Source organism: Crassostrea angulata, chromosome 8 (assembly GCF_025612915.1).
Source record: "Crassostrea angulata isolate pt1a10 chromosome 8, ASM2561291v2, whole genome shotgun sequence".
Classification (NCBI taxonomy): domain Eukaryota; kingdom Metazoa; phylum Mollusca; class Bivalvia; order Ostreida; family Ostreidae; genus Magallana; species Magallana angulata.
This window is the reverse complement of record NC_069118.1, coordinates 49,149,147-49,221,235: the sequence shown is the minus strand read 5'-3', so window position 1 is coordinate 49,221,235 and position 72,089 is coordinate 49,149,147. Positions and strand designations below refer to the sequence as shown.

The 72,089-nt window shown below is 32.1% G+C and overlaps 2 protein-coding genes across 2 annotated transcripts; both read right to left on the bottom strand.

Annotated features, from left to right (window-relative positions):
• Positions 1-7,801: 7,801 nt before the first annotated feature.
• LOC128161458 (ATP synthase subunit gamma, mitochondrial-like) lies at positions 7,802-15,035 on the bottom strand. Its single transcript, XM_052824737.1, has 7 exons — positions 14,946-15,035; positions 13,127-13,161; positions 11,843-11,974; positions 11,210-11,396; positions 9,598-9,744; positions 8,588-8,808; positions 7,802-7,933 (listed from the first exon to the last, which is right to left on the bottom strand). The coding sequence occupies exons 1-7, from the start codon at positions 14,981-14,983 to the stop codon at positions 7,833-7,835; spliced, it is 861 nt and encodes a 286-aa protein (XP_052680697.1). The 5' UTR covers positions 14,984-15,035; the 3' UTR covers positions 7,802-7,832.
• A 27,464-nt stretch (positions 15,036-42,499) lies between these two features.
• On the bottom strand, positions 42,500-52,595 carry LOC128160039 (uncharacterized). The gene is made up of 9 exons (XM_052823288.1): positions 52,351-52,595; positions 47,962-48,221; positions 47,745-47,792; positions 47,451-47,527; positions 46,975-47,029; positions 44,672-44,852; positions 43,811-43,920; positions 43,153-43,260; positions 42,500-42,566 (listed from the first exon to the last, which is right to left on the bottom strand). Exons 2-9 carry the CDS (start codon positions 48,136-48,138, stop codon positions 42,519-42,521), a joined length of 804 nt encoding a protein of 267 aa, XP_052679248.1. The 5' UTR covers positions 48,139-48,221; positions 52,351-52,595; the 3' UTR covers positions 42,500-42,518.
• Positions 52,596-72,089: the final 19,494 nt, after the last annotated feature.

The window sequence follows — 72,089 nt, the reverse complement described above, 5'->3', positions numbered from 1 at the left end:
TTATATAGGCCTATAATGAAATATGTATGTATTTATTATTCCAACATGGTATTTAGGAAATTTTCTTCAACTCAGAAATGAAAATTCCCCAAGGTGTTTGGGCCGTGGGACCAAGGAAGGATAACTCTTTCAGAGGAAATTTCACACCAAATAAAATTTAAAATATTTTTTATGTTTATTTGCAATTATTTTCATTCAATTTTTGTTGGGCACATTTATCAAAATACATTTTTATAACATCAAGCAGCTTTTTCAGATGATTTGTCAACAGATTAAGAAAATATGAAAAATTATGTTTTGGGGAAATATTAAAAAAAATTGCAATAACAACATTTTTGAATGTAAAGAAGTGTTATATTTTTTTAAGGTGTTCGAAGGAAATATCCATCATCCGACAAAATTTTTTTTTGAATTTGTTAATAGTTAAGTTTTTAAAAATTATTTTACAAAAACACGAAAAAACATTAAAAAACTCTTTAAAAGTACCTAAAGTATCCCTATCATCATTTTAATTTTCGATAAATATATGTTTTGTTGTCTTCTATTGAAAATTGGAATAAACTGTGGGTGTATAGAGCCACCTTAAGAAGTGTTATATTTTTTAAGGTGTCCGAAGGAAATATCCATCATCTGACAAAAAAATTCTTTGAATTTGTTAATAGTTAAGTTTTTAAAAATTATTTTACAAAAACACGAAAAAACATTAAAAAATTCATTAAAAGTACCTAAAGTATCCCTATCATCATTTTAATTTTCGATAAGTATATGTTTTGTTGTCTTCTATTGAAAATTGGAATAAACTGTGGGTGTATAGAGATACCTTAAGAAGTGTTATATTTTTTAAGGTGTCCGAAGGAAATATCCATTATCTGACAAAAAAAATTCTTTGAATTTGTTAATAGTTAAGTTTTTAAAAATTATTTTACAAAAACACGAAAAAACATTAAAAAATTCTTTAAAAGTACCTAAAGTATCCCTATCATCATTTTAATTTTCTATAAGTATATGTTTTGTTGTCTTCTATTGAAAATTGGAATAAACTGTGGGTGTATAGAGCCACCTTAAGAAGTGTTATATTTTTTAAGGTGTCCGAAGGAAATATCCATCATCTGACGAAAAAATTCTTTGATTTGTTAATAGTTAAGTTTTTAAAAATTATTTTACAAAAACACGAAAAAACACTAAAAAATTCTTTAAAAATACCTATAGTATCCCTATCATGATTTTATTTGATAAGTATATGTTTTGTTGTCTTCTATTGAAAATTGGAATAAACTGTGGGTGTATAGAGCCACCTTTAAATATAAATTTCAGAATAATTTTGCAAAGCGAAAATTAGATAAATGTAAACATACGTTAACCTTATCAAATATGTAATAAAAAGTTAAACAAGCTTACTTGATTATTAGATAAAAAAGAAAAAAATAATAGAAATGGTTGTTTAAACAATAAAGAAAAAATGTCTTCATCTGCTTTTTATGTCTTATAATACCTCAATTTATTGAAAACAAAAATAATTCACTTACCTGTTTGTTTATGCGTTTGCATACACTCGGCGTCCGATTTAATTTTACCTCTGCACAGGTAAATAAGTTTTATTTTTTTTATGTTGATTATAAAATAAGTCAATAATTCGTTAATAAAACAATCATTACTTTTAACTTTGCTTTATCTTACTCTAACTTATTCCTTAATTTGAATGGTAAGGGAAAGGATACGATAGGATACCTCCTAATTGCAGGATAGGATGCAGGATACAGGATATAGGATACGAATAGATTGTTTTGTCAACTTTCACGATAGCAGCACTTTATGTGAATTTCAACAAAATATTTGAAAAGTATATCAATTCTTTAACTCAAAGTATATGCATATATCTTAAATAAACAATAAACCTTAATTAGTATTGATAATAACATATTTTCTTTAATTAAATGTTTTAAGTATAACGATACAATCACAAAAATCATGATCATGGTACATCATATTAAATGTAAGTTCAACAAAATTCACTAGATCTGTTGTGTGAACTTTGTGAACATGTATGCATTAATAATACAAATAAGCGTGAAACATGCATGCATATGAAACACAATTAAAAATATACGAAATAAACACGGTTTTTTTAACCCATTAATATACTCTTTTCAGGTATAGATATTTGATTAATCATTTATGTCGTATCTACTTCTTGCCATACTAGAATAAAAGTGTTTTACATGTAGCACACTTCTTTTTACTGGTAGTACGTGATTATCTTCACTTTACCTGTTATGTTTTCAGCTACACAGATATTGTCTTTAGAGTCCACACAAATACCCAACAGACTCTGTAAATGGAAATTAGTATCAATAAAACGGAGAAACTTTCCGTCCTGATCAAGTATGTGGATACGATTCGTGTCCCAGTCTGCTGCCAGGTTTTTTCTCTGGCTGTCTGTTGTGATGCCACGTGGATTAAAAGATTTCTTGGTAGTAGATGGAGGGCCTGTGTAGAAAAACCGGAGTTTCCCGGTCTGACTTACAACAACAATTGCACCGGCCCAACTGTCCGAAACACAGACATCTAGGCTTCTGTTCTCACAAATGTATTTTATGAAACGACCAGATGAAAAAAGAGGTTTTCCGTTGTCATTCAATTGAATAGATTGCTTTTCTTTGAAGCCTGAGTAGCGTACGACTTTAACTTGATTATAATCATCACTGTTCATGACAGTCAAGAGGTCACCAGAGGATGTGCTACAGACACGGTAAGGTTTCCATCCCTAAACTCTGATCACTGTCTGTATCTCTGTATTTTTCACTATGTTCACTGCTCTATCATCTCTGTCAGTATAAATTAAATCACCATTAATTGTCACTGCTATGTCCCATGGAACTTTCCTTGACTTGGTTATATTCAACTCCGCCCGGCAGTTGTAGAGTCTCATGATGTTGTCATTACCACACGTCCACATCTCGTCATCACTCAGACAGGACACTGTTTAATTATCTACATTTGGTGTTTATATCTGTGACGATCCGTGGTACATCAATGAATGGTTTGTCCAGGGAAAAAGACCCAGCACTGGGAGAATCCATTTTGTTTCCATGTTCTTCTATTTTGAAAGAAAAGTCCAACAGAGAACCAAACAGTTGATGAAGCTGTTTTTTCTTTTAATCTTAAGAGGGGTAAATCTTGGAAAGGAAATTGTGACTTTGGGGGGTAATCTTTTCAATTCAGTATTTCTTGATTTGTAGGCAGAAAACAGGATGACATCATCAGAGTTCAGTGGCTTTTTAAGACCAGCAATGCTCTCTGTGATTTCTGAAATAGTGTATTTCATTTTATTTTCCTGTTTAGATAAGACTTCCAGGTTTTTGGAGTCCATTTTATCCAGATCATCTTTAAATTTCTGTATCATGTCAATTTCTCTGTGAAAGGTTCTTCCATGTTTGTTGCTGGCGGATATTTAACTAAAGCCATATCAGGTTTATATTCACAAAAGGTCAAGACCAACAATCTACCTAATGTGCAATGAAAGATTAAAAACTTATACTTTAAAGGCAACGATTTACCCAGCTGCAACTCTATTGCTTCACATGCCTTAGAGTTCATGTGTATAGCCATAATTCCAATACCCAAGGTTCTTATAAAGCAGATACTCACAATTACCAATACGTTACGTATATGTGCTTATTTTATTGTGCCGCATACATTCTTATGAGACGATGGTTCAGTTCTCAAATTTAAACTAAATGTAACATTTCAATCATAATGTTTATGTTATAAATTAAAAACCCGATAGAACCAGGATAGAGTAATGGAGATTATTGAGTAATTCTTGGCGGCATTATCCTGTGAATATCTAGCTTTTTGATGAGAAAAAATAAAAATCCAGCACACAAAGTTTTCGTCGAAACAGTCATTAAGACAATCCAAAAAAATCTACGAAACAAGGATTTTTACAACTTACGACAGTACAAATACAACCGAGCCTTTCATACCAAACAGAAATAAAGCACACTACTTTGGCAATCCATAATCCTAAAACGGTTTTTGCAATCGCGAGTTTTCAAAAACAAAAAAATCTTTTAGGAAAATCGGGAAATATCGGATCACTGGTGGACGAGAAGACTTTTCAAACCACAGCAAAGCCTTCAACAAGCGCGTGGCAAAGGCGAGCCAACAGGGTGTTTAGAAACGCGGCTCTCGGCATTACGGTACCATCCACTTTGATGATGGGATTGCAGATTGTCCTGATGGCTCTACCTAATGGAGACACTAAATCCATAGATATTGCGGTGGTAACGCTGCTTAGCGCTTTCTCTCTCGGTCCGCCATATTGTACCCGTTTCTGTTTATTTTCAGCATAAAAGGTTGCAAGTGTTGTAAGCCGCGCAATCCTTGACGTTTTAGGAAAAAGGTTTCCCCCGATGTGTCTATCTGGGTTCAAGCTTACTAAGCTTACTGTGATTTCTTCAATTTTTGTTAAATATTAATTTTCGAAGATTTCATTGATGATTTGAATTGATTAAAGAAAATAACTGTTTATTGAAGGGCAACTAATTACATTGATTTAAAAGAATCCTTGGCTAAGAAATTGTGTTTCCATAAAACTATGAATTTTACTTGATCCGCGAGAATTAATGAAATAACGGTATAATTTTTTTCTTTTATTTAAAATAAACCTGTAAGTATATTAAATTAATATATTCATATGAAGATATTGAAACAAATACATTAATAATTTTAGTAGATTTATTAAATACACAAATGCATAAATAATTTTAGTAAATTTATGAAGTTCTATGGAGCATAAAAAATAATATAAAACACTTCTTATGAAGGGCAATACTTACTTCATAAATAGTTTATTTTCTTTATATATTAGTATGTCTTTTTATTAGGTTAAACCATCAGACCATATAATTTGGCACTCAATTTAAGAATTCTACTTTTTAAAACTATTATATTTACATCCAAGTATGATTCCCTCCATTTCTTACGGGAATTGATTGTACATTCATAGCTCTGTAGAAACTGACAGGACTGAAATCTATGGCCCCTTTTATCGATTGGTCAAAACCTTCAGTAACCTAAAAAAATCACGGACTGCACAAAATAATCATGCTGATGCCAGACTCAAATTCTTTTAGAACACGATTTGGTTCTTTCCATTATCTAATGTACTTATGTACATTAACAATAATTAAGTTAAATTTTTCTTACTTTTTACTATTAATCTATCAATTTGTTAAAAGAAAGATGTAAATATAAACAATAAATTGCTTTCTGTCATGATTCATGCAAGTTATGAAGGTAGCATCCATTGCAGAAAAAATTTTCAAAACCCGCTAACGCTAAATGCAATGTCGCCACCTTCATATCCAGCATGAATCACCAAAGAAAGTATTCATCGTATAATAATGCCGTTTCCAATTTATTGATGACACTAAATATCAGAACAATGTACAGACCAAAATCTGAACAATGGCTGTTGTACAATAGCAAGTGATATAGTTTTCTCAGAATCGGATGTGGAGAACCGTGTAAAAAGTTTCTATTGCGATTTTTTCTGGACTTATTACAGGACTTGCGGCAATCCATGACATTTTTCTGATCTTACTATGGCCCTTCTATGTTTTCTAACAACTAATAACGGTTATTTTTAGTATACCTGTCAAGTAGAATTGTCGTGTCACAAATTATATCGAATGAATTTTATATATTTCAATTACCTTTTTTCATTAAAACAAACAATTTGAAAAGCAATTTTTTTATTATTTATTTACTGGTAATAAAGAGTTAAAAATTCTGGTTGTTTTACGTACAAATAAAATTTATAAGCCCATAAGTAAAGTATGTCTAAATCTTGTGCAGGCAGTCATTGCACTGAGCACGCCTTGAACGCGAGGCAAAAACATAGGACTCATGAGAGCTTGTCAATTGCCAAGTAGAACTCTGTGGAAACGCAGTTATACGGCACGAGAACTCCGTAAAAACGCTTCAATCTCCATCAGGACGCCGTGACATCTAAACTGGTAAAAATGTTAAATAAAATTGTGTAAAAATTGTGTAAAAATTTTTCATTCGATCATACGGCGATTCCAGAATTAAATTTTACACCATTATTATTACTCAGTGGGAATGTAACTTGGTGCATGTGACAGGGCCTTTATTCATATACTACAATATCGTTTAAGTTATATGGATTTTTTGTACTAATATGCATGGATGCAGTTTAACTTTTTTAACGTTTTTCATTACCTTGGACTGACAGGCTATTAATACTTGTAAAGGTTTGTTACTGACTACGGAAATACCGGTATATCAATCTCATAGACGTCGCCTCGTGGTCTGTGAGATTGATCAAACCCATATATTTCCGAAGTCAGTCAGAAACAAACCTTTTTGTTTTCCCCGAGAACAATGAAGAAACAGATGTTCTACGTAAATTCAAGTAAAAGTGATCGTACACCTCGTCTAGTACTATACAGTCAAACTTTTCAAAGTTTTAGATCACATTCTCGTCTTTCAAATATTTGTTGTGAATAAAATTAATACGTAGTAAATGTAGCACTTTTTCCCCTTTAAATCTTTGCCACTTGCTTTTTAATAGAAGTACGAAAGATGTAGTTCAGTCTATAAATTATCATCTGACCACTTTAAAAAAAAAAGAGCAATTTTTACTCCGACATCAAAGTCGGCAGAGAAATTTATTTATAAAGAGGTATAGCGCACTTCATATACGATTTGGAGGTTAAGTTACATGTATCTATTCTTCTGGGTTTTTTTTTTAATTATGTTGTTTAATTCAGTCTTAGTATGAGCATACCCGATATAAACAGATCTCTTCATTAACACTATACATGAACTCTATTTACACTTAGATCCATTGCATTCTGCTTAATCTTATCACGATTCAGAATATCAACTACTGCTATACACAGAGTTTCCCGAATTTATGACAAATCAGTTGTTACAGACACCATTATAAAATCAGTACAGTTGTCCAGGTTTCGAAAATCATATTGCGACAGCTAGGTACCTGAAGCTATTTTAGAAACAGGTACTTTCCGTCCAAACACAGGTGTAGGCGAAATAATGGGAAAAGGCGCTATTATATAAATAGTGCCTGTTTGGGAGAGTAACAGTTGAAATTGACACCCCGAGAAAACCATTGTCAACCGATGCGAAGCGGAGGTTGACAATGGTTTTCGAGGGGTGTCAATTTCAACTGTTATCCTCCCAAACAGGCACTATTTATTTTGTTATACTGAATGTCTTAATTTTTAAGAAAATTTTACTGCTTTTATATAGGAATAACGTGAATTCTACAGCAAACCGTACGCGCATAATTTTCGCGCATGTAACAGAAATAGAAAGTATAAGTACATTTTCGCGCATGTAACATTTTTTAATGTTACCCGTTGCTAAGTGCGTTGCTAACGCTGAGGGTAATAGAAAATATTATTAACTGCGTCTTAACCAATCAGATTTCAGTATTTAACATGAAAGTATAACAAACCTCTTTGTTATCTCACATCAAAATCAATACTAAAAGGAACTAATTCCTGGACAAAACTCCGTATGTGTTTAATTATAGGAATGATTTCTTTCTGTACCAAACAACTTTCATTACAAACAAAAAACCCACTAAAACCAACCACAAATCATTTTATATCATTTTTTTTAATTCACCTGAAACAACATAAGTTTCTCAAACGGTTTCAGCACTACATTTTCACATGAAAAGATTCACCATTGTTCAATTAGAGATATATAGAAATGATGTTGCACAACTCGGTCACTAATGCAATGCCAGTGTCCTAGAGCACGTGTCCCCCCCGCTACAGGGCGGCGGCTCCAGAGATAATTTCTATCAACTCCCTGGTGATGACGGCCTGTCGGGTCCTGTTGAAGGTCAAGGTCAGTTTGTCGATCATTTCTCCTGCAAACAAAAAATTAAAGGGTTTTTAACAAATGAATTGACATTGATTCTTGGGTTTTTTACAGAAAAAAGAGAAACAACCAACAAATAAATAAACTACACATCAAAATCTGCTGAAAACCAGTTTTTGTGGATTTTGTTGTTGAACGAATCTTTATGTGAAAACATACTTTATTGACAAGACCATTGTCCATGAATAAAAGTGTCTTGGCAATTTAACTAAATTCACAAACATTGATGCCCCTGATCATTAATGAACCACTGTATTTCTCAAATTACACAAACTTATAACCAAGTGATATTTACTTAAACATGAAAGGTCACGAAAGTAAAAACATTTTTATCATCCTCTACTGAATTTCATAGAGACAAAGAAAACATGTTAGTATTCTCGTCAGAATGGAATAGAAAGTTAAACAATTAAACTGTTAAGATCTCTTCCTCTTATATTAAAAAATAAAGGCAACACATTAAAGCTGACATGAATTCATAAAAGTACTTGATCACCATATCAGTTTTTAGTTTGTAGAATTGATCTCAAGTTTCAATGCTTTTCATGTATATACATGTATCTCTCAAGTTAAAATGAGATCGAGATCAAAAGTGAACTAAACCGACTATTATGGCCTATAAGTGTTGACTGTGATCACGAACCTGCGTTTTTGCTAGCGCTGTCCATGGCCGTCATCCTAGAGCTCTGCTCGCTGCACTGGGCCTCCTTCAGTCCGTAATACACCATGGTGGCCAGGGTGAACTCGTTGTAAGCCTGCAGGACCTCGTCGTCGATGCTGTCGTACAGGTTGTAGTTCTCGGCCCCAGTCATGTTGTTTTTGGTCGGCAGTGGTACTTTCAAGGTTCTAAATGCTACTACGCTCCTGGTAAGGTAAAAGAATAACATTACACATTTTACTGAGAGGAAGCATTTTTTCACACCCTTATCAAATAAGCATTCTTAATGTTTTTATCTCTTTTTACTTTTTTTTTAGCATTTATTCTCTGTAGGGGAGTAAATAAGGTGTCTATCTATTTGCATCTTCATCAGTTAAGAATACTTAATGTTTTAACCAAGGTTTTCTATGAAATTCTATTATTCTATCTGCGGCTTTTGAGTTTGGAAATTTTTTTGGAATTTTGGTCAAAATCAATATCATTGCACACCTGAGTATATTTTAATACATACACTAGTATTTGAGAAAAAAATATCCCTTTAACAAAAGATTACTATATGACAAAAACAAGTACGGTCCGACTGATTATTGAATTATTTAAAAGGAGAAATGCATTTCAGCAGCCAGCTTATTACAAATTCTCCTGGTTATTGAGTTCTCCATGTCAGTTATTGAATAAGTACATGTACTCTTAAAGTGGATATTTACAAGTAGGAGAAATTTACACTAGTTAAACGATAAGCTTAAAAAATTAAACTTTACATTGGTAAATCACACATCCACATTATACCCATGCATATTGTTTGACTATAAAAACGCATTCTTTATATCAACAGTGTCAATAACCACTTTTACAGTATAACATATCAAATGTTTGATATGTTATCCCTTTATTACAGAATTTAACTTTGTTCCATTTGAGAATAGTTGACTTTTCACTAACATCCCTTATTCAGTGATCATTATACACGTTGACATTAGTTCTGGTGTACTTACTTAAAGGAATTGTAATACATGGTGACTTTAGTGTAATCCTGCAGTCCTAGATCTATGGCCGACAGTGCAATCTTGGAGGCATCCTGAAAGACTGGAGGGGCTTTTCCAATATCATTGAAATGTCCTAGCACTTTTTTACCATAGACTCTAAAAACAATAAAAAGAAGTTCTGTACATTACCCAACTGCATTCAACTATAAATCAATGACACCTGAACATGCTGAACAAACCTACATGTCATTTGTCAGAAAACCCTTGAGCTAAAAAAAAAACCCCCAAAATATGACCATGCTTGTATCAAAATATAATTTCTTAATTTCTTTTAGATGCAATACATGTATTTCATGAGGTTTGTTAATGTTTAGTGAATTATACTGGATATTTAAGAGTCCATTATATAAATAGTGCCTGTTTGGGAGGGTAACTGTTGAAATTGACACCCCGAGAAAGCCATTGTCAACCGACGCGAAGTGGAGGTTGACAATGGTTTTCAAGGGGTGTCAATTTCAACAGTTACCCTCCCAAACAGGCATTATTTATTTTATTATACTGAATGTCTTAATTTTAGAGAAAATTTTACTGCTTTTATATAAAAATGACATGAATTCTACAGTGAATCGTACGCGCATAATTTACGCGCATGTAACAATTCATTGTGTTACCCGTTGCCAAGTGCGTTGCTAACGCTGAGGGTGATAGAACGGATTATCAACTGCGTCTAAGCCAATCAGATTTCAGTATTTAACATGAAAGTATAATAAAACATATTGTCATTCTAGCCTGATATAAACATAGAAATTTAGCTGGTTCGCTCTTTGTTGTGTTTATCAAATGATGAAAAACTTAGACTAGAGACATTTCAGTTTGTAGGAAAACAATTCTCATTATACACAACTCCTTCCCATTTGATCAAACTTATTGAGAACAAGCATTCTGAGAGTATTGCATAAGCAATACACGTCCCCTACCGGTTTGTGGAAATTGTGAAAACAATGCACTGTTATGCAGAATATCGAACCCGAACATTAAAAAATTGGAATATAAAAAATTAATTTTCTCGAAAATATGTCAACCAGACGCTACAAAAGTGTAAACTTGATCTGTAGTTTGACATTTTGAAGCAGTTCAGCAAAATTCATATTATTCCTCACACATAAAGAAAAAAAGTGTGAAAAAGTGAAGTGGGACAGACAGACCGACTGACAGATGGACAGACAGCCCGACGGATGGACGGACAGGCGGACGGATGGACAGACAGACTGACAGACACAGAGGAAAGCTATAGTCCCCTCCGGTGAAAACCTGTAGGGGACTAATAATATAAAATCTAAATGATCTAAAATCGAATAGACAAAAAAACTATAAATAGCTTCCAAAACGGCTGCCTCATTTCAATAAACTCTACTTCCCTAAAATTACTACAGCTGTATCAAGAATATATACTCTACTAGGTATCAATGATGGACTTTGTTTGAGTACCATTCCTGCTGTTTGAGGCATAGAATTCAATGAAAACACTGCCCCCTTCTCTAACCAGATCACAAATACATAAATTCACGAAAAAGTGTACCATACAACGCTCCTCAAACCCCTTCCCTATCAATGTTCTTACTTTTGCAGCATAGCCTTGGCTTTGTCTCCGACCAGCACCAGCTTGGCGTCATCTTTCTCGGCCAAGCGGGCCTTGATGGCCTTGACCACGCTGGAGTGGATCGATCCGCAGAGACCCCTGTCAGAGGTCAATGCTATGATCATCTCTGTCTCATCATCATCTTTCATGCTCAAGTTCTTGGTCAGAGCTGCAAGAAAAACCATTTTACAATTGTAGAACTGTCATATAGTATTAAACAAGACCAGATACATGAAACAACATGTTCAACACTTCAATTACTAACCCCCCCCCCAACCTTATTTCTCCTTTTTCTATTTCATCATAACACCATATACCCCCCTACCCTAAACCAATTTTACTATTTCAACAAATAACAGAAAAAACCCTGGGAATATTAATCTATCAAAAAAATTTAAATCACTTCCTAAATACATATTTAAGAAAGTAAATGTTATGTGCAATTCTTGAAAAAAATGGCAAGGCATTTTTTTCTTGTTAATGCAAAAAAAAATCTTCATAAATTGTTAGAATTGACACAAATATTTCTACATCAATTGAAATAAATCAAAGTATTTTTGGTATTTATTGTTTAAAGACATGGTCTAAACAGCTTTCAATTAATTATTCACTAACCAGTTGCCTGTTCTCCGTATGGTTTGGCAGGCTTCAGTTCTCTCTCAGCCTTGGCATATTTGGCTGCTGACACCATCTTCATGGATTTGGTGATCTTCTGAATATTTGTGACCGACTTTAAGCGGACACGAACTGTAAGAACAAGAAATAATCATGATAATACCCTTATAATTTCCAATATTTCAAAAATTAAGTGTAAATGTTACTTCATTAGTGTTCAAATGTTTGAAGTTTATTTTGGTATTATAAATCTCTACAGAATGGTGAGGAACTAGAACTCACCAGTTCAACAAGTTTTTGATTGAGTGCAAAAAATTTACATTTATTCCAATATGTCAGGAACTGACAATAGTTCTACATTATTTTATGCCAAATTTTCCCCGTTATTAAAGCTAGGCCTATAAAAAAAAAATTGTGTGTTTAGGGTTACACTGATGAAAAAATTAGGTAGGTATGGATTCTTTTTTATTTTATCACATTTTTTTCTCCATGAATCCTAAGAATGTTTGTTTGTGTCATATTTAAAAATGGGTTTTTAATAGAAATAATATAAAAATCACAATCGGATAAAAACAGACATCTAAAAATGGTAGGATCGGGGCATGTTTGTAGATTAGGTCGGGCTACCCAAAACACACAACTTCTTTTTTTTAGGCCCTACTGATCTGCAGCTTGATGTATGTTAAGGGATAATCATTGTTCAATGTTTAAAAAGAAATTGATGCAACTCCACTCAACTATACTTTGTCTCGAGTTTTTGCTTTCACCACTTTTTGCTTGATATTTTAATAATAGCAAATACCTTTGTGCTCAAACTACGTTCATCCACTAATATGAAAAATGTCCGGATTATCTGTTTTGAAATGCCCCCTCTACCGCTTCAGATTTCAATACACATCCCATAATTGAAAGTCTACGGAGATTTTGCATTGCATCAGCCATTAATAAGCCCGGATGATAACGTTAAAAAATTGTGCGATGTATTCCGAATGGAGAAAAGATGTAAACATTTCCCATTATAAATCTCCGTAAGAAAATTGTTTTCGTTCCTGTGAAATTTGATGAGTGAAAAGGGATAATTGTTCAATGAAGATATCTTGGATATATATTACCTTTCATCGAATTCAATTGTATTTCTTTCACAGGTATGTGTATTTTTATTAAAAATCATCAAAAATTGATGGAAGCAATAACTTGGGACAGACTATAATAACTGCCCAGTTTGGGCAAGTAATTTCTGTCACCTTCACCTATCATCAAAATGAATCAAAACAAAGTACTTACTTTCTTTCAGAGTTGCCATTCCACGCACTTGCGTGCTGAAAAGGTAAGAAAGAAACAAATTTAGATAGGGTGATTTCACCATGCATCGGACACCTTTGGAATTTCCCTTTGTTCACGCATCAATTATCGTCCAAATATAAATAAAACTTGTTTTAAAAGTTACAGGTTTTCCTCCTGCTTAATTATTGGAGAAAAAATTGTGAAATTGTTAAAAATGTAGAAAATAAAGCAAATTATTGAAGTGTTGAACTATTTCACTATGGATTGGACAATATTTACCAAGCATCGGACAGCTATAGCAGTACAGTAGAGATTAAAGATAACAACATTTTCTGGTTTTAATGCAAAAATACAAAGGTTCGGAAAAATTAATTTATTGAAATGCTAATCAGATTTCTTTTAATGTAAATCCTCAAATCTACTTATAGGAATTTAGACTAGTGCTTCTGTTTAGAGGAATATTACTCATATGGTGTTCTTTATTGTGCCAGCTCCTACAGGAACTTTGGACTAAAAAGGCGGTATCCGTAAAACTCGATTTTTAAGTGGTCCGAGGAAAATGTTTGTATCAATTATTTTTAAAATCTTTATTTTACTTCACATTTAAAGTATATCACAAGGAATGGGCACATAATCTCCATATTATTAGAAGAAATCATGCAGTGAAAACTGTCCGATGCATGGTTAATTTGTGTCCGATCCATGGTGAAATGAACATATGGTGCAAAAATGACCTTGACATTAATTGTTCAAATTTCTTGGACTTATTTTAATCAAATTTTGTTTCAAAACTTACTTCTTTCTAATTATTTTAGGCAGAGAGTGCATTTTCACTAATTCACAATCAAACGCACAACATTCAAATAATGCTTTACTGTAAAACCTTCGTAACTAAATTTTCAATAATGGCGTATATGATGTCATTTTACGATGTCTATATTGCTATTTCTTTGACAATGCGACTATCCAATTCTTTATAATGATAAAGTTCATTTGTTCTAATTCAGGAATATACGAAACAACACATGAGCGCATGCACATTTATTTGTATATTTATAAACAAAGTTGTCCGATCCAGGGTATGTGTCCGATGCATGGTTAAATCACCCTACAGATTTATGAAATTAATCAATGATATATGCATGGTATTTTTTTTAAAAATATATTCACTACTCTGTAAAATGAGAATCTAATTAAAACTTAGCTGTTATATTCGCTCGCTTACTTTCTTGTAAATGAGAAAAATCTTATTATGTATTGAAATGTTATGAATATTATATATATTCTCAAAAGTAATGTTAAAACTTTACTTGTGTTCGAGAAGTGGGAAACCATTACCTGACAACAATAGACAAGGGTGTAAGAATGGTATATGTATTACAGAAATAATTTTCATGATCTAATCTAAATCAAAACTTTATTATCCTTGACCATATTATAGGTATTACTAACATAACTGGTAAAGAACTATTAACAGAATCGATTGGACATTTCGTCAACAATTTACACATGACAACTGAGGAAATTCGAGCTGGAAGTTAACTACTCAAAGTTGTTTTTAATTGCGAGCAATTCTTTAAAATGCCACCTTGTCATTTAAAGATTATGCTTCAAACGTGTGACCCTGAGTAGGAATTTGACAACCATTCTGTTTATTATAAATTTTACGAACACCGGTATAAACTTGGTTTGTTAGAGGTCACAAGTTAACAGCGAGTTTACCACTGAAGAACACTTGGAACTAAACAACAAAAATGCACAGTCGATGCATAAAGGTAATTTGTCTTTATTATTACAATGATTTGTTTTAATAACTTACCATTGTGGAACAAAAACCTGTGCCGTCCGACAGAACATGATTGTATCGACGGCAGATCTCCCAGAACGAGGCGGAAGGTGAAGGTGATTTCTAAACAAGGGAAGCAACTCCAATCTAATTATTACTACATGTAGATCCAGAAATATTAAACTATTTAATTTGAAAATAAAGCGAATCGATAATAAATCATGTAAAGGCTAGGTTTAATTTTAAAATGCTTCAGTTTTGTACAATACCACATTTACGAAAAAACGAAATGCAATACTGCATGCGTGGATGGAACATACTAAAGACCTGAAATACTAATGACCTGAAAGACCTGAAATTTTATATAAAAGATACTTTTATAAGATTTTTGTCAAATAAATTACTTTGTGGGGATTTACATTATATTTCCAGGTATACTTGTGTTGAAAAAATATCATAATGACCAGTTATTTACGCAGAAATACGAAAGACCTGAAAATTTGAATTGACCTGAAATTTTCAAATGACCTGAAATTTTATATAATTGATATATTTCTCTGTTATGTGTCAATTTTAAAGTCTATTTGTGAGTTTTTAAACATATTTCTAGGTATACGTGTTAAAATATATCATACTAATCAATTATTTACGCAGGAATACAAGAGCTGAAAAATTGAATTGACCTGAAAAATTTAGCTGACCTGAAATTATATATTATTGATACATTTCTGTGTTCTGTGTCAATTTTAATGTCTATTTGTAAGTTTTTATCATATATCTAGGTATATATGTGTTAAAATATATCATACTGATCATTTATTTACACAGGAATACGAAAGACCTGAAAATTTGAAATGACCTGAAAATGTGGGCTGACCTGAAATTATATATAATTGATACATTTCTATGTTCTGTGTCAATTTTAATGTCTATTTGTAAGTTTTATCATATATCTAGGTATATATGTGTTAAAATATATCATACTGATCATTTATTTACACAGTAATACGAAAGACCTGAAAATGTGGGCTGACCTGAAATTTTGTGTCGATGTAATTGTGTTCTTTTATTTCATCATTTTTGCAATGCTGCAATACTTGATTATGAAATTAACAACCAATAATTTGTAACTGACTTTTATTGTTATATTCTTCTTATATCAAAATACCTAATTCTGTACTTAATTTGTACCCTTTGATGAGCTGCAGACCTTTAAATAATAATTAAAGAATGAATAAATATATAATTATCTTTCTTTTAACAACTTAAAATATTCTAGAAGGAATTTCATTTATTTTCTAATTATTTGGGTAAAACAATAAACTTTAATGATTCATTACAACTTTCTTGACTCTATTTGTGATTTCAGTTTGGACATGTTTATTTAGAACACACATTGACTAGTCCCGTTAGGTGGCAAACAAAGGGGTTAATCTGTAATTGAGGGGATGGGGTATTACACCCCATTCATTTTACCTGTATAGTTTATACACAAATTTAATGAACCGAAACAGTGTACAATTACACATGACTTAATCAAAATTAAACAAGATATTCCGATATACATGTATCTTTAACTCTTTCGCTTTTGTATTTTCCCTTAGATAATTATAATGGCTTGTTAAGTAAGTGCAGTTTGAATTTAAAAGAAACTTGCAAAAATTCAAGTGACTGTACATATTGGAACATTTCAATCAAAGCATTATAATGGTGTTAGCTCCCCGGGGGCCTATCATGTTAGTCTCCTTTCTTGTGATGGATTATGATCATATCAATATGTACTTTGGTAGTAATCATTTACATGTATTTCATAACATGAAGTATACATGTATTTAAAAAAAATCATGTCAGCTCAAATCTGTTCATTTGTTTCTTATTTCTGCGTAACAATTGCTAATGGTGTTGTTTCATTTTTTTTAGCACATTTCACACTGGAGTATGATAAATGCCAGACATAGTCATCTAATTTGATCCAGAACAACGTATCTTTTTCAGGTCATCTAAAATTTTCAGGTCAATTCCAACTTTAAAAGGGGATCGCACTTCTGCGTAAATAACCGATAATGTTGCTATTTAATGATATATTTCAACACATATATACCTGGAAATATAATAAAAACTCACAAATATACATTAAAATTGACACAGAATATATAAATGTATCAATTATATAAAATTTCTGGTCAATATTAAGTTTCATGCCAATTCAAATTTTCAGGTCTTTTGTATTCCTGTGTAAATAACTGATCAGTATGATGATATGATTTCAACACATATATATTTGGAAACATGATAAAAACTAAACAATAGAGATTTAAATTGACACAGAACATAGAAATGTATCAATCATATAAAATTTCAGGTCATTTGAAAATTTCAGGTCAATTCAAATTTTCAGGTCTTTCGTACTTCTGCGTAAATAACAGCTCACCATGATATGTTTCAACACAAATATATCTGGAAATATGATGTAACCCCCCGAAAAGTAATTTTATTTGACAAAAATCTTATAAAAGTATCATCTATATCAATTATATAAAATTTCAGGTCATTTGAAAATTTCAGGTCAATTCAAATTTTCAGGTCTTTCGTATTTCTGTGTAAATAACTGGTCATTATGATATTTTTTCAACACATGTATACCTGGAAATATGATTTAAATCCCCACAAAGTAATTTTATTTGACAAAAATCTTATAAAAGTATCTTTTAAATAAAATTTCAGGTCTTTCAGGTCATTAGTATTTCAGGTCTTTAGTATGTTCCTGCGTGGATCAGAATTTTTTTTCTGAGGCATACCGGTATTGGTATTTTTGATGATTTCCATATGTACATTCTAATAAATTCTAATTTTTTAGGGGGGTGAGGCGTTCCAGTTAAGCGCCCCCCCCTCCCCCGATGCCCGCATGTCCTGTGATCATTATTAATTATTCAAAATGACATTTTTAATAATGTAGGGTCGGTTTTACATTGTATAACAGCATGGTTAATTGGAATTTCAAATCAATTTCATTATGTGTTATATTTGTAAAGTTCTGGGCTTCTCCGATACAATTTGTAAAGATTTGTAAAGAATTTAGATTTTTTACATTTCAATTAAAAATAATTATCAGACCATCGATCTGTTCTGGGGAAAAATTGAAAAAAAAAACAAATAAATATTTAAAATCTATGGTGACATATTTCTGCCCCCTACTTGCAAGATAAATTATGTCGACATGCAAGATAAAGATGTTGACATGCAAGTAGCGTAAATTACATGTTGCCGTCGATAAAATCCTTTTAATAGACGAAATGTCGTTTCGATCAGATGTCAGCCATGCATTTTGTAATGATGTCAGTGTCATCCCGCCAATGCAACTTCAAACAACGCACCATTTTGCTATGGAACGCCAAATTAACATATATTCAAATATTTGTACCTATCTTCAAATAATTGTACCTATCTTCAATTAATTGTACCTATCTTCAAATCATTTGAAGATAGGTACAATTGAATTAAAGATAGGTACAATTGAATTGAAGATAGGTGTAAATAATTATACCTATCTCTAAATAATTATACCTAGGTACAAATGAATTATACTTAGGTACAAATGAATTATACCTAGGTACAAATGAATTATACCTATCTTCAATTCAATTAAAGATAGGTTCAATTGAATTATACCTATCTCTAATTCATTTGAAGATAGGTAAAATTCATTTAAAGATAGGTACAATTGATTTGAAGATAGGTTCAATTCAGACATATCTACAAAGGATTTGAAGATAGGTACAATTCAATTATACCTAGGTTCAATTCGTTTTGTGTATTGTTGAAAATAATGAACGCTCCCTTGAAGACATTTCAACATGGAGGGAAACGAGTGTGTGTGCAATATATTTGCAAAAGGCATCATTTACTTATTAAAATATACATGTATATCAATAAGTAAGCCAAAAACATGTTTACCCGAATACCCCAAAAGTGACGGAGTTAGGGTAGTGACGTAGTTAGGGTCACTAACGTTATATACCTAAATAAAAAAACTGGCTTTATTTTTTTCCATAATTTTATCAAAGAATGTATAATTCAGTTGATAATCACTCTATTTATTAACGCAGTAACAATTATTATGAGTTTTTGTTTGTTTTTAGGCTCAATCTTTCGAAAAGTTGACAAAATCATATTGTCTATTTTATTATCCCGATCCCGATTTTATTGTGACGTAACGAAAATGACGTACTATACAGGGAGTATTCATTATTGCCAATATTTTAGTAATTGAAGATAGGTTCAATTCAATTGTACCTATCTTTAATTCAGTTGTACCTATCTTCAATTCATTGCATTTGTACCTATCTTCAAATCAATTGTACCTATCTTCAAATGAATTAAAGATAGGTATAATTGAATTGTACCTATCTCTAATTCAATTTGAAGATAGGTACAATTGAATTGAAGATAGGTACAATTGAATTGAAGATAGGTACAATTATTTGAAGATAGGTACAAATATTTGAATATATGTTAATTTGGCGTTCCATATTTTGCCGCCATAAAATACGCCGTGGTCCCAATACACCTGTATATAGTAACAAACTATCTTTGTTTGTTTTTTGGTGTGTGTGTATCTAACCTAACAGGTAAGATGTTTTCCTTTGAAAATTAAAATTCGGAAAATAACATTTCTATCTTACAGGACATTTTTTTTTTTTGCCTGTTGGAAACCAGTATTTACTAAAGTTTAATTCAGACAGAATTTTATTAGAGGAAATTTATTTTTTGACCGAATATAAAAATTCTACATGGTTTTAGTCAAGTTTTATCGAAAGTTCATTTCGAAAATTGTTTTATTCCAGTAAGATTTGTTATTAATCATTTTGTGATGATTTTAAAGGATTTGTCTATTTTTTTTTCAAGGTTACTAAAGAAAGTGTCTTAATGATTTCCAAACAGGCCTCGTATAACATACCTTTTTAATTGTCAGTCATTTACGTAAAAAGAAACATGACACGGCATCTTTAAATAAATGCATATCTCAAAATGCATGCAATGATATCAGATATTTTGTGGTACATATAATAAAAATGTACTTATCGGGAAAAAGGCAGTGTGAGAACACAATTCTTCATTGGCAGTAAAATTTAAGTTACTGTAAGATAGTTTTAAAAGAAAAGAATCAATAGTTAATAAACGAATAAGAGATTTATTTTTGGTAAAATAAATTAATAAAATTAAAATTTGCAACTGTCTAGGTCAAATAAGAAAATTTGTTTGCATATAAATTCATTTGTTTAATAAAATTATTGCTAAGAATTGGAATCAAGACACCTTACATTTGATTATTCGATTGCCTGCAGCAAATAATTAAAATTTAGTTTTTACTTGTATAACATGTTAATCATTTAGATCGCGGCAGTTGTGTACCAATATCAGTGGGCGCCGTCTTATATATAATTAACAGTGTATTGGTTAAATACAGTTCAAAATAAGGTGAATCTCAATTAAAGTTGTGTACCAATATCAGTGGGCGCCGTCTTATAATTAACAGTGTATTGGTTAAATACAGTTCAAAATAAGGTGAATCTCAATTAAAGATTTAAAACTCAAAAAAAGAAAACTGACTATAATTATTATATTATCACAATTAACACATAGTGTCACTTAATTACTAAGTTGCAAAACAAAACCACAATTCTATCAGCAATGTTGATTCATTCTAATGTCAAAATGTCTGATTTCATAAGGTCATAATATGCCAATGCAAATATGTAGCGCCAATGCAACTTCAAATAATATGCCGTCGCATTAATGCACCGGTGCAGAATATGTAACTCCATGTACATGTATACTGTTGGGATTGTTTCTGTGTATCTCACCAAACAAGTGAGATGTTTACCTTTAAAAAAAAATCTCATTGGAGAAGTAAATTTCTATCCTATAATATATATAAAAAAAATCATGTTGGATTTTCTTTTTTTAAATTCTTGCAGGAATTTTCCTGTGGGAGAACAGTACTTACTACAGAAATTTAATTCAAACAGTGCAATTTTCTAAAAGGAATATAACAATTCAGTATGGCTTTTAGTTTAATTTTATCGTAAATTGAATTCCTTTTGAAAAAAAAAAATTCCAGTAAAATTCTTTTTTATTAATAATGCAGGATTTTTCATTTTTCTAATTTATTTTAAAGGACTATGTGCGGTTTTATGCATTTGTTGCCCCCCAAATCATAGTTTTAGAAAGAGCTTTATAAATAAGGTGAAAGATAGGTAAAATCATATTGGAAATAAAGGTGTAAAAGGTTATCACACAGTGACGTCATAATGTAGAAATGACGTCATGAAGATTGCATTATTTTGATAAATTGATGTGTTGTAGCAAAATATGGTTGTTTTCCGATCGTTTTTTTGACTGGGAAATATCGAGCGCAGGCTTGCTCAAGTACCATTTTTTAGAATAATGTGTATAACTACCTGAAGAAAAACATATGTTAAAATCGCACTAGAGCAGACCTGCGCTCTACATTTCCGAATGCAAAATATAGAGCAAAAATGAGAATATTTTCATTTGTTTGCAAATTTGCAGGAAATAGGTCATTTAGATGACGTCATAGATAAACAGCGAATGGGCAATGATAACGTAAATCAAGATTAAAGTGATAGTCATTCTCTATACAATGATTTGTGAAGATTTGATTTTTATACGATACTATTTAGAAATTGGTTGAAATCGGGGGCAGATATTTGTCCATACCGAACATATAGTCCTTTGATTTAAAGGTATATATTTCACTTATTAGGTGACATACTCTAAGATCGAAAGATGTTTCATCGGCAATGGTTTATCCATCTCCGCTAGCCAAGGGTTTCCGATACTACTCATAAAGAAGCGTAGTGTCTCGGAAACCCTTGGCTAGCGAAGATGTGGTTTATCACATGATGTATAGGGTTTTTATTGAAATCTGAACGGCAGTCGTCTGCAAAAATGTCAACTTGGCACTTGCATAAAAACGATGCAGTCTCATGCAACCCGTATAAAAGTCAATTTAAAAAAATAAGAATAACAAAAATAAATCGTTTTTGTTGGAGACCTAAGGGGAATTATCAAAACCTTTGTTTTTGAGTAACTGTAGTTTCTCACCTGCCAGCGAGAGGTGAGATGTTGTCTTTAAGAGAAAAAAATATAATCTCAAAGGAAATAAGTACAGAGATAAAAAAAAAACATAAATGTCACAGCCGCTATTTGATGTTGACGCAAATGGTTGTTGTTGATAAAATGAACAACTCAACTGTTTGGCAATCTGATTAAAATCAGATCCTTTGATCCGCTCACTTAGAGCGATCTAAGTGAGCGGATCAAAGGATCTGATTTTAATCAGATTGGCTGTTTGGGTTCTTGTAATTTATATTTTTCAATATATAGAATTGATGGTGATCTGTTACAATTATTAAAGAATTGAATATAATAAAATACACACTCACACAACTAAGATTCACGCATTTAATATATTTTAAGATGTTTGAATATTATTAATTTATGTTTTAAATAATTAATTATTTCAACAGATAACTTAGGCAACTGCGATAAAAAACTTACCGAAATGACAGATATTTTTATATTACTATTATGAAATAGATAATATAATATGTAGAAAGAGATAAACTCTTCCTTTCTCTCGGCTGTCTGGGGGTGAAGTGTGTTAGATTTAGGATTTGGCGCCAAGCATGCGCTCTTAAATGTAAAGTTGTAAAACCACTCATTCACTATTTCAACCAATCATCAAATCAATTCCAGTGATCTGTAATTCACTATGTTTATAGACGATGATGAAAATAATACAGGCACCTAGCATCGTTTTTGAACGTGGGGGGGGGGGGGGCAGAATCATCCAAAAAATCTTGACAAGCAAAATAAAATAAAAAAAAAAGGGGGGGATTCAACTTTTCCAAAATCTTCAAAATCCTAATCCGGGGGGGGGGGATTCCTTATTTTCATATCAATTTTTTTAAATACCCCCAAAAAGTGGGGGGAGGGGGCAACTCCATGCATATCATAATTCAATTTTTTATATGTAAATTAAAAAAAAAATTGATGCTGTGAGAAAAAGTGGGGGGGGGGGGGGGGGTCAGGCCCCACCGCCCCCCCCCCCCCCCCCCCCCCCGATGCTACGTGCCTGTAATATATGAATATTAGTCCTTTATATATCAATTTATTATTCACCGGAGGGGACTATAGCTTTCCTCTGCGTCCGTCAGTCCGTCCGTCCGTCCGTCCGTCCGTCCGTCCGTCCGTCTGTCCGTACGTCAGTCCGTCTGTCTGTCCCACTTCAGTTTTCCACACTTTTTTTCTTTATGCATTTGAGGAATAATATGAAACTTGCTGAACAGCTTCAAAATGTCAAACTACAGATCAAGTTTACACTTTTGTAGCGTCTGATTGACATATTTTCGAGAAAAATAATTTTTTATATTCCATTTTTTTAATGTTCGGGTTCGTTATCGGGTTCGGTGTGTACCTGAATAAACGAGGTCAGTATGTAGTCAGTAATAATATCGTGCGTTACTTGTACCATTCCTTTTCCTGTACCATTCCTTTTATCATTTCTAACAAACAAATAAATTCTATAAAATAGTGTCAAGCATTGTGTTGTAAATTTAATCGGCAGGGATTTTTGTAGTATTATTACAATTGGGTTCGTTGTCGGGTTGGGCTGTTTAACTGTTTCGTTTGATTCGGGGTACAGAAGACGGTAAGAAATGATATTGTGCATAACAGTGAATTGTTTTCACAATTTTTTACCAGCGAATACAGAATAGACTTGGCGAAATTACAGGAGATGAAATAAAGAGTATTATTTTACCTATTTCCTATTTAATTTCTATATCAACTATATAGCTTTAATTTCCTCTGTTCTTTTATCTCTGATTAAAGCATGACATCTCGTTAACAATAGCTCTGAAATAGTTGTGTGCTTGGAACCTTTCATAGAATTATACAAACCGGTAGGGGACGTGTATTGCTTAATATGCAATACTCTCAGAATGCTTGTTAAAATAGATATTGAATCAATGAATACTTCACCCTGTGACGTAGATATATATTTATGCATTGCCTCACAGCACTAACAAAGATAATTTGACGAGTTTCTTTACAGTCAGTCACTTTTTCAGGACGTCCGAAAAAAATAGCAGGAAATGAAAATCCAAAGCCAAATAAACCCCAAAAACTAGGACTACAACCAAAATACAAAAATGACTTAGCTTGTAAAAAAAACACCTTGCAACTAAGTAAGGCTGGATAGTCTGCGAATTAACAATCAAATCTACCTTATAGATTCAGACATGATGTTTTTGTTATTAACCATTATTAAGTAAACAAATGTTTCTAATATTTCAGAATATTTTACTTAATTATTTATAGAGCTCTTGGTCTACCAATGGTCCCTACCATACATCTCTCTTAAGGGGTTGATTTTTACCAATATTTTGACGATAATTTGTTTATCAGTCAAACTGTTACTTTCATTCTTGGTTTGAAAGTTAATTGAATAAATACAAAATCGATATAATTCTACTTTTACCAAATAAAGTATGTTTAACCTGATATATAAAAAACAATGCTATTTACATATTACGGTTGTTACAAAATTACTATTGTTTAAAAAAAACAGAATGCAAGACTAAAAACTCTAATTACTGCAAATTTATGTGCCTTAGACCTCTGTAAAGCAAAACTCAAAATGTTTCAAATATGTGCATTTACTATTGTTTGAAAAAAATCCCGAATGATATTCTTAGTACATGTAACAACGAGTTTCAATAGGTGGCAAAGTGTGTGACGTTCTAAATGTCTGCCCGTTACGTCCTTTTAGAACCTTTCACGTACATTGTTAATGAATTTTTGAAAAAAAATATTTTTAAAACAACAATCCTCTTTTAAAAAAAACAACTAAAAGCGTTCACATTCATTTTTTTATTTATATTTAATTTTTGGTCATAAATGTATCTTAAAAACAAAAGCCAGTGATTACAAGATTCCAAACCTAGTTTGTATTTCTTTATTGCCAAAAGTCTCTCAATCCTTATTATGTCTTTCAGCATTTTGTCACTTTTTTTCCCCGGAGTTGTTTTCGCAAAAATTATTAGTTTCAGCTGCGCCTTTTCAAACATTAATGTTGCCATTTCCACAAATAATCACAACAAGTTTTTGCAAAACGTGCAATAAAATCTTTTGTTATACTTTCATGTTAAATACTGAAATCTGATTGGTTAAGACGCAGTTAATAATATTTACTATTACCCTCAGCGTTAGCAACGCACTTGGCAACGGGTAACATTAAAAAATGTTACATGCGCGAAAATTATGCGCGTACGGTTCGCTGTAGAATTCACGTTATTCCTATATAAAAGCAGTAAAATTTTCTTAAAAATTTTAAAAAAGACATTCAGTATAACAAAATAAATAGTGCCTGTTTGGGAGGATAACAGTTGAAATTGACACCCCTCGAAAACCATTGTCAACCTCCGCTTCGCGTCGGTTGACAATGGTTTTCTCGGGGTGTCAATTTCAACTGTTACCCTCCCAATCAGGCACTATTTATATATTAATCTCTGTTATTACTAAGAAATATAGTGTGAATAAAAAAGAACAACTTACACACGAAATAGATTTTTTTTATATCAATATTACTTTTCCACACAGTGTTTATATCTTCATGATTTCTATACAGTTTTGCCTTTTTTTTTTTACATAATGCTGCCAGTCGATGTTATAGAATGCTCGTTTTACACCAATTTTTTCTGATAGTTTTTGATATCAAACAATTAAGTGCAAACAACTTCACCATGTTGTTATACCATTTTTTCTCCCGTGTCCTCATCAAAAGATTTGCAAATGACGTTTGAAAATGCATTTCGATTTGTTTAAGATGGTATGGGACTCCTCCATCATGTGACTGGTAAGAGCGTATAAACTACTAAACTATAAGTCATAAGTTCAAATCCCGTAAGGGCATTTATATTTTACATCTTTCTATAATTTTTAAAACATATTTTTAATTAAAAAATTGATAAAATTTGAAAATTCGAAACCTGTAAGAGCATTTTGATGATAATTATATTGATGAAAATTTATCCACGTTAACTACATGTAACCCCCATAAGTATAATCCACTTTTGCTTATTACTTTTACTTAACACGTTCACCATTTGCTGTTCCGTTTATCTAAACTTTGTACGAGTTATGTTAGCAAAGAAATGAAAGCTAAGAAACGCACTTATACGATCAGGCCCCAGGGCCATAAAACTTAGACAAGCTCACTTTTGATTCCAGTCTCACTTTTCCACTATATGTTCCTTTTGTAAAAGTGAGACTTAGATCTTAATTTTTAATTTAAACATATTTATTGAGTAATCAAATGGATTAGGCAACAGGCAACGCCTATATAAACCCTCGCAACATACAAAGTCAAGAAGTGGTGTTATAAAATAATCATAGAATATAGTCTCTAGTATAATTTATCAGTTTACAGAGTGATATATTATTGATATTTTTTGTATACAAGACAAAGGATAATTGGATAATAAATAATAAGCTTGACTTTTGTCATATGATTATAAATTGTAAGTTAATTTGTTGTTCAGCATATACATGAACACATTCATTCTTACATTTATAAACCCATCACCTCATTCATTCATACCGACAGACAGACATAGTATAAAGTTCTCATGATCCAGCCAATTTGAGAGAAACAGTAATTAAAAAAAGAACTAATAAGTAAAAAAAGTCAAAAACGCTTAGAAGCTATAATATAACTGTGAACGTAAGAAACGATTTTACAATTTAAGTTGTATGAAAAGTCAGAACTACCATAAAGAATATAGTTAATATAAAAAGGTACACTAATGTCATTAAATTGATTAAAAAGTTTAACTCTTTGTTGAACGTATCTTGGGCACTCAAGAAAAAAATATATATTACCTTCAGATTCAGACCCTTAGTTTGTACATCGAATATCATAAATTAAAAAATCCTTAAAATAAATGAGCATTTAAATTGCTAGCTTCATTCCCTAATTGACATAAAATGATATTTCTTTCCTATTGCCAAAGCTGTAGTGTTTGCAAGCTTAGATCTTAAAGGGGCATGGTCACGATTTTTGTAAAAAATTATTTTTTCGATTTCAATATTTACAATGCTTCAGTAAGGCATTTTAAATCGGCAACCGAAATTTGAGTGTCATTTGTTGAGTTATAAGCGAGTTACAGAGCTTGAAATTCTTCGCTATGTAAACAAAGTGTTTGTTTACATTTTGAACGTTGAAGTAAAAATTTCAGTTTTAAACCTAAAACGAATGTGTTAAACGTTAGAAACTGTTTATCTATGCTTAAAATAAATAAAAGATAGACAAATAAGCTAGAAAAATATTTTTTCACTGGTATATTGAACCGATGTAAACAAAAGAAGGGCACGAGTCTTGTTTACATGACAAAGAATTGTGAGTCCTGTTTCTTGCTTATAACTCTACGAATGACTCTCAAATTTTATTTGAACATTAGAAATGCATTTCTAAAGCATTGTAAATAATAAAAACATAAAAATAGAATTTGACCAAAATCGTGACCATGCCCTTTAAGTAAGCTCGCGATCGTGTAAGGTTTATGGCCCCGGGGCTTGTATTTGATAATACATCAGACAATGAAAGAAAAGAGCTCAGTGAGTCACAGCATCAACAAATGTACAACCACCGATATCATATTATATAAAAATCATAGTTTATGATCTATATCATCATGAAATACAAAATGCAAGGACAGACATGAAGTCTCATACAATGTGATATATTTGATATTCCTTTTTTTCTAAAAAATGTTCATGATATGTTGCTATAAAATACCATGTGAAACAACATGAAATTATGATACGTGATACAAGAGGATTCATTTTGCAAAATATGATACAATGATATTACGTACAATAATATTTTACTTTTTTCTATAAAACAAAATTGTATCGTATGATATTGCACTGTATCATAAAATTCAACATGATATTGTACATGTATCATACGATAAAATATGTTAATGTGTAAAAAAAATAATATAATAATATATATTTATATTATATATTTATAAGATATAATATAAATGCACTTTATATATAAAATAGTATTATATTATATTATATTATATTATTATATTATATTATATTATATTATATTATATTATATGATTAGATTATATATATATATATATATATATATATATATATATATATATATATTTATATATATATATATATATATATATATATATATATATATATATATATATATATATATATATATATATATATGAAATATTGTCATCAAAGGGCACCTGCTCAAAATATATATTCTGCTTTTTTCCAGAATCCAAAACCTGTGGCTCAAATTTAAGCATTCAAACCTGTTAACTGCTTAAGTATCATAATATGCACCATCTATGCAAAATAAGTTAAGATAGGACCAGTTGTAACTTAGATAATGTGGTCATCAAAGGACAAACCTTTACACTGTACCTGCTCAAAAACATCAACCTCTTCTAGCATGTCCGAATCAGTGTACATTAAGATATTCTTTTATTTACTTGACAAGACTTAATGTCAATTTTTCTGACAACATTTAGGTTGTTTAACAGTCACAATGAATACTAACGGAAATACAAAAGAATGGAACACGTTACACAGTGAGATGACAACATCCAGTGAAGCGTTCATGAAAGTTGGATTAAGATAATCCCCAGTCTGTAGCGCCAACATTGGAATGGAAGGAATTACAGTGGCAAAAATGGCGGTTCGAAGCATTTTTAATGTCCGGGGCTTCCATCTTTTTCCTTGCTTTATACTTTTTGTATTGGAAATCGGGTGTTTAGACATGGTAGTTAAATTTGTTTTTGTTTGTTGAACAGTTTGTAAATTCGAAGAGTCAGACAAATTATCTTTCACACTTGTTGGTTTAACGTTAGTGAGAGTTTTATTGATATCTTTCATTTCTTGACTACAGTTGTTTAACATTGGTTTGGATTTGCTTTCCAAATTAAACGACTGGACGTTGATAACTACATGTCGTGAAAAGCTCCCTCCAGTGGAACTTGGAAGAATAAGTGTACGAATTTTCTTTATTACACATAAATATATTCCTAGCATGGCTAAGACTTGCACAGAATATATTGTTCTAGAAAAACGAAGAACAAACCTTGCATTATTTCCAAACAAAGTATCTGGACCGCAAGAATACACATCTTTGTTAGCATGAATAAAAGCAACTGGTGCAAAAACAACAAACGATAATATGATACAAACCAACAAAATTACAAGCCTCCCTTTCACGGATGTTACTTTGCGAAAGACATGAATGAGAGATACAGAGAGGGCAAAGTATCTTTCAAGGCAGAGGCACAGTAGATGAACTTGAATGATTTCCCTACCTATGGTTAACAAAAGAAATATTGACACACAAAAGTACTCCACGCCGTCTTGTCTCCAAAAGATTATGACTATAAACAACACTCCAATAAATGCCTCAGTCAACGAGATAGTGATGTACACGAAAAACTGGTTATGTTTCCTTAAGTCCTTGTTTTTGATCATTACCACACAGTTGACTATATTAAGTGAAATAGCAAGAGTCATCACAGTTCCTAAAAATGAATAAACAATCATCTTTCTTCCTTCAAAAGGATCGACAAATGATGCGTTAGACATTTTTTCTTCGTACTCCAACTGAATTGCGCGAGTTGATTTCTGTTATGTTGCGGTGATATTTATAATTCACTGGAGTACGTATGTTCGAATTTATTTGACTGTAGCTGTAACGTCTGCGCTCTTAGTTTTGAAATAATGAAAAGACACGCCCTTAGTTCGTATGTTTGTCTTGATTTTCGTTCCTTGGCGATCTTGTGAACAATTACCTGGAGTATATACGCACGTTTTTTGTCATGTGTTGTTTTTTTTTTCTTTGCATCAATACACACATTGAGGGATTAAACAAATTGTTCAAATATTCCAATTTGTCTATATCTACTTCCTGACACCGACTTTAGTTTCATTGCGCATGTTTTTGTGCATTCCATTAAAAAACAGTGTATTTAATGAAATTGTTTCGACACCATATAATTACTTGAACACAATGAACAAAGATATATATATATATATATATATATATATATATAGTCATGATTTTGGTCAAATTTTTTTTTTTAGATTTTAATGTTCACAATGCTTCAGTAAGGCATTTTTGATAAGCAACCAAAATTTGAGTGTTTCAGAATGTTGCCTACAAAATACTATCTTTAAAAAATCAATGTAAGCACTGATGATTGTTGTTCTTTTTGCAAAGAAGATGTAGAAACAATTCAACATGTATTTATTAAATGTTTAGAAATACTGCCATTATGGAATAAACTCAGCATGCATATCTCTACAAATAGAATTAGATTTAATGTTAGTAATGTAATATTTGGTGAAATACCTCTAAATCAGGGTAACAAAGTTGTAAACTTTATAATTTTGTATACTAAACAGTATATTTTTAACTGTTTGAAACAAAAAACGATCCCTTACTTATAGGGGCTACTACAACATATCTATTTCAAATATAAGTTTGAAAGATACATATCAATTAAATCATGTGAAATGTTAAAATTTGACAAAAACAATGGTCAAACTGGAAAAATATTTTTGAAATTTAATTTTCCTGTAAACAATTAGAATGTGTTTCTGATATTTATGTGTGCAAGTGTATGAAAGGGTGTGTGAGTGCCAATAAATATTTGCTTTGTTTCTATGATTCCTTTTAATAATTATGAAAATGATAATAAAAATTAAAAAAAAAATTTGTGTGTCATTTGATGAGTTATAGAGCTTACAATTCTTCGCTATGTAAACAAAGCGTTTGTTTACATTTCGAATGTTGAAGTAAAAATTCCACTTTTAGACCTTAAATAAATGTGTTAATCGTTAGGAACTGTTTATTTATGCTTAAAATGAAAAATAAGATAGACAAACCAGCTTTAAAAAGATTTTTACTGGTATATTGAACCTATGTAAACAAAAACAGGGCACGAGGGAAATTTTATTTTTGAAACGATTCTCCGTTGTTCGGAAGGTGATCTTAGCCATTGTGTATTTATGACGCTATAAAAAGATATGTATGAGTACTTTAGAAGAAATAACAAAAGAAAACGTAAAATGTGTACTACGCCTTTGAAATTTTACACACAGAATGATGCTATCCTAAGGGGTTTTTCTTATTTTATTTAATGAATCCTTTGGAACAACCTTCATTTGTAATACTTCAAAAGTATAGCAAAATATTGGGGTATTTTAATAGATGATCCCTGCTTAAAATCGGATAGTCGATTTAAGGAAGATCAAAGTACTGAAGTACTGACGGGAGTTGATTTTATCGATTATTATTTATCTTAAAATCAGCGATATGTTATTTTGCTTGGCAAGTAGTTATAGTCTCTATTTGAATTACGCACATTTTTATAATATGGATTCTCGGACTTTTCCGACAAGAATTTCGAGGAAACCTCTTTTAAATCATGTTGTGTTATATTAAAAAATAGAATTGATTTCATCAAACTATGTATCGGTATTCAAAATATTTCAAGAAGTGTATGGATCCAACCAATAATGAACTCTAGTCTCGTTCAACCAGATGCTCGGCTGTCTCCGTTAATCTCCGACAAGTAAGAGATACCAGGCCAGGTGATAGCTTGATGATGCGACCTCTAAATATATATAGAATGACTCTGCTTGTCGGAGATGTACGGAGACCAGCCGATGGTTGAACGAGACTATATTGAACTCTGGCGTAGGAATTCATATGACTGCAAAAAACTTCTAAATTGTTCGTACTATTTAAAATTTGACTATTTCTTAGGTATTTATAAATAAGTTTTCTTTAAAAAATGCTTCAGCGTACATTACGTCGAATTTATTGATTATTTTCAAGAACTAACTCTTGTCAGCGGTGATGATTTGTGCTTAGGTCCAAACACTGTTTCAGTTTCGGTTTGCCAGAGTAACTGCATAGGAGAGTTGATTAAAATCAACTCCCAAAAATGATATTGTAGTGTTTTTTTATTCAGTATATTGATTATATTCATGGTTCAGTTTAATAACTTATTCATATAGATCTATGCATGGTCATGTTTAAACATCTATTATTTGAAAAGAAACGTAATACAATGTATGCAGATTCAAGAGGCATATTTCATTAAACGTCGTAGTTCATATCAGATAAATGGAATTCACTATTTTACATATATATCTAAGAAATTAACTTCTTCTTGTACATTCAAAATAGAAAGTGAGATCAACTTATGTTGACGTACATTTTTTCCTCGTGCATTAAAAAGCATCAATCAAACGGAAGGAGTGAAATGATCACTGGGACGCTCAACAGGGTACACGTCAGCTTTACACGTACCTTAAAATTTTGAATATATGACCATTATACTTAGTGAACAAACAATCTAAAAATATGAATTTCTATAAAATAATACATAAAACTCCACAAATGTAGCCAATAAATGGTTCAGACCATCCAGTCCTACCGGAATTAAAGAACTTCCTATAGGAATTTGAATATGATATCAAAATTCAATAGTAAATCTTTATTTTCTTTATAAGAACACTACCTGTCTGTATCATAATCTTGGAGGAAATGTTGTTTTCCTATAGAAAAAAATTATTACGAAATGTAATTATGTAATAAATTCCGAATGGGGATTTTCAAAATTTCCTGTAGGAAAATCATTTCTTATTGTGGAATTACTATTTTTCTATGAAATATTGATCTTTTAAAGTTAATATCTCACCTCTTGCACAACACACAAAAACAAAAGTGTAGTCTGTTATATACATTCTAGACAGTCGTCTGTCATATGGTTTAGGAGGATTTTTACGAAACTGCACCTTAAGTTAGGTGCATGGCACTTGCATATATAGTTATCCGACACAGTGTTATAAAAAAGCTTTGCCTTTACAAGCTAATAGTTTAAAGGCAAACAAATTATTTTTGAATTTATAAGGCAGCTCTTATGGTTAATGTATTGTCGATCTAGTCTCCTTTATCATGTTTTACGTCTTCGTTGATATTGAAAATGATGTAGTTTATGGTAAATAATAATGTAAATAATAATTCAATCAACACAGGAAGTGTTTACCGAGAAACATTTGAACAGGGTCGAAATCAACACGCGAAATTGATCGAATCCTGCATTTAACTCCACACTATTGAAATACATGTAGTTTGGCGCAAGCCTGTCCCTACTGTTTCACTTCGTCGTAAAATTGACGGAATATAAACATGTTTGATATCGTTTTGAAAGCGCGAAATAATAGGTTTTAGACGGACGCCTGACAATCACAATAACTCACTTAAGCATTCAGCTTTTCATCGTGCGCATGCATTGGAGATAAGGCCGGTTTTAAATCTGGTCCGTGATTTTTGGAGTATTTTCTTGGATTTTTACGAAAGAACTGCGTTATACTTCTGTAGTTACTTCAGTAAGTGATTGTGATGTAAAATGAGTGAAAACGTTAACAAAAAAAGACAAAAAAGAGGAAAAACTGCAATAACATTAATATAAGTGGTGAGAGCGAAAGCAAAGTACACGTGAGTACATCTCAATCAGAAATCCCAAGAATTCACGGTAATGGTAACATGGAGCCACACATGATAAACAACGTGTGTAATCCTGGTTTCAACCCTGGATTTGTAAACCAATCTACCCCAGCCCCCCAGAATTAGTTTGTACCATATAGTCCCCAGGCCCCTCAGGGTCAATTTGCCGGGTTTGTGTCTCCAATACAAAATCTGCCAAATGTAGACATACGCGAATCGCTCAAGTTTATGTGCGACAAACTCGAGCAAATGTCGTTAAAGCTCAGTAAACTCGACACCATTGACAATAGGCTCAGCGATCTGGAAAGAAACATGCGAGCAGTAAATACAGATGTTCAGGAAATGAAAACGAAAGTCCGCGATATGGACATTGCATGACTTTTATGAATAGTCACTATGAAGAACAAAAATGTGAAATCAAAGTGATCAAAGAAAGTATGACCAACTTTAAAGAACAACCAAACCAGATCATGAATAAAAACAGTGAAATCCTAGACACAGTCCGAATACTCAACGGGGAGCTGAAGAAACTAAAAGAGCGCCACATATAGACCTCCAAACAAGATCGATGAGGGATAATCTCATTTTCGACGGAATTCAGGAACAAACAGAGGCGGACACGGATGAAGTTCTGAAAAGCTTCATTCAAAAGAAGATGAATATAAGTGATGAATTACCATTCCACAGGGTCCATCGTGTGAGGAAAAGGATTCCAGGGAAGCATAGACCTATAGTTGCCAAGTTTGTCCTCTTCAAGGATTCAGAAAAATTACGACGAGCGGCACCAACGATTTTAAGAAACAAACGTTACGGAGTGAATGGGCACTTTCCGAGAGAGATCCACAAAAGCAGAAAGCAACTGTATCCGCACTTTTAAACGGCTAAACAACAGGGGAAAAGGGCATCAATGGTGGCGGATAAATTATTTGTCGATGGGAGACAAGTTCATGTACAATTTATGGAACCAAAGGCACCTAAAACAAGAAGACACGATTCGAACGCGGCGCAGCCCTGGACTAGGTAGCAAAAATCCAGAAATGCGACAGCACAACGCTAGGATTACCTAAGAGGGCCTGCACCGGAAGTTCATGTGGTAAATGTAGGTTGCACACCAGTACTAATTTTTACTATATATTCTTACCAAAATTATGCAACTTTAGATACGGGTAGCGAGTTTAAAACAAACTTCTGGGAAAATCGCTCTTTACAACTTTTAAAGCAATTGTTCCTAACCAATTTAGAAGCAAAGAACACACAGCCATCTACAAAGGCACGAGAGTTTGTTTACATCAAAGTTACACATGTGCTTGAAAATCATGTCCGAGCCCTTTCACCCCCTGACCAACTGGCATAAAAAATTCAAGTGACCTCGTATTTTTACAAATGTGGGAAAATCAGCCATTTAACACGTTGTTTTTCATCTCATAAAAAGTACAGTCCCTGTCGCTGGCGGAAAACCCCTAAAACGAAGGGGAATTCGGGAATTATTTTCCCTCAGCCATGTTTTGACGTGAACCTTTGAAAAAACAGTGTTGTGAGACCTGCAAACAACCAACGTAACTCTCTCCATGTGTCCGATATTAAAAGGTTTAAATGTTTGCGGCATATGTTCTAAATTACAAACTCCAGATTTTCTAGAATTTATCAACGAACATGACATTGTGTGTTTATCGGAAACCAAAACTTTAACAATTGTGCTGATGTTAAAGACGTGGAAAATAACACCGTCATTAGTAAACACAGGTCATCTTGTACTTAACACTTTAAGTAAGTTCGTCTCTTTAATTACCAATAATAAATGTGACCATGCTTTATGGATTAGAGTTAAAAAAGATGTAGTTCATTTATATGAAGACTTGATTATAGGAACTATTTATATACCACCTGTAAACTCTCGTTATTAATCTCTTGAAATTTTTGACGAACTTGAAAGAGATGTTGTAACATTTTCAACTGTTACTGAATGTATATGCCTGATTGGTGATTTGTGATTGGTGAACAGTAGAGTAGCATGTGAGAAAGACTATTTCGACCTCGTAGATCATGAAAACCCGGTATTAGATGCAACATTTTAAAAAAGCACGTAGTTCTAATGATTTTATGGAACTACAAAAATATGGATTATTTGTAGACAGAGAATCAAATGATAAAACCATTAATTATTATGGAAAGAAGCTTATCAACATATGTACAAACTGTAGTATTTTTTATTTTGAATGGTCAATCCAAACATGATAAAAATGGTGCATACACCTGTAAATCTTCCAGTGTAGTAGACTATTGTATTGCAAGTGTAAGTTTTATCAAGCATGTATCAGAAATGAGGGTGCTACCTTTTTCAGAGTTATTGTCAGATGTGCACAATCCAACTCAAGTTATAATGTATTCCCTTAAAAGTATAAACACAGGTTTATGCACTTCAGCAAATTATTATGAATTGTCAAACAATTGTATGTTGCAAAAAGATGGGTTATTGATGAAAAGGTCACTTACCATAATGTTGTAGATATAGAGGATATCTATATTGTGTGATTTTATATTTGCTTTATCCAACGAGTTGAAATGGTGTATATATTCGCAAGGCTTGCCGAGCGAATATAACCATTTCAACGAGTTGGATAAAGCAAATATAAAATCACACAATTATAGATGTTCTATTTATCTCATACAATTTGATTTATATTATGAAGCTTTTGAGACAGTCCCTTATGTGACCCGAATTGTATTTTTTTCCAAGATTAAAAACGATGATGCAACGTTGTGTTTTGCGGCTATTGTGGCCTTGCGCAATACAATTTAGTACGTCACTCCTGATATAAATCTAACTGTTTTAATGTAAAGTTTCACTGAAATAAACCTTAAAATAATTTTTTAGCTCTAAAATATTTTTCTTAGAGCTTATTTTCTTAATTTAATGGAAATTCCGATTAGAGGACTTGAATAATCAAGAGTGTTTACATAAACAAAGTTGCGAATGCTCGTTAGTTTGAATTGACTCGAACGAGGAACAGTTGTTGATGTTTAATAAAACAAACACTAGGCTTGCCTTATGATTCGAAATTGAAAATAGTGAATAAGGATGCTTACTGGTGGTGGAATAAAAGTCTTATGAAACAGTATTTCGGTAAGTTCTTGTATATAAACACAACCAGAGCGCTCCTATTTCATCGCGTCGTCAGGATTAACTCCTTCATTGTTAACGTAATTTGCAGTTTTATAAACTTCACAACGCAAATTGAAAGTTGGAAGTGGGCTAAACTTATAAAAAATCTTGACAAACAAGAAAAAAGGGTATTGTGGTTACGGTTAAGAATAGCTTTGCAAAAAAGGTATGGGGGGGCTAACCCCCCCCCCCACCCCGGCCAAACTCACAAAAGCGCCCCGGTTCCGACGCCTGTGCTACGCAGTTATGTGTTTTCCTTCATATTTGTAATTTAAATCTTTGACAAAATCAATTTTATACTAATTTTTGTAGTAGATATAGTTATGTTGAAAGTACTAACAAATCTTCGAAAATAGGTCACTGAAGCGTTGAAGCGAGGGGTTGTGTCAAAAATAGTTCGGAACGGAAGTATTTGATAAAGCATCACCCGTTTGATATAGCAAAGGTTTATCACACGGGTAATATACACCACACGTATGAGATAAAGTAAAATATCTTTTATCAATAGTCTGGAGGATAAATTTGCACAACTGAACATGTATCTTTAGATTATATTAATAATATTGTATAGGAAACTTGAAGAGGATACTTGTACAAAGTGCTCAAGAAGTTTTTGGTACACAAAAACTGTATTCATGCGATAAAAATCCCAGGGCTTTTAAAAACAGTTACCATGGTTTACAAGAGAATGCAAATCTGCAAGACAAATTTTTAGAAAAGCAAAAAGATTGTATAAAAAATACGATAGGGCGGTTATAAGTCAACATGTAATGCTGACATGAAGGATCTTTTTTATATTTATAACAAATGCTGTAATACTGAAAATGATTGACCATGTGAACATGTATTATCTGAAGATGAAATGAAATTGTTATCCGAAAGGGAATTTAAAAATTTTATTAATCAGCCAATTACAAGTAATGAAATTATGAAATGTATTAAAGCACTGAAAAATAATAAGACATGTGGAATTGACACGATTTTTAATGAATATTTTAAAATTACATGTGACATTATGTTAAATCTTTATGTGAAGTTATTTAGCAAGATTTTTGAAACTGGAATTATACCTTCACGGTGGATACATGGACACATTATTCCAATTTATAAAAATGGGTTTAACCTCTGATATGTTTCCATGTACAGTGGGTGTTAGACAAGGTGAAAATTGTCACCTTTTTTATTTGCACTTTATCTTAACGATTTAGAAGAAATTTTCTTTAACAAATGAACAAATGATCTAGAGGGTTTGACATCACTATCATATCAACTGGAAAACAAATGTAATTCATATCTAAGACTTTTTGTATTATTAAATGCAGATGATAGAATATTATTATCAGAATCTCCTGATGATCTTCAACATCAACTTGATGTTTTTAGCTCACCTGAAATGAAGGTTCAAGTGAGCTTTTCTGATCACCCGTTGTCCGTCGTCCGTCCGTCCGTCCGTCTGTCTGTCCGTCCGTCTGTAAACTTTTCACATTTTCAACTTCTTCTCAAAAACCACTGGGCCAAATTTAACCAAATTTGGTACAAAGCATCCTTATGGAAAGGGGATTATAAATTGTTAAAATAAAGGGCACAGCCCTTTTCAAAAGGGAGATAATTGCGAAACAGTAAGTATAGGGTGCATGTCTTTAAAAATCTTCTTTTCAAGAACCACTGCACCATAAATGCCAATATTTACACAAAAGCTTGTATATATAGTGAAGATTCTAAATTGTAAAAATCGTGACCCTCGGATCAAAACTGGGGCCCCAGGCGGGGTTCAAAGTTTAACATAGAAATACATAGGAAAATGTTTTAAAAATCTTCTTTTCAAGAACCACTGCACCAGAAATGCCAATATTTACACAAAAGCTTGTATGTATAATGAAGATTCTAAATTGTAGAAATCGTGACCCTCGGACCAAAACTGGGGCCCCAGGCGGGGTTCAAAGTTTAACATAGAACTACATATGAAAAATGTTTAAAAAATTTCTTCTCAAGAACCACTTCACCAAAAATGCCAATACATACACAAAAGGTTGTATATATAGTGAAGATTGTAAAAATCGTGACCCCCGAACAAAAAGTGGGGCCCCAGTAGGGGTTTAGATTTTAACATATATAGGAAAATGTTTTAAAATCTTCTTCTCAAGAACTATAGTGCAACTGTTTGGGATATTACTATGCATACATGTACATCCTTAAATAATGTAGATTCAAAAAATTGTAACTCCCAGACAATTTGATGGGCACCAGGAGGGGTTCAAAATTTAAACATTTTAAAAAACATAAAGGAAAAGTTTAAAAATTTTCTTCTCAAGAACTACAATGTTTTAGTTTGTGGAATTTCTATGCATGCATCCTTCGCTTATGTAGATTCCTAATTGGTAAAATCGTGACCCCCGGACCAATACTGGGGCCCCAAGATGGGGTCAAAGTTTATCATAGAAATATAAAGTAACATGTTAAAAAATCTTCTTCTCGAGAACTACAATGCTTCAATTTGTGAGATTACTATCATGCATACAACCTTGGATAATGAAGGTTCGACAGTTTTAAAATAGTGACCCCTGGACTATTACTAGGGACCCAAGATGGGTTTAAAGTTAAATGTAGAAGTACCGGTATATATGGAAAATGTTTAAAAATCTTCTTTTCGAGAACTACAATGCATCAATTTGTCAGATAACTACGTAAGCACCCTCAAATAGTGTAGATTCGAAATTATAAAAGCCGTGACCTCAATCTAATACTGGGGCCCCAAGAGGTGTTCAAAGTTTATCATAGAAATATAGAGGGAAAATGTTGAAAAATCTTTTTCTAGGGAACTATAATGCTTCAGCTTGTGAGATAACTATGCAAGCATCCTTAAATAATGTAGATTCCAAATAATTAAAACTTTAGCACTGGACTAATACTGTGGCCCCAAGAGGGGTTCAAAGTTTAACATAGAAAGATATATTGAAAATGTTTTTAAAAAGTTTTTCTCGAGAACTATAATGCTACAGTTTGTGAGATTACTATGCAAGGATCCTCAAATTGTGTAAACTCTCATGTAGTGGAACCAAGAGTTATCTTTCTTGATGTTCTGTACAGTCTGAGAGTTATTCCTCTTGAAGTGGAACTCTTCTACGTTCAGTTTTTCAGGTTGTGTACGTGCGGTCCCACCGCAGTGCTACACATTTTCATTCCTATGTTACTATTTATGTTGTTCAAGCCAACCATAAACCTCGGACCATAACTGGGTCCCCAGAAAGGGGTTCAATGTTTAAAATAGAAAAAGCATATGCTACGAAATGTAATGTTCCAAGGAACTGCTGTTCAGGTGAGCGATGTGGCCCATGGGCCTCTTGTTTAAAGATATTGTAAAAGCTGGCATCTCAGAGTTAATAGTCATAAAGCAAAAATTGTCATTTTTAACAATCACGTGTAGATTATTCATTTAAGTATGGAGACATTTGTTTAGAAATTGTAGATAATTTTAAATATCTCGGAGTACATTTTTGTAAAAATGGGTCATTCAATCTCAATGTGAAAGAACTTTGTGAAAAAGCTACTAGAACTATGTATAGTGTGATAGCCAAATGTAGAAAACACAATATGTCAATTGATTGTAAATTAGATATGTTTGACAAAATTGTGAAACCTATTTTACTTTATGGATGTGAAGTTTGGGGATTTTGTAATATAGCACTGGTTGAAAAGTTACATCTGAAATTTTGTAAACATATCTTAAACCTAAAGTCTTCAACACCAAATCATATGGTTTATGGGGAACTTGGACGATACCCACTTATAATTAATGTTAAAGTCCGCATGATAGCATTTTGGAGTAAACTTGTCTTTTCACAAAATAATAAAGTTTCGACAAAACTACTTTATGCAATGGGTAAAGTTAACAGACCCTGGTTTAAATTTATTGTTAAATATTGAATGATTGTGGTCCATCTTTTATTTTGTACCAACAAAATTCTAATATCCAGTTGCTTGAGAAAACTGTTTTTCATATACTTCTAGACCAATTCAAGCAGCCATGGAATAGTGAAATGTATAATTCATCAAAAGGTATTAACTACAGAATTTTAAAAACCATATTATCCTTGGTAAAATACTTATTAGATCTGCCTTCCAAATATTAGAATTCTTTTTGTACTTTTAGAAGAAGTAATGCTAAATTGCCTATAGAACGAGGTAGATAGTATGATATATCTCGTGAAAACCGTATATGTACCATATGTAGCTGTATTGAGAAAGATGAATTTCATTATTTATTTCATTGTACAGATATAACAAAGAAAGATAAGAGAGATTTATACATACCTTCATACTTCTACACACAACCAAATGTTTACAAATTTCAACAACTCTTTAATACTTATAATAAAAAATTGTTGATCAATCTGTGTAAATTCATTAAAGTTATGATTGAGAGAGATAGCTCTCTAGGTTAATTGCTAATAATAATTTTTTTCTTTTTTCCCTTTTATATTGTCACTCTCCAATGCATGCGATTTATGTATTATATGTATTATTGTTCAATTGATTTTTCTCAACACTGTAATTTATGCAGTTCAGAGAATAAAGAAATTGTCATTGTCAGCTCAGGTGAGGAGGAAATCTGTTATTGTTTGCCACACAAATGTTATTGTAAATGAAAGTATAATGTATGCTTGAACTGTTAGAGCACGGTAGTTGTGATAAACAAATATGACCAAAAAGTTGGAATATCCAAATTACTAATGTTCGTAAATATTTTCCCAACAAATCAATAAAAAATGTGTAGTAAATATGGTTAAAAGTCACCGATGTGATGTGTCCAATGGTATAAAAATTTCTTCGATGACGTAAATATTATATTACGATTGATACACAAACTTACATGGATTTCTAACAATTTTAACGAATTTTTTATTTTAATATATTTGACTTTGCTTCTTTTTATAGTTAATTCATTGGTTGTATTTTTTTTTCACATGTTCATATTCAATAACAATTTCGATGCATATTTTGCAGTACACCTTTAAATGTACTTTGAATATTCAAAGTGAAAAATAAATGTTTGCCTAAAAAATGAATCTAAATAAACCCAAATCATAACAAATATATATGAAAGAAAAAGTATACCTGCAATGTCCATTCTAACAAATATGCGTTAGTATATAAATGTTGTTACATCTTTCAAGTCCAACATAATCCATGGGGATGTTTCATTTCCTGAATGAATTATTTTTATTCCTCCACATTGGAATATACTGTTTGTGGCATATCTTGGTGACCAATCATTGTAAGCATTATGGTGAACTGAGGAACTTATGATGGTCTTCTTGGGTGCTGAATTCTTCGTCGTCGATTCAATCTCTTACGTTTTTCATACTGTTAGACCATAATTAATCACCTAATTGTTTATATATATATATATATATATATATATATATATATATATATATATATATATATATATATATATATATATATATATATCACATTTCGTTTATACAAAAGAAGATAATCGAAATAGCATTGACGATATTTATTTTAAACATACTAGTAATTATAGTGGATAATGCATAATTATCAAGTTACAAAACAGGTACTATGTGTGTCATATAATCAAGAAACAGATTACTAAATATTAAGAAATTAAGCAAACATTATGTATATCAAGAGATCAAGTGTTGACTTTTATTTGAAAAATTCATCAAATATTGTACATTTTATGATTTTAATGTTAATTTGGTGACACATAAAGTTGACTTCAGTTCCCAGATTGGTCTTTCCTTATTCCTTAAATGTCTGCGTTGCCAATGGGTTTTGACTTTTTTATTCGCGACTCCTATAAAGCAAAAAAAAAAGTATATAACATTGTTTACTAGACAAGTGCATGTTATTTCCTACTGTAAAATGTTGACATACACTGTCCATGGAGTTAGTACATTTGATATTCATTGTCGAAATGGCTTTTACATGAATTACGTTAAAAAGCCCAGGTATGAGGTATTTACATGTATCTAGCAAGTATTTTAAATATCTGATGCTGCATGGTTTAAATCGTGTCAATGAGTACAATTCTTTCCATTGTATAATGACCTTGACTCTGCAGGTAAACATGCAGTACGTCCATATGTTGTACAGTCTTATAGATATGATCTAAAATCTAAATGAACTTAATTATTAGAATTGATCTTTTTTGTAGGTTTGTATTTACTTTTTTCCTTATTTGTTCCCTATGTATCTACCGATCTACATGTACATGTACCTTCTAATCATATTCCTTACTATATTATCATGTGATAACAATATATTCTACTAGCTCCTTTTCTCTAAATTTATTTGTTATTACTGTATATAAGAGGTATCTCTCCCCCTTATTTATATTCCCCAACCTCCTCCTTGTTGGTATCTTTATGTATTAACGTTACCTCTGTCATATGTGATTGATCCATTTCCATTGAAAGAATGTTGTCTGGATGGATCCGGAATTGCTGGTCTGGGAGTTTCAATCCATGTGTCTCGTAGGCCAAACACATCTGTTTTTTTTTTTCAATTTACGTATTTAATTGTTATTGATAGTACAGTCATATTGTGTAAATCATATATTTTATACCTTTGCTAGAGTTATATCAGGATGCAATCACTTGGAACCTTGGTCTAGATTATATCTTTATTCAAAGAAGCAGCAAATTTCAATTATTCGACAGAAAACTGATTAACACAATATGACTGTACTATCAATCTGCTTGATGATATATTATCTATTTAAACAAACAATTTTTTGCGCTGATATTAAAAAAAATAAGTGAATATAAATTTCTGAAACTAAAATTTTTCTTTTTGCGCTGATATTAAAAAAAATAAGTGAATATAAATTTCTGAAACGAAAACTTTTCTTTTTTTAAAGCACAATCTGTGCTTTACAAATCTGGAACTAAATCCATGATCAGCTTCTTTTTAAATGGCTTTCATACATATCCCTACTTGGGTAGCAAAAGCTCTTGCATTAAGTTCTGCAATATCATTAACACTTCAGCTTCAAGTTTTGCGATTAAATTTGAATTATAAACTGGTAAATGTTCTTACTTGGTTCGCGCACTGATCGTGATCCATCAACCCTATGTCAGTTCCTAGTCCCGGACACAGCACGCTGCGGATCTTTCTACTGCCATAGTTCCGCTTATTGTGTTCACGTACTAAAAGAGTAACCATTGGATGTAACAATTTACCGGTACTACAACGATGAACAAATACATATAATAATGACGAATATTGTGTTATAACATGAACAGAAATGTAAGACACATAGCTACTAGTTTGATAAAAGTTCCTTTCTCTAAAAACTTACAAACGCTACCAAATAAGCTCAAGAACTAATCCACTACCTAAAGCTATCATTAATGCCCCACCTTTTTACAGAATAATAAAACAAAATCCTCTTTCATTCTACCATGGCTTTAAGTACAAACACAACCACATGGAGCTGTTTATCTCAAAACTTAGTATGGAAAATTGTTAACTACATTTGTATATAATGATAAGCTAAAATTCATCAATTATGACATACAAAAAACTTACTTGGGGTATCAATTATTAGAAATTCTGTGTAACAAAAAATACAAAATGTTTGAAATGTAAATGCTTATCAATACAAATATACAGAGAGAGAGAGAGAGAGAGAGAGAGAGAGAGAGAGAGAGAGAGAGATATTATATCTAAAGCAAAGTAGCGTGGCGCGGCGTCATTCCCCATTTATTTGCGCCATGTCCTTTTTCAAACGTCATTTCCTTTTTTTATTACTTAATAATAAGTGATGCATTTTTTTAATAAGCAGATTTAATTCAAAATCACCATTACCATAACCTCTGCTTTGAATTCAAATTAGACCAAAACTTGCTGGACTGTTTGTCTATGTGTGTGTGCGTGAGTGCGTGTGTGTTTGTGTACCTGCCAGTATCACAGCTCTAAATGCCAGGTAGGCATTGACGGTGTTCTCCACACCTTGGGGTATCCTCATGGTGGGGGCAGCTATCAGGTAATTGATAGGAAGCCCCTCATTAAACCCCTGTAGGTCTTTTTCTGATGGGTGTGTATGCCAGCTATAGGCAGGAAGAATCACAGCTTGACCCTATAATCCAAATATCCACTGGACATCTAAATTCCAATTTCAGATTTCTACCAAATTAATCATTACAAAAATTCTTCATTATATACTAACTGAATTTTATTCAAAAAGAAACAAGAGGCCAAAGGGCCACATCGCTCACCTCAGCAAAAATAGCCAAAATAAAACCATTTTTATGGAGTCATACACAAAATATCAGGGTCATATAGTAAAAATGATATCGATTTAAAAAGAATGATTTTGATATTTTACTTGCAAAGAAATCGTCAAAATCGCGATCTGACTAAAGCACAGATATATATATATATATATATATATATATATATATATATATATATATATATATATATATATAGGCACAAATATTGCAATATTGACATTGACATATGCCTGCCCATAGTGATTAATATTTTACTTACGATTTTACCTTGTCTATAATTCGCCCCAACAATGTTTTGGTAAAAAAGATATGAGATATTGAAATTCGCCAAGTCTTAATCCTCTAACTGACAAAAAGAGCGAAATGCGCGAAAATAAAACGGAAATGAATAGTTCCCTTATACATTATACACTGCATATCTGTTTCAGACCACAATTGATCATGATTTTGGCTGTTGCTTAAGGATGACGTTTACTCAGAATGAAAAAAAATTCCACTGATGATAATGAAAAACCAACTAGTGTGTGTTATAGACCTTTTATTGTAGTGTTATTTTTCATTTTCAAAAAAGTAGGTCAATGACCTACTTTTTGAGTTAATGTCCATTGTATATTTTTGGAAAATTAAAGGAAAATCACTGAAAATTTTATACTATGATTGAGATTTCTTAATTGTGAAAATAATACAAATTGTTCAACATTTTTGAAATTGAAATACAATTTATGAATGGCAGTGACACTAAATACATACAAAGCATTAAGTTTTCCTTCACAATTTTTATAAATATTCCAGTCCGAATTTCCTCTATCACTTTTCAAATTCCTACCCATTTTTGATCCAATTTTACAAAAAATTGAATGATGATAATACAAAAACATTAATAGTATTAAACTACTTATATTGATCTTATTCTGTTGGCATATAATTTATAAGAGGTCAATGATCAAAATTTTGAGATATGGTGTCTTTTCTCTTTTTTAAGCATATTTCAATATTTTTTAAATTCATGCCATACGGTATTTATAATGAATAAATGAGGTAAAACTACCAGAAAATATGCAAAATTATATAGACTAAAATATAAAATCTTAGCTTTTAATATTAGAGTACTTCCAAAAATGTTTTAGCAGAAAACAAAATCTGCAAAATTTAGTCCGAATTTCCTCTGTTTGGCTAAAAGTCTATTTTTGTTTTGGCATAATTCCATAATAAAGTAGAAATATCGAATGTTATGTCAATAATAATTCATTTCACAGATACTTTTTGTGTTTAGAATAAATTTTACTCATGACATTGAACTTTATAACAATCCGTATGCGAGAACTCAAACCCTGAGTAAACGTCATCCTTAAGTCATCTTTTTTATGCGGAATTTTCTCTTACATTCAACTATTTCTACTTAAAAGTGTCAGAAACAGGAGGTATATATACCCCTCTGACTTGTTTGAGCCTTCCTACGGTGATCGGATAAACATCACCGGTCATCATAAATTGAACAAACTTGAATCTACATCATCTGAAAATGATTCCACACAAGTTTCAGCCTTTTTGGTGGATCTCTCTTTGATTAGATTTTAAAAGATTTACTCTAATATAAAAATTCCTAATATGTAAAACAAACAACACACGTAAATCTACATCAACTGAGGACGGATGCTTCAACACAAGTTTTAGCTTTGGGTTAATTGGTTTTTTTTTTGGAAGACGATTTTAGAAAATAACTCTGAATCATAATTATCTCGGTTTGAAAAAGGGTGCAGCCTTCTTTTTTTATGAAATTTAAATCACCTGAACCCAATGATGCTTTGTGACAAATTTGGTTGAAAGTCGTCCATTGGTTCTAGAGAAAAAGTCGAAAATGTAAAAGAGTTAAGATGGATTGACAGACGGACGCCAGACAAAAATTGATTTGAAAATCCCACTTGAACTGAAAAAAAAAAATAAAAAAAATAACAAACAACTCACCACTAAAATTTCTCCACGATATTTTTTTCGAATAACATGTTGTAACCGTTCTTGCCTATTCAATTAAATGAAATATCATATCCAACAAATCTTGATTACAGCTATCACACAGATTAATTCTAAAAAAAGGATATTAAGTTCCGTTACATCGCATTTTATCTCTTTTCAAATAAATCACAAAAATATCAGGATTTACGCATTACCTAAATGGAAAATCTTCATGTTCATGATAAAAAAAAGTTATTTTAACCTATTAAAGGCCTATGGGCCATTTCACTAGCCTAAAAAATGTTTTTGTATCATCAGGGGCAATGTTTTCATGGTGTACAATATAATTTCATTATCTAAGAAAGCTTAATTCGTAAAATATATATCTAATAAAGCTATAATTTTTTTGAACTCGGTTTTTTTTTAAAATAAAATGGCAATGAGAAAGATGATACAAATTTAAAAATCTTTATTGAGCTGTAACTTACATTTGCCCGCCAAAGTATTTGGAATATGCCATGTTTATCCCCCCATCCATAAAACCAAAGCTGTTTACAGGACATACCTTTATTATGTTTAAAACGGAAAACAAAAGTTGACATGTATAAATACAAAAGCTTTTTATACAAAAAACATTGAGCTAAATATAAAATTATGCTTTAAGTAATTGATATTATGATATTTCTGCAATTCAACTATAATAGAGAAAAACTTTTCAAGAATTTTTCAAAAAATGCATCGATCTCATCAATTTGTATAATTTCCAAGGAAAAAAAACTTACTATAGCATCAGCAGCTGGTGCACTTTCAAATAAATCACCATTGGATATCTATGAATGGTATGGTCATAATTTTATTACTTCTTCAACACTGAAATAAATGTCCTGCACATCGATTAAAAACTGATCCCTGTATTATGATCGTTTAGTTGATAAGTTATCTGTAACATGCTGTCATAAACATACATGTATGTTGTCATATTTCTGTCAATTAACTTACTTGAACATTTTTGTATGATTCTGGAAACCTAGATTTCCAGGCTTGAAACATTCCATGTGATATATCCCTTAGTTTGTATACAACCGGATCTTCTAATTCATCTAGATCAGATTCATCTTCGTCAGACTCTATTATTTCCGGAGCACGTGCACCTGTCCGTGAACGACTCTGTCCCATTCTCTCAACACAAACACAGGTCGTGCTACACCAGCTTCGCTTACACCTCGGTCAATGCCCGATGAACAAGATTCTTGTACGAACTGAAACGATAAGGGTAAAGTGTATGTTAAATCGCTATTTTAAGTATATATAATATTAGTAATATATAACTTATTTAAAATCTTTCAAACTTTTATTCATTTTTGTTCCAAAGTTACTTAGAGATCTATTAAATTTTTGCCGAGGTAGAAATTAAAACTTGATCACATGATCCAGTTTGACCGATCTTTTAAAGGTAAGAAAAATCATTTTCTGCACGCTCCCGATTCATCGTTGATTTAAAACAAATCATTTGTAACGTCATCGCCTCTATTGTTTTTAACTCTGCCTATAAAGACTGCGCCAGTAAATATCCTCCATTTAAGCCGATCGTACAGATGAAACGAGTCAATCATACCACGACCGCATCATGCTTGTTTTGATCATGTGACACGCTTTTTCCAGCGTTGACAGGGGCTCGTTTCACAAAAGGGTTGTACACCCAGACTTCGCGCTATACAATATAAATTCGGTTCCATGGTTCAAATATTTACGGTTCATATAAGAATGCATGCATCTTTTCGCCCGACTTAAGTTAAGTCAAAATTTTACGTCCACGCATAGGTAGGCGTAAGTTTGGGCGTTATTATTAACAAGTAAGCTAATGTTTTAATTTTATTTCACTCAAACAAATATAAATCAGATCAATTTACCAAAGAAAACGCAACGCATTCTTATAAGATAGGAGGCGAAGCGCTCAGATTTTAATCACATTACATAAATTCTCTCAATCTGTTCTCATAAAATCAATTCACAGTGAATCAACTCAATCGATCAATCCCCCGTTTAACTCCATCCATCTTTACAATCATCAAACTACAAAGGACAAATTATAAACCTCAACAATTGATACGAATAACATATCAAATTAATGCCAGTGTCGGTGGGAAGAACTCTAAAACGTGAACTAAGTTAGGAAGCTTCGAACGCCTCATTTACCCAATACATGCCCTTAAATAACATCTCCACTCATGCGTACTATACTTACTACATAAAATAGCCAATCATTGTAATAACCAACCATCCGTCCACGGGTTTAAAAAAAATAAGGTAGAGTTAAGTTTTCAAAAGGAAAACTTTTTATATACCCAGCTTTTTTTAAAACACTTAATTTTTTCTGACAATGTTTCATTATGTTATCTACTGCTTTTTCACTTTTTCACCTGTCATGTTTTCATAACAGTCGGTCATTAAACCAATGCAGGAACTGCCACTGTAGCAACTCTTGGCCTTAAACTGTGTAATTCGAAAAATTCTTCTCTAAACGAATATCCTCCAAAGCAGAAGAATAATTTCTCTTGTTTTAGGTTATGAAAGAGGTTAGTTGGTATCTCTTCATTTAAAAGAACCAACTTTTCATGCATTTTTATTTGTCTAGAAATATACTCGTCTGAAGAATTTATTAGATCTATTCCAGCCTAATTTGAATATCTTTAAAAAAAACACCACCGGACATGTGTTGATACCTTCTCTGAAATACAAACAATTTGTATAATTAACTATTGAGACTTGTTAATCTTTAAATGAAATATCGGATTGTCTGATGTTAAAAATTTTTGAAAATCTAAGAAAACCAGGATATCCTTAATCACAAGTTGCGATAATTCTCTGTACGAGCTATTTTCATTGCCATACTTTTCTGCCAGAGGAAATAAATGGAAATGTAAAATAGGTTTTCTTTGTGTGACACGCTTCCCTTCCCGTTGCATTCTCTCAGCACCCCTACCTAGTGCCTGTGTAACTACGGAAGAATAGCATGAGTTTGGATAAGCTGCTAAATTATAAGCCCATAAAATAGCACTTACAGCTTCCTCTTTTTTGCTTGACGAACTAAATTCCTGACAAAATGTGACATAGATACATAGAAGTCGCCATATTTGTTGAATAATTTCCTTCTCCTTTTCTCTGCCTTTTCTTTCAAACAGTACTCCAATAATAGAACAGATATTCTGTCAAGCTCGAGATTATTGTAAGCTTTAGCTCCTAACCGTCGTTCCTTGAGGAATATATCTGTAAAGCGTATAATTTAAAGCATTCATAAGTATGAATACATACATACATGCATACAAAGAAGTATGTACAATGTAAATACTCTTTCTTTACTTGTGACGCCCCTCATGTTTATCACGTCTGTAATATGTCTCTAGCATATTCTCCGTTCCCTCAGCTCTTAGCAATTTCGCTTCTCCACGTTTTGACACTTGTACGACGGACCTTTCCACCCTTCAAAACTGGCCTGCATGTAGATTCAAGAATTTCCATTAATCTTGAGATCTCAATGACTTTATGTCCGTTCTTATATCTAGTGACAATTTTGTTGATCTTTTACCCATCCTGCCTTGAGTTGTAATTTTTCAACAAATAAACTTTGGCAGACGTAATACATGACATCACGTTATATTGATATACACGAATATTTTTTGCACGACACTGTACGTGACAGAACACCGTCTGATGTAATTCACGCGTTATTACGTCTTTTATTGAAATAAGATATAGACAAGGCATTTGATCATTTATGTTGTCATTAAATATAATTATACATTATTCTTTTCCATAACGAACCATAATGAAATGGGTATGTGTTGTTCTTTATATATGCACTGGGTAAGACTAATAATTAAATTGCTTCTTGAATTTGTACGTTCTGTTTATGAATTTATGAATAGAAGAAAAAACTAAATAAAATATATTTTTCTTATTATAATCTGTCTTTGATCGACATTTTGCTTAATTACAAGATATTCATAAATACCTCAGGGTTCAAACGATTAAATAAAGCTAGCATCATCACATTGTTACTTATTTCTCAGCCAAGAAACATCAGAATTTTAAGATAATAAAAAATGATATCCTTATCATGCACCGTCTTTTAGGATATTTCTTTATCATTCATTGCTTAATTATTCAATTTCAAAATCATTTTCTTTGGAAATCAAAATATTAGCCCCTACTGTATTTTAACTTTAACCTCTTTTTTTATAGACCATGTCTATGAATAAATTTGAATTCGTGGTGGCTCAGTTTTCGGGGTATTCGTGGGTAGCCCTCACCCACGAATTTAAAACCACAACGAAAACAATTTTAGACAGAGTTATCTTTGTGAAGAAATTGCGATAGCGCCTCTCTATAAATTTTTTTCCAGCAGCCTTTTTATCCAGGAAATCAATGAATACAGATCCATATCTTTATAAAATGTAGACTGAATTTTGATTTTTACTGCATGTATACTTTCACTGAGATAACAGGAACCCTATAAAATGGCTGACTATAGGGCTTCGTATTGAGGACTTTTATCATCGATATTAATAGCATTGGTCTTATATCATCGTTATTTATAAAAACGGGAAATGAAAATATTCAGCATGAGTACAAATGGAAAATTATAGCATGGAATAAAAAAGGATGAGAAATACCGAGAAAAAAACAAACATATTAAATGAGTTTCGTTGGTTTGACAACAAAAAAGCAAATAGATGTATAAAAAACTTTGTATTATTTTTTATATGAAACAAGATGAATGCAAAAAAGCTATCAATGAAAAAGCCAATTTGACGATAAAGTTCACACGCTGTTAGTCTTATACGAAGATAATACAGGTGAATGGATGAATAACGCCATTGATAGAGCTCATTTAAAGAGTAAAGTTTTCAGACAGATATGATTTTGTAACCAATATTTTAACGAAAATAATATTTAAGGGCAATTCAAAGACCGTCTTTTGAAGGTGAACGAGAGGAGTTTTCTATCATCGATATTTATAGTACTGGGGTCCGTATATAGGTGTAACAAGGGTCCTATAGATGCCAGAAATATAAACAAAGAGCATGCATAGAAAAAAAAAGTTAAGTGGTCTCATATCATCGTTATTTATAGAAACGAGAGCTGATAATACAAAACAGTAAGCAAACACAGAAAAAAATGATTAATGGCTTAATCATATATATATACAACGTTCCTTTTAGTATGGATTGTTTACATGTAACTGCTCACAGTACAAATGGAAAATTATAACATCGATACCATTAAAATTGTGGCCGTGGAATAATTTTTTTAAAGAAGTAACTCGAAACGGGTACGATTTTGTCAAAAGCTGGTGAACTAAACAATTTTTATTGAAACTTGACTTACCGGTATGCCCGAATGATCCCTTGGTATGCAACAAGATGGATGCAAAACAAGCAGAGTCATCGATCAATGAAAAAAACTCTAATTTCATGATATTGTTCACACGCTGTTAGTTCCAAACAAAGAAAGGAAAGCTGAATGGATAAAATGCGCCAATAAAAGATCGCATTTTCGGAGAAGAGTTCAACCGGGAGAAATCAATATGATTTCATGATTTCGATATTTAGATGAGAAAAAATTATTAAAGGGCAACAAGAAGACCGCGTCTTGAGGATGACGTATGGCGGACTTTCATCATCGATAATTAGAGCATATGAGTCCGCATTGAGGTGTAACAGAAGCCATATAATAAATAGCAAGCATGTATACAAAATAGTAAGCATGTGCAGAAAAAAGAGATTATTGGCTAAATCAAAGTATACAAAAACGACCAATTCATTATGGATTGTCAGAGAGTAAAGTGCAAAATAAAAATTATATCGCCTGGAGTGCATTTAAAGGAGGGGCCATTGAATGAGAATCGTGTGTATAAATGATTTTTAAGAAGTGACCCGAAACGGCTACAATTTTTGCCGACAGCTGATAGCGTGGACCCTGAAATGGCCTTGGTAATATTGTTCACATGAATTTTTTTTTTTTAAATAGCATGAATGGAACTAGTTATCCTAATAGACAAATATTTTTTTTTCTGAAATGGAGAAGATCTCATACCTCAATGGTTAAGAGGTATATGGAATGGAAACTGATTAGTTTATATAAATCAATTTTCAGAAGATGATTTGTTTAATATAAATAATTTTTTTTTTGTTTTGTGCTATTTATCCTGCTTTTAAGGCTATTTGAACATTTCATTAAACTAGTTTTGGAAAATTTACATGTACGGTACTTATTGACCAGGCAAACATGTCATTATATGCACTCCTTGCTTGTTACCATTGAGGATAGATCAACCGTTGGACGTGTTACTGATGCTGTAGCTTATCGGGACAAGCCCAGAAAAGTCATCAGAACAGTAGCTGATTATTATATCAAGATATCTACTTGAAAAGTATTTGTCATAATTCATGAACAAAAATTAATAAGCCTCCAAACTTTGTTTGTGAGACTTAAATAATCATGCTGATGTCAGAATCAAATACCCATAGAAGACGAAATGCAATTTCTTAAGTTTAACGGTCTGATTTGCATGTGCATTAATAATAACTCAGTTTATTTTACTTACTTTTTACAATCATTTTATTAATTTCGATTGTTAAAAATGATGTAAATGTAGACAATACAGCCATATGGTCATTTAAAAAATCACCATATGATGCTAACTTGGCTTATGTATTTTCTTCAAATATGTCGCATTCTTTATTAAAATCAAGCATAAATCACCAAAGAAAGTATTGTAATGTTTTAATAATTATTTCTGTTCATACTCCTGTTGTAAAACAGCCTAGTGCGAATGTTAAAGCATCTGCAAGCAATGAGATCAAAACATACGCGTTGCTCGTAACAAGAAAGCATTAGTAATTTAAAAAAAAAGTTGCACAAAATTAAAAAAAAACGATGAAATTTTCTGACAAACGCATACAATTTTTCGGTTTATGAAATTTTACTTTTAAATTATTTGCCTTTTAATTGTTTAAACAAGATCTGACAATCTGAATTTTTTTAAAACCTTTTTAGATTGTATGTAGAAATATGACTTTTTCAAACTTAAGCTGCTTATTACTGTGAAATCGTAGGGGTCGATGTTCATGGGTAGCCAGAGTTTTACAAGTTCGTGGGGACGTAATTACATTGGTTGTGTAATCGAGATAATTTTAATGAATACTAAACAAATAATTGTATATACTGTAATGATTATGCCTTATTATAATAAACGTTGTGATGAATTACATTTGGGTGGGGAAAATGGAATAACCTGACTACCCTTGGAGTGGACTACTCCATGATTATATAAACAGCTGTGTTATAGAGTCTGGGAGAGTCGTCTGGAAACAGCAGAGAAGTAACTTGATAGAAAGAAAGAAAATAGAAAGAAGAAAGATAGAAGAGTTAAGAGGTAGGGTTAAGTAGAAGCTAGTGGTAAGAAACCCAGGGAATTGAGGTTAGGTGCTTGGTGTAGTAAATTTGAAGAAGATTGAGACACCAAGTACCTCTCTCTCAATAGGAACCGGGTATAGACACACAGTACTGAAAGCCCATCTCACACATGATCCCCATTTATGATTGATACTGATTTAAACGTTACCCAATTAGAGAAAAATCATTGTACTAATCATTATTAACTCAGGTAGAATTAGAGGAAAATTTATTTCATATATTGTCCCTGAGAACCCAGGACAAAACACGTTACAATACGTTTTGTGGACAAGCGTTACCCACGAAAGCCACGAATATTGGTCCCTCACAATCAATGATGATTCCACAGTATTCGACTGGGATTCGACCGTTAGTTTAAAATTAAAGAATTAGAATTTTTTTTTATACAAATAAGGTGTGGCAATTTCAAACTTAGTATATTTAATTGGTAAGGCTGGGACGAGTCAGGGTTTATTCGATTCAGTTCGGTATCGATTCAAAATGCTACGGTTAAGTTTTTTCGTTTGATTCCCTTAAACGCATATCACCCTTAAAGTTGATATTTCTCATATATATATATATATATATATATATATATATATATATATATATATATATATATATATATATATATGATCGATCTTTTAACTTCATACTAGATTCTTTTAATTAAGGACAACAAAAAAAAATGTTATGTATTCTTTATAAATAATATATTTAGAGAATGAACATCTTGTAGGAAATGGAAACACTTGTTGGCAAAACTTTATACAACAAATTTTTGATGATATTGTTGGTTCACATGCTAATACAGTATCTAGAAAGATTCAACTTTGTTTGAGCCTAATTTTCTTTAAGCTACAAAATATTCTAGCAATGAAGACTAATAAATAATTTGTCATTGGTGACCTTTAAATTCTGTCCATAAAGGGAATGAAAATCAATTATATGACTAAAATTGCTAGCCCAACTCGCCTTCCGATTCAGAAGCAAATTATCATCTTCTTGGCTTTATTTACATAGCACAATGTATAATTAACGGTGCATGTAAAAAGTTTTCAGTCTGAATATTAAAATTGTAATCGGACAAATTAACCGAAATAAAGCATCAACGTTCGCATTTGTATCGGACAGAATAAAAGCTGAAACTTTCAAGTTTATAGAATGAACATGTACATTTAAAACGTGTGGAACAAGTGATAATTAAGTTAAAAGACAGTTCAAAATAGTTGGAGTCAATTTTCAAAAGGGTCAATTTTCAACGTGTGGAGGTTATCAGTGTTTAGAAAAATCCTTTTCAAGCTGTAGAAAAATGACCCCGGGTATAAATTTCACGACTTTTGGTCTCAATTTTCAACGTTGAAAAATGACCCTAGGGTCAACATTCAAAGTTGAAAAATGATACCCGGGTCAATTTTCAACCCGGGTCAGTATTCGTCGTTACCGGGATCATCTTGACATTTTTGGTAGTGATATCTGTCCATTATAACTAAAGTGTCGCCTTTATCCGCGTTATTAGCAAAGTGTTTCATTTAAAATTAAGAGACCTTATAGTTGATATCAGGTTTTTGGGGTAAAAGTCTAGTCTCTTAAATAACATATAGTGGTTTAAATTTTTACTCCATACCTATAAAATTTAGTAATTTTAATGTGTTACATTATGGGAGATATTGAGATCAAAATTCATTGATAAGTAAGCAAAGCTGGATTCTTCCATTTGTTTGCAATTAGTGTGTAGTATATAAATTACAATAACTTTGACAAAATTACTAGGCCACCTTCCGTTTAATCCTGGCACACAAGATATGTTGATCGTCTCGTGTTAGCTCCGTTATTTCATTAATGTAGGTATTATCAGCACTACGATTCTTTAAACAAAGTTTTGCAATAGTTTATTAAAGCTGCTTGGTCCGATTTTATATCAAATTTTATGCACGCTTTTAAACGATGGCTATGCTTAGTATATGTATAATAATAGACATTGCAGTAGTTTTACCCGTCAATTATGCCAAATTTCAATGAAGAAAAATACGTACAAAATTTGCTAACAAAACAAACGACATTAAAAGGTACCGCGTTATTTCGCCTCATGTTAAATTTCACCCCTGACGACGAGACGGGTATGGTTGTATTACGACTTTGACATCGCTTTAAATAAAGGTCGAAATGATCAGACAATTACAAATAAACATGTGTACGTTTTGTTCGCTAATATTTCCAAAGTCTGCTTTCTTTACAATCGATGCATAGCATGCGGGTTGAATAACCCCAATCATTCGGGGGACGAAACCAAGCGGTTTCCTTTTCTAAACATTCCCGTGATGCATTTTGGTTTGTTTTTTCGTTTGCCCAAAGAGAAATTATTTTTATTTACTTTGAATATTTCTAACTTTGAAAGGAGACTGATTCTGCTGGTGTAAATAGGAGAAAGTCCATAACTTTCTAAGATTAATGATTTGTATGGAAAAAATGTTGATACTGTAATTACAAAAAAATCGGACCAAGCAGCTTTAAGAGTATTCTCCATCAACGTGTACGCACCATTCTGGCTGACTTCCAAATTGGACAATGTTCATAGCATGACTTTACCCTTTCCTTTTGCCCTGCGATCCAGAAATATAGATATCAGACTTAAATAGCGGTATTTTTAAGTCACTTGTGGAACTCTAATAACTGTAGTATGTTGCCAGTGTTCTTGCATCATCCTTAACGATTTTACATGTTAAAATTAAGGCGATGAACTTGTCACTTGGCCATATTCATTCAATCGGAATAGGTGCTCTTTTTAGAAATTTTCTAGACTTTGACCCGTGCGTGCAAGGGTTGACATATTGCATATGATATCGGACACATATTGATGACTTTACATAACCAAACTTATTGAATTGAAAATGACAGTCAATTTATTCATAACAGACCATTTTGAGGCTGTATTTTCTTTCATCTAAAAACTTAATTCATGTTAATGAAGAATTCAACACTTTTTCACCAACATTTTAATCGCTTCAAATTTACACACCATGTTAACATTCGGAACTCTCGGAATTTTCCATATTAAATGCATTGAGTTAGAGTTATCTCTCGTATTTTCTTTGATTAACAAAATAAATACCAATTTTCAATGAAAATTTTATACAGGCTTTTGTATTATCGTTTCTGAGTTTATATTGTGATTTTGTGGAAACATAAACTAAAGAGCCTCCCGTGATTTGGTGTGAATGTTATGCGCATGAGCAAAATTGTAAAATCCAAAAACTCCAGTTGGTTTCCGGATTTTTTAAAGGAATTGTTAATCAAAAAAGCTTGATTGAGAAAAAATAAAAACAAATCTTCAAGTATAAATGATGTTTAAAATGTATAAAACAAAAGACAGAACTCTTCCGATGTCTCGGTATTAAAGCCCAAAAATTCGAGACTATTATTTTAATATAGTAGTTAAATACTTTAATTACCTCTGCATTGTATTGTATATGTTTATAGCAATACACTTTGTGAAATACAAATAAAAGATTGACAATAAAAGGACTGCGTGCCTCTTTTGTTAAAGAATACAAGTTTAGCCCCTGGAGATACAGTGTTGATGATCTGATATTCCTCTAAATCTTGATCTTCGATTTCATGAATCTCTGTTTTTTAAGCATCAAATAATGTTAGTGGGGCTATCGGTCAAATGAATTTCGGAATAGGGTTAAGACTCCAAACTGAAGCTTAATTTGTAATTAAGCAACATTTTAATCTATCCATATAAGGGATATGGTACTAAGGTGACATTGTCATTCATGATTTTTGATTAATATTTTGCGTTCAGATATCTATATAATAATCAACTGCAGATCTGCTGACTATTCTTTGCATGTCCCGATAAGCTACTGCACCCTTAACATCAAAATTCCTAAACTCTATGGTAGTTTTATTGTTGGCAAGGTGTGTTGTGCATGTAACCATGTGTGCATGGTAATGCAGATCTGTACTGTATTTTCCAATTTTCAAAAACAAGATCAGCATTGTCTGTCCTGTTCAGCTTAGTAGTGTTAAGTTACAATCATATTTTTTTTTATAAGTTGATATCGGCCCATTAAAGTCCCCGATAATGTGTTTTCTCTGCCATTATAGCACCTTTGTTCATTGGTCGTTTAAGTTACAAGACTAGACGTGCTTCCTTCTCTGTAGTTTGGAGGGAGCGTTAACACAAATCAAAAGTGTTTTTGTTTTAAATTTGATAAACTGGAGTATTAACCAGATCATCGTTGCTTGGAAGTGCTTTTGTCATAAAACATCAGCTTGGTTCAATCTTTTAAGAATATTCACTATCCATGCAAAGTATTTCCTTTAGAAATTTAGTTTTTAATTGGTATCATATTGATATTACCTTTACATTGAAATTCTTTTTTTATACATTACATTTATTAGACCAACTATTGAATGTGCGCAGTTGTATAGGATGAATACTCTACATTAGTGCCTAAAAAATGAAAGTGACAACTTATTCGATATTAATTAGAATTGAACCTCTAAATTTAGATGAATTCACGATGCGCATGTCCGTGTTCGAGCGCATATTGGCACATGTATACGTATAGTTAAAACAGTATAAGTACGATGTAAATTACTTATCCTTTATAAAGGAAGGACAATACAATGTGAACAAATTTAATCCCAAATGTGTTCGCTAAAACGTAGCAATACAATTTAATTATGCTAATCTACGAAAGCAAACATTGGATGTCTCGGTTTTCTCCGCCATCATACAACTACCTAGACCAGTTAACCTGCTAGTTAAACTGCGGGTTCGTTTTTCTTAGACAACATGGGGTCGACTATAAGCTAAGTCAACTATGGCGACAGTAGTTTGTGACTAAACTCCCCCTATGTGCCGCTTAAATTTCTACTGGTCTTCCATAAAAAATAAATTAGTGAAAAAAATCACTTTAAAATATATTATTTATAACAAACATTTATGTTGCTAAAAAAAAAAAGAAACTTCACTTAAGATAATGACTAAAAACAACATTGATTGTTAGAAATGGCTATTTTTTTAATAGATATTTGATTCAAAAGGGGTTGCAACTGTTTTTGATCTGATTTTTTATGCTTCAAATTTACTTATTACGACAAAAAAATATTAGTTCTATCTTTTAAATTTGCATATTAACATTGCAAAACTCTTTACAAACGGTACGAATGCCTTTGAGAAGATACCAGTTGCACATTGATGTTTATAGATAGTGTTAAAAATGCGAACAATGATGAGACGTAACAAGATCTTGTTTAGATGAATATGAGATGTAGTTTGACCTGCAGCCACTTCTTTACAAGATATTAAAACAATACCAAAAACACTTTTAAAATGGTTGACGTTACAATGTATAATTAACCATTATTTCATACAATTCTTTCCAAATACATAAATTTTATCGATCGAAAAACAATTACATTGTAAACAAATTTAAATCCATTTTGCCGCTTTTTTTATAAATAATTTCAGAAATTAAAAAAAAATGATACTAGAATCATTATTTCACCTAATGTACATGTTATTCATACAAACTTGCAAAGGTAGTGAACGTCTAAGAATTCTGATTTACTTAACTTAAACATAACTGCAAAATCTTTCATTTCAGGGTCAACAAAAAGAACGAAAATTGTCACAAATATAACCAAGTCGAAGATTTCGCACATACCACACGCCTCTTCATCGTTCACATTTGTAACTAATTAATTTTGTGCTTCCTTGTTATCCATGTAACATTACATTAGTCACGTAAAAGTTTCTTTATTTGACACTCTAATGAGCTTCAGTTCCAGTACATTTGAGAATGCAGTATCGGGTGTTTGGAAATGTGTGGAAAAGGGTCTTTGTATTTTCCGCACATCTGACTGAAAACACTGATTCTCCGATATAAATGTATATCCGACTATATCGACAAGAATTTACACATGAATTTATTTGTAAAATTAAAACATTATACATACTAAAGCAAAACACCGCTCGTAAATAGGTACCGTTACACAAGTAGCTGGTATATCAGCAGGTCGGGTACACTACCTTATATGGATTGCATTATTTAACATGTGACAATATTAACGTCAAACAGATTCTCCAATCAAGTGAATGAGTCGCAAAGCATGACGGTCTATGAAGTGTTTACGATTCAACAAACGCACGTGGTTTTTCTCTGTTTTATACACAATATTTAATTGCTTGTCGAAAAATTTGTACATCTTGATTATTACTTTAGAAGGTAAAACAGGAAAGATTACGTACCATTAACTTTGTTTCAGGCTCAAATTGAAAAATACTGCAGTTATAGTTGATCAATTGTTGCTTCAAAAACCGATCAGTATCAAAAGACTGGCAAACATACGCATACAAGTACAAACAGATTTCGATAAGAAAAAGTGGTATTGCATAATTGTTTATTGTTGAGTTTATCATCGTGCACCAGAAATAAATACAAGTAGTTGTACATTTTTGATATATGTAAATAGCAACGGTAATAGAAATGCACAATGCAGAAGCGCAAGCTATGTAGCATATAGTATTTCGTCAGTTAAGCATTCTGATGAGTGTCCATGAATGTTGTCCCAAATCTGGGGTATCACGTGAAAAACGGTACTCACTGCTTCTAATTCAATTGGATGGACCTCTCCTTTGAACATTGGCTATGGGGTATTTAAATAGGTTGATAGAAGGCCTAATTTGCAATATATTTAAAATGTGAGCATAGAAACGAAAGATCAGACATAATTGTCCATATTTATTTCATATATTATGAAAAATCATTCTTAAATAGTTTCCAAAGGACAATTCAAAATGGTATATTTTCTCAATACTCTTTGTATACACTGAAACATGTAGTAGCCCGCGTTGCCTTGCAATTCATTCACCTGATTGGTTTGTCGATAAAAGTAAACAGATGGCTAATTTAGTATGCAAATTTATGCCGGTCACAAAATCTAGTGGTCTCGGCCTGATAAACCCTTCGATTCCGTTACACCCGATTGCACACCTGATACTCGTGATCGATGTGTAGTATTCCTTTCGTGGTCTTTTGATTTTATGCATTTAATTCTTTTTTTATGTGCATATTCTGTTTGTAAATTATATTTTTACCAGTTTATTTGATGCTAGTCTTCTTCTGACTTGAAAAAAGTGCGTAAAACTTGATAATTTTATCGCGACCGAGAAACACGTCGAGGCAAGATGTACGTCCACACAGGTGAGACCTCTACAGCAAAAAACTTTAAACTGTTAAGGTGGCTCTATACACCACTTTTTGATGACGCAGTACGCAAAAAAGTAAATCTGGAAACATGCATTTCCGGTACTGGCTGATTTAAACTGAGGTGAATTGTATGGGAACCGCTATTTTGAAAAATATGTTAAATGGATAGATTTAATTTGATAATTGGAAAATTCATTACTTACAAGTAATGAGGTACTGCAGTATGTAACACCTTCACGTTGTGTGGTATTATTTATTGAAATAAACAATAAAATCAAGTATAATTTTTTTAAGAGTTTCTTTAGCATCATCGATATGTTACACAGTAACGCAGTGGGTTAGTGGGTTCACTACAAACCAGTAGGCCATGAGTTCGATTCCCGTTGAGAACAATAACTTTTTTAACTTACCAAAAATTTCTAAAACGCATTTTTTAGTTGAATACCGTGAAAATTCTAAACAGGTGAAAATATTTCATTTATAATATACTTTAATGCACATTAATATCGACACCTCACGGGGATGAGAGGGTTGCTTTGAATTTCTCTCAGGTTGGGATACATAAATCCTATTAGCCTAGTCAATGTTCCCCTTTATTTATTTGACTTAGTTTTGCATTAAAGCGAATATATTCACTTATACAGGGCAAAGTCTATAATGAAATATGTATGTATTTATCATTCCAACATTACATTTAGGAAATTTTTTTCAACTGATCAGAACGCGGGGGTGTTAAGGAAGCATATGGAATCTGAGTTACATGTAATTCCGTGAAATCACAAATCTTATTTATTATGTACATATTCAAATATCTAAGCCACGAAACGTAGATCGAAAACAAATAAAAAATACTGAAGACAATTTTTTTTCCAGAAATTAGTTTGTATTACGTAGATTTACACATTGATGACGTCATGACTAAAAGTTGAATGTCGTGTGAATTTGATCGGAAAGCATTGTAAACATATTCAAAATTTACCTAATCTAAGAAATCTAATAAAGTATTGTGGTGTGATTTATTGAGAATTGAACATAAGAATACTGGGGGAAATGTTAGTTTTATCAATCATTCGCTAAAAGGTATGTAAATTTGCTTTTATTTCTCGGCCAGGCTTTCCTCTGTCGTTGTTTACGATATAAAAATCCGACTAGAACAACACTACCCCGTATATAATGAACTTGAAATTTTATACGTATCATTAGTTTGATCAATGCTTAAATTGAAAAGTGCTGCTAGAATCCCATGTTGTGTGTTGTTTTAATGCAATTTGCCGTTTTCCGTGCAAACTATATAAAAGTTGGGAAGGTTTTACGAGAACCGGATTAATAACTTTTTAATAAGGAAAAACATAGGATTCTAGCAGCGGTTTTGATTAAACTGAGATGTTTTGCTCTCACTTGGTATGTTTATTTTATTTTTGAAACCGCGGGGTAGTGTTGTTCTATCTCATTTTATGTTAAGGAATATACGTAAGCTATTTATAGTTGTCACGTGATAATGCACCAATGTGGCAGTTATGTACTACCCGATTTTATTGCACTGACATCTATTTTAAAGGATAATACTAAGTTTTTGATCTTATTCAAAATACTTATTTAATTTCACGATTTTGAATATAACAGTCAAAATAAGACGCTAAATTGCCCATATGCTTCCTTAACACCCCTGCGAAATGAAAAGTCCCCAAGGTGTTTGGGCCTTGGGACTTAGGAACGATAACCCTTAAATGAGGAACTTTCATACCAAATAAAATTTAAAATATTTTTTGTGTTTATTTGCAATGGTTTTCATTCAATTTTTTGTCACATATATTAAAATACATTTTCTTATAACATCAAGCAACTTTTTCAGATGATTTTTCAACAGAGTAAGAAAATATGAAAAATTATGTTTTGGGGAAATACTAAAAAAGATTGCAATAATAACATTTTTGAAGGTTAAGAAGCGATATATTTTTTTTATGTGTCCGAAGGAAATATCCATCATATGACAAAATAATTTCTCTCAATTTGTTGATAGCTGTCTTTTAAAAAAATATTTTACAAAAACACGAAAAAACATTAAAAAATTCTTTAAAAATACCTATATTATCCCTATCGTCATTTAATATTTGAAAAGTATATGTTTTGTGGTCTTCTATGGAAAATTGGAATAAACTGTGGGTGTATAGAGCCACCTTAAAAGGTCTGCAGCTTATATAGGGGTTGTAGGGATAACGATGGTGAGAGAGAAATATGGCGGACGATGCCTATTTACGAGCGGTGTTCAGCTTTAAGGTGATTTACACATATATTTTCAATGCCAGAAACAAGAACATTTTATGTTCATTTGTTTTGGGAAAAACTCTAAAATATAAGCAAATTAAATGTCAATCATTGGACATGTTGGTGTTTCTGCTTTTTTTACAACATATACGAGCATTTTTCTTAACAGTCACAATAAATATCAAAGGAAAGATAATAGCATGAAGGACGTTACAAAAAGATATAAATACATCTAACGCAGTGTTCATAAATCTTGGATTAATATAATCGGCAATTTGAAGTCCAAGCATAGGAAGCGAAGGAAAGACAGTAGTGAAAATGGCGGATCGAAGCATGCTCAATGTACGCGGTTTCCACTGACCATCTTGTCTGTCACATTGCTTTTCATGATGTGGATGGCTTGATTGCTTTTGTAATTTACCTTTTGTTTCCTGTACAGTTTTTGAGGTAGATTTGCTAGAACTCAATGTAACTTGGGTTTTTGAAGTTCCTTTTGTTTCTTGACAAGAACCGTTGAGCACCGTCTCTAGCTTGTTTTTTGGTTTAACAGTGATTGAATGACTTACATTAGCAGAATGAGGAATTGTGAGGGAGCTGACTTTCTTTGTTACATACAAGTACATACCAAACATTGATACGACCTGCACTGAAAAAACAGTTCTATAATACCGAAGAACAGATCTAGAGTTTCTTCCGAATAATGTTGCTGGTCCGCACGCATAGGAATATTTATCAGCATAGAAGAAAACAGGCGGTGTAACGATGAGTATGGATACTGTCAGACAAAATATAAATGTAGTAAGTCTCCCTGTAGTATTTACCATTTTACGGAACAACTTGTTAAACGACATGTTGAGGGCAAAACATCTTTCAATACATAAACAAAGAAGATGAAGTTGAATTTTTTCCCTACCTAGACTACACAGAAGAAAGATAATCATACAAAAGTACTCCACGTCACCCCGTCTCCAAAAAAGCTTGACGATATACAACGCGTCAATGAAAACCTCAGTCAACGAAATAGTTGTATACACAAAACACTGCTTATGTTTCCTTAAATCCTTATTTTTCATCATAATCACACAGCTCACAATATTGAGAAATATTGCCGCAGACAATATAGTTCCCAAAACGGGATAAACAGTGCCAAAATTAAAAGGATCCACATAGGTTTTATTTGACATTTTCGAACAAAGACTTTTCTTTCTTGTGTTTGTATATGTGAATAGTCAGGTTTACATATGTATATATGTAATTCAGTGTTTCCTACCCGAGGATTTTGATTGGATTATATCAATGTTGAATCAAAACCAGGTACATGTATTAAGGACACGCCTACTTAGGGAATTTTTTTATCCCTTCACTTACTACGACTCATTAATGGTCAAGCTGAAGAAAGAATAATGAATAAAACTAGGCCATGGCTCGCATTTACAAATACATGCAAGGTGAAGTTTCTATTTTTAAAATGCAGCAAATAGGAAAAGAAGTATTTTCTTTTTTTTTTCATTCTTCATTTTAAAATAATAAGACTGAAACATGATTTCAGATATGACATATATTATCTTCATTCAAATATATTTACATTTTCCAGTGTCTTTGTCTGTGATAACACATCGTATCGATTTTGTACTATATAACCCATTATACAAATGACGCCAAATTGAGGCGCCAGCGGGGTTTGCTTATTTATATTTAAATATTAAATCGTACGATTGCTTAAATTATATAAATATAAGTAATATGGAATCATTCTTTGAATATGATGAGGTGATAATTTCGGTCGGGGCGTGATCAAATCTATCATAAAGCCCTTCGGGCTTTATTGGAATTGATCAGGTCCCGACCAAAATGATCTCCTCATAATACTCAAAGAATGATTCCTTATTCCTTATATAATCAAGAATTGTTAACTTGTTGAATAAAACAAAACGGGACTGGCAAAATCCTCTTTATTTCACCATACAGAAAAATTGGGATTATTGCGTTCATTTGCTGCAATATGTTAAAAAGAAAAATCCGTGCGAGGCACAGATCTTCAATCATCATTATTTTCTCCATTTTCATTAATATAAAGTAAAATACATCTTTATTAAAATACAAAAGCCTACGTGATTTTATTCCAGTGTTTCCTAAGTGATAATTATCTTTGATCATTAAAATTGCAATCATCGGGGGTTTTCTTTCAAAATGACAAAGATACGTTTAAAACGATCGTGGTAAATGAGATAAAGATGTATGTTTTCATGGAAACAAATGAAGTTAGAATCAGCCTGGTTGCAAATACAGTATGTTTGTACTAAATGGTGTCACAAAGGGAGTGTATATCACTACTACATGTAATTAACACATTCTTTTGTCAACATGGCTATAATGATAATAAGGACGTTTTTAGCACTGCCTATAATTACTTGTCATTTCTGAGGTAATGAGCTTCAAGTCTTTGGAACCTGATAATGCAAATGTCTGGTGTGCTTGCTATCAATTCTCTGTAGAGACCAAAATATTACTTAAGGGTCATGGCATACTACATCTCATATTTTCATGAAACTTTCTCAGATGAATGGTAATCATAAGGTACAGGTATGACACTGCCCACCACCAAAATAATGTCTATTATATTGGTAGCCATGGAAACCAATGTCATTCTTTTAGGGCCCAGATACACGGTTTTTAAGGTGGAAAATCATGTAAACTTAAAGTCAAAGGACATTTTTTTTATTATAAATTTTCAAGATAATTTACATATAATATACATTGTACAAATATAGCATGATGTTCATGAGGGAAGAGAAAAAAATCAAAATCAAAATGTGTTTGTTTGTTTTAAAGCAGTTGGCTCAAAGATGGCCAACATTTCTAATTTTTGATACTTTAATTCTTACCCTAAAAGTCTCTCAAAAATTACAGGCGAAGTCAAAATAAAACTAATCATTGCAATTTTTACAACATCATACGTACATAACTTTTTATTGTTAAAAAAAAAATTATTTCGTTTTTATTTATTTTACTTCCAGAATTTGGTAATTTGACCCCCCCCCCCCCCCCCACTTCCTAAAAAATTGAAATATTTCTAACAATAGTTAATCATGAAACTCCTTTAAAACACATTTTCTCTTTAATTGAATTGGAAAGTCATTAAAAATTTCAAAATTTAAAGCATATTACTGACAGCACTTTCACATACAATGGCCATGATGTATTTCTGTAATCGCTGTGGGGAAGAAAATGTATATTCTCAGAACTGTACTCATCAGGGATTGACATTCTTGAAGAGTATACACTAGGACTCCTTACATCTCTAACACCATGCACCAGTCCGGGAAGAGGAGAGGGGGTGTTAGTCGTATTGTATTTCATTAATAACAAGGGCACCGCTAAGCGGAGCATCCCCTCGCGACATGAGTTATTGTGTGTAGGGATGCATTATTTAGCAATATATAGTTATGTTAATGGGAAGACCACATTCTACTAACCCTCCATTACTGCAAAAACTACATTTTCTTTACCTGTACTAGATCTAAATCCAAAAAAAAATATCAAGTTGTTGATTTGAACTGCTTATTTTCACTTTGGTTTCAAAGAAGTGAAGCGGAAGATAGATAACTCTTACTCAGAAATTTCGATTGATAACTCGTATACAAAATTGATTATGACATTGATTTAATGAAATAATAATTTGTAATAGTATTAATGGTTTGGAAAGGCACATGCATTTTTTATTTTTTATTTTACAGAAGTGTGCAATCTATGATAAATATTTTTAGTTCTGAACGAATTTTGTCATAATGTATGGCCCCCCCCCCCCTCCTTTACGATGGTGTAATTTTATCTAAGTTTTTGCATAAAAATTTGACCAATTAATGTGACATTGCATTTGTTTTAATCTTTTACAATGAGGCATATTTGTGCAAAGGTTGAGGAAATTCTTTTGGAAGGTTTTTTATTAATTTACTAGAAAATTGAAATGGAGTGCACGTCCACACACACACATACATACACACACATACATACATACATACATACATCAAACATACACACACATACGAACACACACATGCACGGTAGCGATGCTATATCCCCTTCGCAACAAGTTGCGCGAGGGGATGATAATGACGAGTAACACGTCGAGGAAAGATGTACGTCCACACAGGTTAGACCTCTACAGCAAAAAACTTTAAACTGTTAAAAGGTCTGCAGCTTATATTAGGGTTATAGGGATAACGGTGGTGAGAGAGAAATATGGCGGACAATGCCTATTTACGAGCGGTGTTCAGCTTTAAGGTGATTTACACATATATTTTCAATGCCAGAAACAAGAACATTTTATATTCATTTGTTTTGGGAAAAACTCTAAAATATAAGCAAATTAAATGTCAATCATTGGACATGTTGGTGTTTCTGCTTTTTTTACAACATATACGAGCATTTTTCTTAACAGTCACAATAAATATCAAAGGAAAGATAATAGCATGGAGGACGTTACAAATGGAGATGAATACATCTAATGCGGTGCTCATAAATCTTGGATTAATATAATCTGCAATTTGAAGTCCAAGCATAGGAAGCGAAGGAAAGACAGTAGTGAAAATGGCGGATCGAAGCATGATCAATGTACGTGGTTTCCACTGACCATCTTGTCTGTCATTTTGCTTTTGATGATGTGGATGGCTTGATTGCTTTTGTAATTTACCTCTTGTTTCTTGTACTGGTTTTGAGGTAGATTTGCTAGAACTCAATGTAACTCGGGCTTTTGAAGTTCCTTTTGTTTCCGTCTCCATCTTGTTTTGGGGTTTAACGGTTACTGAATGACTTACATAAGCAGAATGAGGAGCTGTGAGGGAGCTGACTTTCTTTGTTACATACAAGTACATACCAAACATTGATACGATTTGCACTGATAAAACAGTTCTATAATACCGAAGAACAGATCTAGAGTTTCTTCCGAATAATGTTGCTGGTCCGCACGCATAGGAATATTTATCACCATAGAAGAAAACAGGCGGTGTAACGATGAGTACGGATAATGTCAGACAAAAAATAAATGTAGTAAGTCTCCCTCTTGTATTTACCATTTTACGGAACAAATTGTTAAACGACATGTTGAGGGCAAAACATCTTTCAATACATAAACAAAGAAGATGAAGTTGAATTTGTTCTCTACCTAGACTATACAGAAGAAAGATAATCATACAAAAGTACTCCACGTCACCGCGTCTCCAAAAAAGCTTGACGATATACAACGCCTCAATGAAAACCTCAGTCAACGAAATAGTTGCATACACAAAACACTGCTTATGTTTCCTTAAATCCTTATTTTTCATCATAATCACACAGCTCACAATATTGAGAAAAATTGCCACAGACAATATAGTTCCCAAAACGGGATAAACTGTGCCAAAATTAAAAGGATCCACATAGGTTTTATTTGACATTTTCGAACAGAGACTTTTCTTTCTTGTGTTTGTATATGTGAATAGTCAGGTTTACATATGTATATATGTAATTCAGTGTTTCCTAACCGAGGATTTTGATTGGATTATATCAATGTTGAATCACAACCAAGGTATTAAGGACACGCCTACTTAAGGGATTTTTTTTTATCCCTTCACTTACTACGACTCATTAATGGTCAAGCTGAAGAAAGAATAATGAATAAAACTAAATACATGTAAGGTGAATTTTCTATTTCTAAAATGCAGCAGATAGGAAAAGAGGCATTTTCATTTTTTTTTTCATTCTTCATTTTAAAATAAAAAGACCGAAACATGATTTCAGATATGTCACATATATTATCTTCATTCAACTATAATCAAGAATTGTTAACTTGTTGAATAAAACAAAACGGGACTGGCAAAATCCTCTTTATTTTACCAATAGGCATACAGAAAAATTGGGATTATTGCGTTAATTTGCTGCAATATGTTAAAAAGAAAAATCCGTGCGAAGCACAGGTCTTCAATCATCATTATTTTCTCCATTTTCATTAATATAAAGTAAAATACATCTATATTAAAATACAAACGCCTACGTGAATTTATTCCAGTGTTTCCTAAGTGATAATTATCTTTGACTATTAAAATTGCAATCATCGGGGGATTTCTTTCAAAATGACAAAGATACGTTTAAAACGATCATGGTAAATAAGATAAAGATGTATGTTTTCATGGAAACAAGTATTTAATCAGCCTGGTTGCAAATACAGTTTGTTTGTACTAAATGGTGTCACAAAGGGAGTGTATATCACTACTACATGTAATTAACACATTCTTTTGTCAACATGGCTATAATGATAATAAGGACGTTTTTAGCACTGCCTATAATTACTTGTCATTTCTGAGGTAATGAGCTTCAAGTCTTTGGAACCTGATAATGCAAATGTCTGGTGTGCTTGCTATCAATTCTCTGTAGAGACCAAAATATTACTTTAGGGTCATGGCATACTACATCTCATATTTTCATGAAACTTTCTCAGATGAATGGTAATCATAAGGTACAGGTATGACATTGCCCACCACGAAAATAATGTCTATTACATTGGTAGCCATGGAAACAAATGTCATTCTTTTAGGGCCATGATACACGGTTTTTAAGGTGGAAAATCATGTAAACTTAAAGTCAAAGGACAGGTATGACATTGCCCACCACCAAAATAATGTCTATTACATTGGTAGCCATGGAAACAAATGTCATTCTTTTATGGCCAGGATACACGGTTTTCAAGGTGGAAAATCATGTAAACTTAAAGTCAAAGGACATTTTTTATTATAAATTTTCAAGATAATTCACACATAATATACATTGTACAAATATAGCATGATGTTCATGAGGCAAGAGAAAAAATCAAAATCAAAATGTGTTTGTTTATTTTAAAGCAGTTGGCTCAAAGATGGCCAACATTTCTAATTTTTGATACTTTAATTCTTACCCTATAAGTCTCTCAAAAATACAGGCGAAGTCAAAATAAAACTAATCATTGCAATTTTTTAAAACATCATACATAAATTTTTATTGATAAATAAAAATTAATTCGTTTTTATTTTCACTTCCAGAATTACCCCCCCCCCCCCCATTCCTAAAAAGTTGAAATATTTCTAGCAATAGTTAATCATGAAACTCCTTTAAAACACATTTTCTCTTTAATTGAATTGGAAAGTCATTAAAAATTTCAAAATTTAAAGCATATCACTGACAGCACTTTCACATAGAATGGCCATGATGGATTTCTGTAATCGGTGTTGGGAAGAAAAAGTATATTCTCAGAACGGTACTCATCAGGGATTGACATTCTTGAAGAGTATACACTAGGACTTCTTACATCTCTAACACCATGCACCAGTCCGGGAAGAGGAGAGGGGTGTTAGTCGTATTGCATTTCATTAATAACAAGGGCACCGCTAAGCGGAGCATCCCCTCGCGACATGAGTTATTGTGTGTAGGGATGCATTATTTAGCAATATATAGTTATGTTAATGGGAAGACCACATTCTACTAACCCTCCATTACTGCAAAAACTACATTTTCTTTACCTGTACTAGATCTAAATCCAAAAAATATCAAGTTGTTGACTTTCACTTTGGTTTAAAAGAAGTGAAGCGGAAGATTGATAACTCTTACACAGAAATTTCGATTGATAACTCGTATACAAAATTGATTATGACATTAATTTAATAAAATAATAATTTGTAATAGTATTAATGGTTTGGAAAGGCACATGCATTTTTTATTTGTTATTTTACAGAAGTGTGCAATCTATGATAAATATTTTTAGTTTTGAACCAACTTTGTCATAATGTAAGCCCCCCTCCTTTACGATGGTGTAATTAAGGTCTTCCGTTTCCAACGGAAGACCTTATTGTTTTCGTACTGTTTATTTTTTTTTTTCCAAATTTTGTGCACGCGATTTCTCAAAAACTACTCAACCGATCTCAACAATTTTTTCACAGATGATGGGACATGATCTGAATTTTATATGTTTTTGAATTTTTCGTCGTCGTCACTTCCGGTCCGGATTTACGGTCGATTATGTAATTTTTTACGACCAATTTTGTGCAGAGCTGATCTCAGAAACTAAAAGAGATATGACTTTGAAATTTTCAGGATAGGTAGAGTATGGTTTGAAGTTGTGCACTATTTACTTGTTTTGCACCAGTGGCGCTATTCCTTGGAGCTCGCTTA

Bases quoted from the DNA above. Each gene is read 5' to 3' on its own strand.
- LOC128161458 (XM_052824737.1), bottom strand. From the start codon at position 14,983: ATGTTCTGTCGGACGGCACAGGTTTTTGTTCCACAATG. The intron at 13,162-14,945 runs GTAAGTTATTAA...TTACCTTTTCAG, and splicing joins CAGGTTTTTGTTCCACAATG to CACGCAAGTGCGTGGAATGG. The intron at 11,975-13,126 runs GTAAGTACTTTG...TTGTTCTTACAG, and splicing joins AATGGCAACTCTGAAAGAAA to TTCGTGTCCGCTTAAAGTCG.
- LOC128160039 (XM_052823288.1), bottom strand. From the start codon at position 48,138: ATGGGACAGAGTCGTTCACGGACAGGTGCACGTGCTCCGGAAATAATA. The intron at 47,793-47,961 runs GTAAGTTAATTG...TACCATTCATAG, and splicing joins AATCATACAAAAATGTTCAA to ATATCCAATGGTGATTTATT. The intron at 47,528-47,744 runs GTAAGTTTTTTT...AACATAATAAAG, and splicing joins CACCAGCTGCTGATGCTATA to GTATGTCCTGTAAACAGCTT.